Source organism: Triticum aestivum, chromosome 2B, assembly GCF_018294505.1.
Source record: "Triticum aestivum cultivar Chinese Spring chromosome 2B, IWGSC CS RefSeq v2.1, whole genome shotgun sequence".
NCBI lineage: Eukaryota > Viridiplantae > Streptophyta > Magnoliopsida > Poales > Poaceae > Triticum > Triticum aestivum.
The window spans coordinates 261,046,071-261,118,159 of record NC_057798.1 but is presented as its reverse complement, the minus strand read 5'-3'; positions in this window follow the sequence as shown (position 1 = coordinate 261,118,159).

Here is a 72,089-nt window from a genome sequence, read left to right as displayed (position 1 = left end):
CATTTAGTATTCAATGTTGAATAATAATTTTAGTGATTTGTTGCAGTAGGAATTGATAAGGTTTTGCATTGGTTTATACTAACCTATCTCACGAGTTCGTGTTGAGTTTGTTGTGGATGAAGCCCTTAATAAAAAAGAGAAACCATGATATGAGAGGAATTAAGGAGACACAAAAGTTCAAGCTTGGGGATGCCCAAGGCACCCCAAGATAATATTTCAAGAAGTCTCAAGCATCTAAGCTTGGGGATGCCCCGGTAGACATCCCACCTTTGTTCTTCAACAACTATCGGTTAGTATCGGTTGAGCCTAAGTTTTTGCTTCTTCACATGAGTTGTGCTATCCTTGCATTGTCATTTTATTTTGTTTTGCTTGCTGTTTGAATACAATACCAAGATCTGAAATTCCTTAATGTTAGAGAGTCTTCACATAGTTGCACAATTATTCGACTACTCATTGATCTTCACTTATATCTTTCGGAGTAGTTTGTCATTTGCTCTAGTGCATCATTTATATCTTTTAGAGCACGGCGGTGGTTATATTTTGTAGAAATTGCTAGTCTCTCATTCTTCACTTATATTATTTTGAGAGTCTTTTAGAACAGAATGGTATTTGCTATGGTTATAAATTTGCTCCTAGAATGGTAGGCATCCAAGTTGGGTATAATAAAAACTATCATAGGAAGTGAATTGGATGCTATGATCAACTTGATACTTGATAATTGTTTTGAGATATGGAGGTAGTGATATTAAAGTCATGATAGTTGGGTGATTATGAATTTAAATAATGATTGTGTTGAAGTTAGCAAGTCCCGTAGCTCGCACGTATGGTTAAAGTTGTGTAACAAATTTGAAACATGAAGTGTACCTGGCTTGTGCATCCTTATGAGTGGCGGTCGGGGACGAGCGATGGTCTTTTCCTACCAATCTATCCCCCTAGGAGCATGCACGTTGTACTTGATTTTTTATGACTTCTAAATTTTTGCAATAAGTATATGAGTTCTTTTGACTAATGTTGAGTCCATGGATTATACGCACTTTTACCTTTCCACCTTTGCTAGCCTCTTCGGTACCGTGCATTGCCCTTTCTCACCTTGAGAGTTGGTGCAAACTTCGCCGGTGCATCCAAACCCCGTGATACGATACGCTCTATCACACATAAACCTCCCTATATCTTCCTCAAAACAGCCACCATACCTACCTATTATGGCATTTCCATAGCCATTCCGAGATATATTGCCATGCAACTTTCCACCGTTCCGTTCATCATCATAATGACATACTTTATTTTTGTCATATTTCCATTGCGTGATCATGTAGTTGACATCGTATTTGTGGCAAAGCCACCAAGCATTATTTTTCATACATGTCACTCTTGATTCATTGCACCATCCCGGTAGACCACCGGAGGCATTCATATAGAGTCATATCTTGTTCTAGTTTCGAGTTGTAATCCTTATGTTGTAATCAATAGAAGTGTGATGATCATCATTATTAGAGCATTGCCCAAAGAAAGAAAAAGAAAGAAAAAGAAAAGAAAAGAAAAGAAAGAAAAAAGAAAATAAATAAAAAGGGCAATGTTACTATCTCTTCTTTCCACACTTGTGCTTCAAAGTAGCACCTTGTTCTTCATGTAGTGAGTCTCATATATTGTGCTTCAAAGTAGCACCACCTTTTTCATATAGTGAGTCTCATAAGTTGTCTTTTTCATGCTAGTGGGAATTTTCATTATAGAACTTGGCTTGTATATTCCTACAATGGGCTTCCTCAAATGCCCTAGGTCTTCGTGAGCAAGCAAGTTGGATGCACACCCACTAGTTTTCTTTTGTTGAGCATTCATTTATATCTCTTGTGCATCTGTTGCATGGCAATCCCTACTCCTCATGTTGACATCAATTGATGGGCATCTCCATAGCCCGTTGATTATCCTCGCCAATGTGAGACTTTCTCCTTTTTGTCTTCTCCACACAATCCCTATCATCATATTCTATTCCACCAATAGTGCTATATCCATGGCTCACGCTCATGTATTGCGTGAAGGTTGAAAAAGTTTGAGATTATTTAAGTATGAAACAATTGCTTGGCTTGTCATCGGGGGTATAGAAGTTGGGAACATCTTTGTGTGACGAAAATGAAGCATAGCCTAACTATATGATTTTGTAGGGATGAGCTTTCTTTTGCCATGTTATTTTGAGAAGACATGATTACTTTGATTAGTATGCTTGAAGTGTTACTATTTCTTTCATCAATATGAACTTTTATTTTGAATCATTTGGATCTGAACATTCATGCCACAATAAAGAAAATTACATTATAAATTATGCTAGGTAGCATTCCACATCAAAAATTCTGTTTTTATCATTTACCTACTCAAGGACGAGCAGGAATTAAGCTTGGGGATGCTTGATACGTCTCCAACGTATCTATAATTTTTGATTGTTCCATGCTATTATATTACCTCTTTTGGATGTTTATGGGCTTTATTTTACATATTTATATCATTTTTGGGACTAACCTACTAACCGGAGGCCCAGCCCATATTGCTGTTTTATTGCATGTTTCAGTATTTCGAAGAAAAGGAATATCAAACGGAGTCCAAACGGAATGAAACCATCGGCATCGTGATTTTTTGGAAGAATATCATCCCGGAGGCTTGGAGATCAAGTCAGATGACCCTCGAGGAGCCCAGGAGATAGGGGGGCGCCCCCTATAGGGCACAACCCCCTGTCTCGTGGACCCCTCGAGCACCCCCCGACCGACTTCTTTCGCCTATATAACCCTACGTACCCTAAAACCATCGAATATCAAGATAGATCAGGAGTTCCGCCGCCGCAAGCCTCTGTAGCCACCAAAAACCTCTTGAGAGCCTGTTCCGGCACCCTGCCAGAGGGGGAACCCATCACTGGTGGCCATCTTCATCATCCCGACGCTCTCCATGACAAGGAGGGAGTAGTTCACCCTCGGGGCTGAGGGTATGTACCAGTAGCTATGTGTTTGATCTCTCTCTCTCTCTCTCTCTCTCTCTCGTGTTCTCTCTCGTGTTCCCTCTATGGCACGATTTTGATGTATCCCGAGCTTTGCTATTGTAGTTGGATCTTATGATGTTTCTCCCCCTCTACTCTCTTGTGATGAATTGAGTTTCCCCTTTGAAGTTATCTTATCGGATTGAGTCTTTTATGAGAACACTTGATGTATGTCTTGCCGTGCTTATCTGTGGTGACAATGGGATATCACGTGCCTCTTGATGTATGTTTTGGTAACCAACTTGCGGGTTCCGCCCATGAACCTATGCATAGGGGTTGGCACACATTCTTGACTCTCCGGTAGAAACTTTGGGGCACTCTTTGAAGTACTTTGTGTTGGTTGGATGAATCTGAGATTGTGTGATGCATATCGTATAATCATGCCCACGGATACTTGAGGTGACAATGGAGTATCTAGGTGACATTAGGGTTTTGGTTGATTTGTGTCTTAAGGTGTTATTCTAGTACGAACTCTTTTATAGATTGATCCGAAAGAATAGCTTTGAGGTGGTTTCGTACCCTGCCATAATCTCTATGTTTGTTCTCCGCTATTAGTGTCTTTGGAGTGACTCTTTGTTACATGTTGAGGGATTGTTTTATGATCTATCTATGTTATTATTGTTGAGAGAACTTGCACTAGTGAAAGTATGAACCCTAGGCCTTGTTTCCTATCATTGTAATACCGTTTACGCTCACTTTTATCATTAGTTACCTTGCTGTTTTTATATTTTTAGATTACAAAAACTATATCTACTATCCATAACAATCTCAGATTCATCCAACCAACACAAAGTACTTCAAAGAGTGCCCCAAAGTTTCTACCGGAGAGTCAAGAACGTGTGCCAATCCCTATGCATAGGCTTATGGGCGGAACCCGCAAGTTGGTTACCAAAACATACATCAAGAGGCACGTGATATCCCATTGTCACCACAGATAAGCACGGCAAGACATACATCAAGTGTTCTGATAAACGACTCAATCCAATAAGATAACTTCAAAGGAGAAACTCAATTCATCACAAGAGATTAGAGGGGGAGAAACATCATAAGATCCAAGTACAATAGCAAAGCTCGGGATACATCAAAATTGTGCCATAGAGGGAACACGAGAGAGAGAGAGAGATCAAACACATAGCTACTGGTACATACCCTCAGCCCCGAGGGTGAACTACTCCCTCCTCGTCATGGAGAGCACCGAGATGATGAAGATGGCCACCAGTGATGGGTTCCCCCTCCGGCAGGGTGCCGGAACAGGCTCCCGAGAGGTTTTTGGTGGCTACAGAGGCTTGCGGCGGTGGAACTCCCGATCTATCTTGATATTCGATGGTTTTAGGGTATGTAGGGTTATATAGGCAAAAGAAGTCGGTCAGGGGGTGCTCGAGGGGTCCACGAGACAGGGGGCTGCACCCTGTAGGGGGGGCGCGCCCCCTATCTCCTGGGCTCCTCGAGGGTCTTCTGACTTGATCTCCAAGCCTCTAGGATGATATTCTTCCAAAAAATCACGATGCCGAAGGTTTCATTCCGTTTGGACTCTGTTTGATATTCCTTTTCTTCGAAATACGGAAACAGGCAATAAAACAACAATATGGGTTGGGCCTCCGGTTAGTAGGTTAGTCCCAAAAATGATATAAATATGTAAAATAAAGCCCATAAACATGCAAAAGGGTTAATATAATAGCATGGAACAATAAAAAATTATAGATACGTTGGAGACGTATCAACCACGTGATGATTAGGTGTGATAAGCTCTACGTTCACATACAACGTGTGCAAGCCAGTTTTGCACACGCAGAATACTCGGGTTAAACTTGACGAGCCTAGCATATGTATATATGGCCTCGGAACACTGAGACTGAAAGGTCGAGCGTGAATCATATAGTAGATATGATCAACATAGTGATGTTCACCATTGAAAACTACTCCATCTCACGTGATGATCGGACATGGTTTAGTTGATATGGATCACGTGATCACTTAGATGATTAGAGGGATGTCTATCTAAGTGGGAGTTCTTAAGTAATATTATTAGTTGAACTTTAATTTATCATGAACTTAGTACCTGATAGTATTTTGCATGTCTATGTTGTTGTAGATAAATGGCCCGTGCTACTGTTCCGTTGAACTTTAATGCGTTCCTAGAGAATGCTAAGTTGAAAGATGATGGTAGCAACTACATGGACTGGGTCCGTAACTTAAGGATCACTGATACGCGTCGGTCCTAAACAAACGGTTTTTAACCCCTTTCCGCGACGACATTTGGAACCGTCGCCAAGTGAGTGTGTGCGATAGGGTGTCCTTCCCACATGACCCAGAAATCATCAGGGATAGGCCCTCGTGGGAACCAGGCTGGGCCGTGTGCGATCGGGCAAGGCATCAAAACCCAACCATTTCCATAGGTATGTACATCCCACACGGTAATCCAAGAAAATCATTTCCGTAGGTATGTACATCCCACACGGTGAATCCCAGAAAAACATTTCCGTTCGTATGTATATGACATACAGTCAATCCAAGGAATACGTTTCCGTTCTTATGTACATCCCACATAGTTAATCCAAGGAAAATGTTTCCGTTCGGATGTACATCCCACACAGTTTTATGTATACGCTCATGCACAACATAATGGTTCAAAAACGAATCCATAAATAAAATTGCCAGTACAATATGTTCAGTAATTACAGGATTAGGCAACAATTAACTATGATGAACCACAATATTTAAAGGCGGTAAAGGTGAAGAGACAAGTGTAAATCATTGTGACTGCCGACGGTGTTGAAGAAGCGGAATGCCCATAATGTGCCTTCCTGCATGCCATAGGCACGAACCACTTTTGTCCAACCCCTAGTGACGATCGCCCGCCCATCCTTCACCACCTTCAGGAAGACTTCTAGAGCATTATCATGGTATCATGAATTATATAATATAACCTTAGTTGCCTCCACTCCGGTCATGTAGTTTGCAAGGTAATTATTAGTAAATAGCTTCAGAAACCACTGAAAAGAGAAAAATATCAGATATTGAGGTCTAAAAGAGTAACTTGTTATGGGCAGGGGGAAAAGGCAACACTTTACTTACCATCCTAAAGTTCACTGTTGTCTTTGACAAAGTGTAAATAAAGAGCTTAATTCCAATCACCCGTTTCTTTCGCCTAACAATCTTTCTTAGTTTCCTCACTTGATGGTTGTTCATGAATATCTCATTGCCCCATACACAAAGGGGATCAAAGCGTGGATCAGTACCGCTCATATATGTATCTACAAGCAACCAGTAAATATTAGAAGCTAAACTGAGATTGCACAAATGATGTAAAATACAAGTACCTATGTTCCTAAGTACAAGTATTTGTTTTGAGATTTCAATATGAACTACATACGGATGTATATAGAATTATAGATATAGTTTGCATTAGAATCTAGATTCACTCATTTTGCTCCTTATGTAGTCTATATTGGAACCTCTAAAATACTTATATTTAGGAATAGAGGGTGTATAAGACATGGGATGCAGCTAACCTCGACGGCAAACAACAACATCGCCCATTGTAGGCCTGTGTAAGTACATGGAAAGCCAATGTTAACTACAACAGGGTTAACATCCACCAAAAATAGCAAATGGTAATAAAACGGCAGCATCCATAGTGATATCTTCATTTTGAAAGGGTAGCATGGTAGCAATGGGATGGATTAAAAAATGGATATAACTGTTAATTGCAACAGGCTTAACAACATCCTAATTCATGTTTTGTAAGTTTGTAGCCATTGAAATACAACTCTTTAAAAGTGGATACAACTGTTAATTGCAACAGGCTTAATGGCCATTGAAACCAGTACTGATAAAAATGCAATTGGCAGAGTTAAACATCACAAGGCATGTGCTGCCAGAGCAGATAATGGCCCAGTTGTCTATAAAAAGGTGGGGAAAATAGCTCAAACATGTTAGCCATGTTTATTACAACATGCTTAATACATCGACAGTACAAAACATAGCCATTAATCGCAACTGGTATTGGTAAGACTGAACTGGTGGGTACATACTTGGTAAGTCCTGAGAGGTAGTTGCTGTGGCACTTCATCTTGGCCAGAGCCCGTCCAAAGTCAGCGGCGGCGGAGGTGAGTTGTTCCTACGGGTCGAAGCGTGGATCAGTGCCACTGACATGTGTACCTATAGGCAACCAGTAAATGGTAGATGTTAAACTGCAATTGCACAAATGATGTGAAATACTGTAAGACATGGGATGCAGCTAACCTCGACGGCAAACAACAACATCGGCCGTTATGACCCCGCGTAAGTAAATGGACAAGCATGTTAAGTACAACAGGGTTAGCATCCACCAAAAATAGCAAATGGGGCAACATCTCTAGTATATCTTCATTGTGGAGAGTAGCATGGTAGCAAATGGACAGATTAAAAAATGGATACAACTGTTAAATGCAACAGGCTTAACAGCATCCTAAGTCACGTTTTGTAAGTTTGTAGCCATTGAAATACAACTGTTTAAAAATGGATTCTACTGTTAATTGCAACATGCTTAATAGACATTGAAACCGGTACTGATAAAATGCAATTGGCATAGTTAAACATCACAAGGCAGGTGCTGCCAGAGTAGAGAATGGCCTAGATGTCTATAGAAAGGTAGGGAAAGTAGCAAAAACATGTTAGGCATGTTTACTAGAACATGCTTAACACATCGACCATACAGAACATAGCCATTAATTGCAACTGGTATTGGTAAGATTGAACTGGTGAGTACATACTTTGTAAGTCCTGAGAGGTAGTTGCTGGGGCACTTCATCTTGGCCAGAGCTCGCCCAAAGTCAGCGATGGCGGAGGCGAGCTATTCCTCCGGGTCGAAGCATGGATCAGTGCCACTGACATGTGTACCTACATGCAACCAATAAATGTTAGAACTTAAACTGCAATTGCACAAATTATGTGAAATACTGTAAGACATCGGATGCAGCTCCCCTTGATGGCAAGCAAAAGCATCGACCGTTATGACCCTGCCTAAGTACATGGACAGGCATGTTAAGTACAACAGGGTTAACATCCACTAAAAATAGCAAATGGGCAGCATCTCTAGTGATATCCTGAGTCATGTATTGTAAGTTTGTTGCTGGTATTGGTGAAATTGAGCTGGACACGGTAATATTTGAACATCACACAGTGTGCAGTACTGAAATAAACAAGGCACGAACATGCTTAGTACATCAACCGTACAAATCATAGCCGTTGCAAGTGGTATTGGTAAGATTTAGCTGGTCAGATCTTACGTGTTAAGTCCTGGGGGTAGTCGCTGGGGGACTTCATCTGGGCCAGAGCCTGCACCATGTCGGCGGCGGCGACGAAGGCGAGGTGTTCCTCCGGGTCAACACGCACAACGGCCATCGCGCCATGGACCGCCATCAGCTCCTGGCTGGGGGGGGGATTTGGAGGCATGAGGATGTTTCGCAGGCGCCATTTAAGCAATCAGGCCGGGGACGTGATAGAGATCAGTGGGTTACATAACTAGATCCGAGCAGAACATAGATGTGGTTGAAGCTGTGGTTGCGACGATGGTGGTTTGAGATGCCGGTAGGGGGAGGCACGAGGGAGGGGGGATACTGAGGGGAAGGGGATGTGGTTGGAGGAATAAATTCTAAAATCGCGCGCCTAATGAAAATTTCGGTGCGAAACTTGAAACTTGGGCGAGGGAACACACAACACAAACGAAGCGCGTAAAATACTCGTGTGCGAGAAAAAAGAAAGTTGGCAGATCCCGTCTCCAAAAAAATGTACACATGTACTTGATTTTTTTCGGTCAATGGTGCGCCTGGTTTATTAGGAAATATCGCACATGTAACTGACTTATGGGTCATTAACACAAAAAAACGTAGACGGGTATGGCATAGAAACCGTGTGTTTTGTGATCTTCTAATGATTAACGCAAAAAACACACACGGGCACACATGCTAATCATCGCTCAAAGCCCTCAAAGGATGCTCTTACCGACATTGTACGTTAATACTACAAACTTAAAGTACTACTGGTAATTTTCTCTAATACTACAAACTTAAACTACTTCTCACATGCTGCCATCAGGGCATGCTGGCCAGATGCCGGCGTTCTCCTTCCTAGCCTTGTAGGTGGCAGCCCACCATGCTTCGATCTCCACCAAGCTCTCCTCACCACGGCGTGTAGCCTCTTTTTTCTTGCGGCAGCGGGACTCACTTTTCTTGACAACTTTCTGCCTTTTCTGCTCCTTCTGTGCGGCTTTGGCCGCCTCTAGATCCACCACCCATTCGGCCATGGCAGCCTCAAAGTCCGCCCATGTAACTGTCTGGCCGCCTCTAGATCCACCACCCATTCGGCCATGGCAGCCTCAAAGTCCGCCCATGTAACTGTCTGGCCGCGGCCAGTGATGAACTCGGCGCGGCGAGATGCCATCGCTTTCTTACCATGTGTGCGGTCGCGGGTGGCGAGGAACGCGGCGCGACGGGATGCCATGTCAGGACCCTGACTCGATGTCACATCGATCTAGTCGGTAACACCTCATATCACTTTGCGGCCTCACGCACGGTATCCCACGGGTGTCGCCTTACCTTTGCCCGGGACCGTTTGCGCCTTTTGGCTCACGTATATGATAGTGTCGCTAGCATCCATATGATAAGGAGCCCGGGCTGACATGACTAGTCGTAAACCCAAAGTGGCACAGACTTACAGGGACATGCATCCATGACCCAGCTTCAAACGTGTCGGTCATCAGCAAGTGGGTCCGGGCTGTAGCACTGGGCTAGCAGGACTCCGGTAAACCGGGCTGTAGCGGGCTAACAGGACTCCGGTACTCAAAGCGTGACATTTCCCCGAAGGGACAGACACAGGAACGAAGAAGGACACATGCCGGCCAGCCTAAGTGTTCCAGAGCAGTAGCAAGCTACCATGGCTCAGCGGTAACACTAGGAGACATTTCCCGGTAAGAGAGGCTACTAAAGATAAACAACTAGGTAGTCAGATCCCACACATACCAAGCATTTTAATCATACACACAATATGCTCGATATGTGCAAATACAACGAAGCATCACAACATGACTCTACGACACAAGTACTTTATTTAAGGCTCAGAGAGCCATACATAACATACACAAGATACGGGTCACACGACCCAGCATTCAAGTCATACAGTCATACAAACCAGCAGCGGAAGTACATTGTCTGAGTATAGACAACTAGTAAAATAAAAGAGGCTTGGAAAGCCTAGCTATACTACGTGGTCCTTCACAAGCTCAGGGTCACCACCTGGGCCTTTAGCCTACTCGTTGATGTCAACGTCTACATAGAACCCATCAGAGGGGGTTGCAGCGTCTTCTGTAAAATGTAAATTATAGCAACATGAGTACAAAGGTACTCAGCAAGACTTACATCAGATCCTACATACATGCATATTATCAAGAAGGGTTGGTGGAGTTATTGCAGCAAGCCAGCTTTGACTCTTGGCTAGACTATCCTACGATACTCCAACTTGAAATGGTTTTGCGCACACGAGTCCACTACTCACCAATTCAATACTCTACCGAGGATCCGCCTCCGTCTTCCTACGGAAGAGCCATCCTCGGCACTCACACTTATCTTGAGGCGTTTAGTAGTTTCCATTTACTTGTCTATGAACTGTATAGGCAACCAAGTAGTCCTTTACCGCGGACGCGGCTATTCGAATAGATCATGATAACCCTGCAGGGGTGTACTTCTTCATACATGTTTCCACCACTTAGCGTCTGCACACGACATGTGCTCGGCAGACTTCAAGCGAAAGCCGACGTGGGTGTAGACCACGACCTACCTAAACACTTAAGCCTCTAGTCCAGGTTTATCGCCTATTCAGGTTCCATCCGCAGGGAGTCCGGCCGAGGTTTCCCATACGGCCCCGAACGATGTGAACAGGGTTCCCGAGATACCTAACGGGTATTCGGTACACCGTGCCACGTACCTACCGCATCACAGCCCACCCCTACGGTCAGTGCTGTCCACGGCCTCCAGTAGGCTACAAACACCAGAAACTACTTGCAACTCCTGGACAGAGAGCTAGAGTGAATAAGAAGTCGAGCGGGGTCATATTTCAGGGCCCAATGCATGGTAGTAGCTGTATCTTAAATCACACATACAGATCTCAGTGCTTAAGGCCGGCTTCAATGAAACAACCCACCATGTACTCCTACATGGCCTCTCATCGATACCTTTACCAAATCGTGTTCACCACACCACTCTCATTACCGACATAATCATTTCACTCTAGCCATCACCCAGATGAACCAGACCTGACACGACTCTAAGCATAGCAGGCATAGCAAGGTAGGAACAACACATACATATGGCTCAATCAACTCCTACACATGCTAGTGGGTTTCATCTAGTTACTGTGGCAATGACAGGTCATGCAGAGGAAATGGGTTCAACTACCGTAGCACACAGCAGTTTGAAACGCGTTGTCTTAATGCAGTAAAAGAGAGCAGGAGCGAGAACATGGGATTGTATCGATATGATCAAATGGTTGGTTGCTTGCCTGATGGTTCGATGCACTGATACGGTTCTTCGTTAGGGTAATCACGGTACTCCTCGGAGGCAGAACCTGTCGCAAAGGACACCGATACACAACCATCACCAAACAATGTGCAACAATATGATGCATGCATGAAACATAGCAATATGAGTGTGTTGGGCTAATGCAACTAAAACCAGAAGGGTTTGAACAAATTTGAATCAAGATTCAAATTTCAAACTCAAACATGGTCTCTTTAAGTGCTTATCCTTGTTCTGCTTAAAACATCAATTTAACTTGTTTGATCATGCATGAAAATAGTACAGATGGATAGATTGGATTTTTCTGATCATTTTTCATATATAATTTGTCCAATTTGGAGTTACAGAATAAAAGTTATGAATTTTTGAAGTTTAAATAATATTCTGGAATTTCCTGATTTAAATTAAATCCAGAAATTATAATTATTGCGCCAGCATGACGTCAGCATGACGTCAGTGGTCAACTGTGGCTGGCTGAGGTCAAACCTGACGTGTGGGGCCCACACGTCAGTGACAGGGGGGGTTAAACAGGATTAAATTAATCCTAATTAGGGATTAGTGGCGCTGGGGCCCACTGTCAGTGTCAGGGGGGGTTGACTAACAGTAGTTAGCGCTAATCTAACCACCTGGCCGACAGGGCCCACGCGTTAGTGACCCTGGGGGGTCAAACCCCAGGTCGGACAAGTCAAACCCCACCGGCGACATGACGCCGGCGAGGTCCGAGACGGCGGCGAAAGTGCTTTTTGCCATTCCGGCAACCAAATGGACGGCGGAAGGCATCTACGTGTTGCTGAGGTTGAGCCGCGACTATTGGTGGTGGTGGTTGGGCTCGGGGTGGCCGGAGTTGACGGCGGCGAGCTCGGCTGCGGCGGCCGGAGTTCGGGTGCGGTCGGGATCGATGTTGCAGAGGGTTTGGGGAGGCGTTAGTGTGTGCTGCGTGATCCTAGTGAGGTGTAGAGCACGATAGTGTGCTCGGTTGGGTGCTACGGTGACCGTGGCCACGACGGCGACATCGCCGGCGGCGTGGAGCTCTCGGCCAAGGTGGGGCTAGGGCCTAGAGGTCGGGAGAGACCAGGGGAGAAGGGGGAAACGATCCGGGGGCTCACCGCGGAGCTGCAGGGATGGTTAGGGGGCTCGGGGACGCGCTGGAGACGATGAATTCGACGGCGACGATGGTCGGAGCCCGAAGAGGGGAACGGCGACGTGGCGGCGATGCAGGGCTTCCGGAGAGCTGTGGAGCGGTGGGGAGGAAGAGGGGGTCGTGGCGGAGCTTCTGAGCTAGTCGGGGGAGCGAGGGGTGGCCGGAGACGGCTGCTGTGGCGAACGGCGGCGACGGTGGTGTTCGGCCGTGAGAGAGAGAGAGGGAGCAGCACGGGAGAGAGAGGGATAAGGCCAGGGGATCGGGGCGGCACCAAGAAGAAACGCCGCGGCGTCGCGCTGGCGGGGGAGGCAGGCAGACGAGCTGGTGGCGTGGCGCTCCGGCCGTGCGCGCGCGCCGGCCACACGCCTGGCCGACTGGCGCCAGGAGGACGACGGTGGTGGTGGGCTGGGCTGGCTTGCTGGGCCGGCCAGCTGGCTGGGCCGCACAGGGAGGAGCCCAGGTAAGCTCCTCCTGTTATTTCTTTTTTGTTTTCTAATTTCTGACATTTGTTTTGATTTAAATAATATATTAAATCATTTATTTAACTTATGCCAATTTTTGCAGGGGCTAGATATATTATTCCAGAGCTCCTTTATAATTGGCATAATATTTGGACATATATTAATATATATAATTAATATATTTCCAATGCAAATATTTATGCATCAATTCCAAAAGCCCAAAATAAATACCTATGAGCTCCTAAAAATATTGGTTTGATTTTTATCTCTGTCCAATATTTTCAGAGAGCCACATGAGCATTTTCTTGGACCCTTTTGGAGAAATTTTTATTTGGATCATTTTCAAAATGATTCTGAGCGTTTCACAGATCCCCAATTCAAATTAAATGGAAAATTAAACATGATGCACACACTCTAATGCATGACCAGCTAGGGTGTGACAACTCAATGCCACATCGATCTAGCATGTAACACCTCATATCACTTTGCGGCCTCACGCACGGCATCCCCACGGGTGTCGTCTTACCTTTTCCCGGGACCGTTTGCGCCTTTTGGCTCACGTATATGATAGTGTCGCTAGCATCCATATGAAAAGGAGCCCGGGCTGACATGACTAGTCGTAAACCCAAAGTGGCACAGACTTACAGGGACAGGCATCCATGACCCAGCTTCGAACGTGTCGGTCATCAGCAAGTGGGTCCGGGCTGTAGCACTGGGCTAGCAGGACTCCGGTAAACCGGGCTGTAGCGGGCTAACAGGACTCCGGTACTCAAAGCGTGACATTTCCCCGAAGGGACAGACACAGGAACGAAGAAGGACACATGCCGGCCAGCCTAAGTGTTCCAGAGCAGTAGCAAGCTACCATGGCTCAGCGGTAACACTAGGAGACATTTCCCGGTAAGAGAGGCTACTAAAGATAAACAACTAGATAGTCAGATCCCACACATACCAAGCATTTCAATCATACACACAATATGCTCGATATGTGTAAATACAACGAAGCATCACAACATGACTCTATGACACAAGTACTTTATCTAAGGCTCAGGGAGCCATACATAATACACACACAAAGTTACGGGTCTCACGACCCAACATACAAGTTATACAATCATACAAGCCAACAGCGGAAGTAACTTGTCTGAGTACAGACAACTAGTAAAATAAAAGAGGCTTGGAAAGCCTGGCTATACTATGTGGTCCTTCACAAGCTCAGGGTCACCACCTGGGTCTTTAGCCTACTCGTTGATGTCAACGTCTACATAGAACCCATCAGAAGGGGTTGCAGCGTCTTCTGTAAAAATTTAGATTATAGCAACATGAGTACAAAGGTACTCAGCAAGACTTACATCAGATCCTACATACATGCATAGTATCAAAAGGGGTTGGTGGAGTTATTGCAGCAAGCCAGCTTTGACTCTTGGCTAGACTATCCTACGATACTCCATCTTGAAATAGTTTTGCGCACACGAGTCCACTATTCACCACTTCAATACACTACCGAGGATCCACCTCCATCTTCCTACGGAAGAGCCATCCTCGGCACTCACACTTATCTTGAGGCTTTTATCAGTTTCCATTTACTTGTCTATGAACTGTATAGGCAACCAAGTAGTCCTTTACCGCGGACGCGGCTATTCGAATAGATCATGTTAACCCTGCAGGGGTGTACTTCTTCATACATGTTTCCACCACTTAGCGTCTGCACACGACATGTGCTCGGCAGACTTCAAGCGAAAGCCGACGTGGGTGTAGACCACGACCTACCTAAACACTTAAGCCTCTAGTCCAGGTTTATCGCCTATTCAGGTTCCATCCGCAGGGAGTCCGGCCGAGGTTTCCCATACGGCCCCGAACGATGTGAACAGGGTTCCCGAGATACCTAACGGGTATTCGGTACACCGTGCCACGTACCTACCGCATCACAGCCCACCCCTACGGTCAGCGCTGTCCACGGCCTCCAGTAGGCTACAAACACCAGAAACTACTTGCAACTCCTGGACAGAGAGCTAGGGTGAATAAGAAGTCGAGCGGGGTCATATTTCAGGGCCCAATGCATGGTAGTAGCTGTATCTTAAATCACATATACAGATCTCAGTGCTTAAGGTCGGCTTCAATGAAACAACCCACCATGTACTCCTACATGGCCTCTCATCGATACCTTTACCAAATCGTGTTCATCACACCACTCTCATTACCGACATAATCATTTCACTCTAGCCCATCACCCAGATGAACCAGACCTGACTCGACTCTAAGCATAGCAGGCATAGCAAGGTAGGAACAACACATACATAGGGCTCAATCAACTCCTACACATGCTAGTGGGTTTCATCTAGTTACTGTGGCAATGACAGGTCATGCAGAGGAAATGGGTTCAACTACCGTAGCACACAGCAGTTTGAATCGCGTTGTCTTAATGCAGTAAAAGAGAGCAGGAGCGAGAACATGGGATTGTATCGATATGATCAAATGGTTGGTTGCTTGCCTGATGGTTCGATGCACTGATACGGTTCTTCGTTAGGGTAATCACGGTACTCCTCGGAGGCAGAACCTGTCGCAAAGGACACCGATACACAACCATCACCAAACAATGTGCAACAATATGATGCATGCATGAAACATGGCAATATGAGTGTGTTGGGCTAATGCAACTAAAACCAGAAGGGTTTGAACAAATTTGAATCAAAGATTCAAATTTCAAACTCAAACATGGCCTTTTAAAGTGCTTTTCCTTGTTCTGCTTAAAACATCAATTTAACTTGTTTGATCATGCATGAAAATAGTACAGATGGATAGATTGGATTTTTCTGATCATTTTTCATATATAATTTGTCTAATTTGGAGTTACAGAATAAAAGTTATGAATTTTTGAAGTTTAAATAATATTCTAGAATTTCCTGATTTAAATTTAAATCCAGAAATATAAATATTGCGCCAGCATGGCGTCAGCATGACGTCAGTGGTCAACTGCGGCTGGCTGGGGTCAAACCCGACGTGTGGGGTCCACACGTCAGTGACAGTGGGGTTAAACAGGGTTAGTTTAATCCTAATTAGGAATTAGTGGCGCTGGGGCCCACTGGTCAGTGTCAGGGGGGGTAGTTAGTTTAACTAATTCGGTTAGTGCTAATCCTAATTAGCTAACAGGGCTGGGCCCACCTGTCATGGACACAGGGGGGTCCTGCCGTGGTCAAGGTGGGTCAAACCCACCGGCGACATGACGCCGGCGAGGCCCGAGACGGCGGCGCGATGCGGAAACGCGCTACAGGGCACGGGCGAGGCCGTGCTTGGGCTCGTTGGAGAGCCCTTGCTCCCGCGCGTCGAACGGTGGTGGTGGCCGTGCCTGAGGTGGCCGGTACCGATGACGGCGAGCTCGCGAGCGGCGGCCGGAGTTCGGCCAACGGCGGTTAGGCGATGCAGGGCGCTAGGGGAGGCGTTGGTGCGTGCTACGTGCTCCTGGTGAGGTGTGGAGCACGATGGTGTGCTCGGCTTCGAGCTACAACGGCTCCAGCCACGGCGGCGACGAGGCACGGCGGCGGCGAGCTTCGGAGCTCAAGGGGGCGGCAGCTACAGGATGCTAGAGACGACGGGGCAAGGGGGAATCGAGTCAGTGGCTCACCGCGGAGCTGCAGGGATGGTTAGCGGGCTCGGGGACGTCCGGTGGCTCTCGATTCGACGGCGACGATCTCTGGTGGCCGAGGAGGGGAACGGCGACGTGGGCGGCGATGCAGGGCTTCCCGAGGGGCTTGGCTTGGTGGGGAGGAAGAGGGGGTCGAGGCGGAGCTCCTGAGCTCAGCGGAGGGGCGAGGGGTGGCCGGTGACGGCTGCTATGGCGAACGGCGGCGATGGTGGTGTTTGGCCGTGAGAGAGAGAGCGAGGGAGAGGAGGGAAGAACCGCGGGAGAGTGAGAGAGAGCAGGGGGGAGGGCGTGGCGTCGTCCGGGGCATCGAGACGAGGAGGGGAGGGGCAGGCAGGCAGGCGAGCAGGTGGCGTGGCGCGATGGTGCGCGCGCGCGCCGGCCACACTCCCCTCCCTCTGTCGAGGACGAAGACGACAGAGGAGGGAGGCGGGCTGGGCCGCCTGCTGGCTGGGCCGGCCAGCTGGCTGGGCTGCACAGGGAGGAGCCCAGGTAAGCTCCTCCTTTTATTTATTTTTCTTTTTCTAATTTCTGACATTTGTTTTGATTTAAATAAAATATTAAATCATTTATTTACCTTATGCCAATTTTTGCAGGGGCTAGATATATTATTCCAGAGCTCCTTTATAATTGGCATAATATTTGGACATATATTAATATATATAACTAATATATTTCCAATGCAAATATTTATGCATTAATTCTAAATGCCCAAAATAAATACCTATGAGCTCTTAAAAATATTGGTTTGATTTTTATCTCTGTCCAATATTTTCAGAGAGCAACATGAGCATTTTCTTGGACCCTTTTGGAGAAATTTTTTATTTGGGTCATTTTCAGAAATGATTCTGAGGGTTTCACAGATCCCCATTTCAAGTTTCTGATGAAAGAGTAAACATGATGCAACACTCTAATGCATGACTAGCTAGGGTGTGACAACTCACCCCCACTCAAAAGAATCTCGTCCCGAGATTTGGGTTCCTCCGGGAAGAAGGCGGGATACTCAAGTCGAAGACGATCCTCCCTTTCCCAAGTTGCTTCATCCTCAGAATGGTGCGACCATTGAACTTTGAGAAACTTGATATTATGACGTCGGGTGGTACGTTCGGTTTGATCGAGAATACGAATGGGGTACTCTCGATATGTAAGGTTATCTTGGAGATCAAGCGTTTCGTGGTCCACTCCACGGATAGGATCCGAGAAGCAACGCCTGAGTTGAGAAACGTGGAAGACATCGTGGACTCTGGAGAGGTGCGGAGGTAGTTCCAACTGGTAGGCAACTTCTCCTCGTTTGGCGAGAATGCGAAAAGGTCCAATGTAACGAGGAGCCAATTTGCCTTTGATACCGAAACGATGGGTTCCCTTCAGAGGGGTGACCCGAAGATAAGCCTTTTCGTCAACCTCGAAAGTCATAGCCTTATGTTTTCGGTCATATTGACTCTTTTGACGAGATTGGGCTGTTTTCAACTTTTCACGAACGATGCGAACTTGTTCTTCTACTTCCTGAATCATATCCGGGCCAAAGAATTGTCTTTCCCCGGTCTCTGACCAGTTAAGGGGTGTTCGACACCGTCGTCCATAGAGAACTTCAAAAGGGGCTTTACCCAAGCTAGATTGATAGCTGTTGTTGTAAGCGAATTCGGCAAATGGAAGGCACTTCTCCCAGTCCATTCCGAATGAGATAACAGAGGCTCGAAGCATGTCTTCTAGAATTTGGTTGACGCGTTCCACTTGACCACTTAACTGAGGGTGGAAAGCGGTGCTAAAGGAGAGACGAGTCCCCATAGCATTTTGGAAACTTTCCCAAAATCAAGAGGTGAAAAGACTTCCTCGATCCGAGTTAATTTCCAAAGGAACACCATGAAGGGACACTATTCGGGAGATGTATAAGTTTGCCAGCTGACTAGCGGTTATACTCTCACGAACAGGTAGGAAATGGGCTACTTTGGAAAGACGATCGACAACGACGAAGATAGCATTATTCCCTCTCTTGGTCCTGGGAAAACCGGTAATGAAATCCATACCAATTTTATCCCATTTCCATTCAGGAATAGCTAAGGGTTGAAGGGTGCCAGCAGGCCGTTGATGCTCTGCTTTTACACGACGACAGACGTCGCAATTAGCAATATACTGAGCAATTTCTCTCTTCATCCTAGTCCACCAGAACCTCTGGCGTAGGTCCTGATACATCTTAGTACTACCGGGATGAATGGTGAGAGGAGATTCATGAGCCTCCTTAAGGATCAGCTGCCGTAGATGCTGGTTCTTGGGAACCACTAGACGGTTCTCAAAGTACACAACACCATGATCATTTGTGGAGAAACAACTAGCACCTCCGCTAGCAATGTTCTCTTTGATTTTAGATATTCCCTTATCTCGCTTTTGGGCAGCGATGATTTGATCCGTAAGAGTAGGTTTTGCTACCAAGGTGGAAAGAAACCCTTGAGGTACAATGTGAAGGTTAAGCTTCCGAAATTCCTCATGGAGAAGCGGTTGACTTTGTTGTAACATCAGGTTGTTACAATAAGATTTACGACTTAGCGCATCAGCCATGACGTTGGCTTTCCCTGGGGTGTAGGTTATTCCTAGGTCGAAGTCTGTGATCAACTCAACCCAACGTCTCTGCCTGAGATTCAGATCCGGTTGGGTGAAAATGTACTTCAGACTTTGGTGATCAGTGAATATTTCGCAATGATTACCGAGGAGGTAATGTCGCCAGGTCTTAAGTGCATAGACTACGGCTGCAAGCTCTAGATCATGAGTAGGATAATTCTCCTCATGTGGGTGCAATTGCCGTGAAGCGTAAGCAATTACGTGTCGATCTTGCATGAGAATGCAACCTAGTCCTTGTCGCGAGGCGTCGCAGTAGATAACAAAGTCCTTGGAGAAGTCTGGCAGTACCAGTACGGGAGCAGAAGTCAGGCGTCTTTTCAGTTCCTGAAAGCTGTGCTCACATTGTGGAGTCCATTCGAACTTCTTATCTTTCTTGAGGAGTTCGGTTAGAGGTTTGGCAACTTTGGAGAAGTTCTCGACAAAGCGACGACAATAACTCGCTAAGCCCAGGAAACTCCGAACTTGCTTGACCGATTCAGGTGGAGTCCAATTAAGGACGGCTTGAACTCGCTCAGGGTTAACAACAATACCTTTACCAGATATTACATGACCCAGATAGGTCACTTCTGACAACCAGAATTCACATTTAGAAAATTTGGCATAAAGGAGATGCTCTCGAAGTTTCTTCAACACTAGCCTTAGATGTTCGGCATGTTCTTCCTCGTTCTTGGAGTAGATGAGTATATCATCGAGATAAACTACGACGAATTTATCCAAATACTCCATGAAGATTGAGTTCATTAACCGAGAAAAGGTGGCTGGAGCGTTGGTTAAACCGAAGGACATGACGGTGTACTCGTATTGGCCATAACGAGTAACAAAGGCCGTTTTAGGAATGTCCCCATTTCTGATTTTGATTTGATGGTAGCCCAACCTCAAATCCATCTTGGAGAAGACTGAGGATCCAGCGAGCTGATCATAAAGGTCGTTGATCCTGGGGAGTGGATATTTGTTCTTGATTGTGACCAAGTTGACAGGTCGGTAATCTACAACCATCCGGTCCGTACCATCCTTCTTCTTGACGAATAGGACGGGGCAAGCCCATGGAGATGAACTAGGTCGGATGAAACCCTTTTTCATGGATTCATCGAGTTGTTTCTTAAGCTCGACTAGTTCTAGTGGTGCCATCTTATAAGGTCTTCTAGCAATCGGAACGGTTCCTGGGATGAGGTCTATTACGAACTCAACATCCCTGTCAGGTGGAACACCTGGCAATTCCTCTGGAAAGACATCCGGGAAGTCACGGACTACCGGAATGTCCTCAAGGTCTGGCAAAGGGCTGGCGTTAAGAGAATATAATTGTCGCTTGGCTATTCGGGTCAAGACATTGACTATCTTCCCCGAAGGATGGGTGAGTTGAACAGTCCTAGAGAAGCAATCAATTTTGGCTTGATGAGCTGACATCCAGTCCATACCCAAAATGATATTAATATCTGAAGATTTAAGGGCTATCAAAGACGCGAGGAAAACAAGTCTGTCGACTTGGATTTCATTCCCATGGCTTACTCTAGAGGTTTGCCATTTGGATCCCGGAGTTGAATTACCATAGAGGTTGGCATATCACCGAATGCGACGTTATGCAAACGAGCATAGTTTTCAGATATAAAAGAATGAGAGGCTCCTGTATCGAAAAGAACAGATGCCGGGTGGCAATTAACAAGAAGCGTACCGAGAACGACGTTGGGATCCTCTTGAGCTTCTTCGGCCGAGATATAGTTGACATGGCCACGTGAAGCGGTGACCGGCTTGGCGTGGAACACTTTTCCTGTCGGCTTGCCACGGCCAACAGCTTTAGCAGACTGGTTGGGGTTGGTCTGGGGACACTCACGCATATAGTGGCCAGATTCCCCACACTTGAAACAAGTCACGGAACTGGTACGTGGAGGAGCATTGTTGGTTGGACCCCCATAGGGCTTGGCCGGTGCAGACTGTTGAACAGGGCGAGGCGCCTGGAAAGATGGCCTCGGTGTGAACCTGGGTGGCAGGGCGGTGTTGGGCACCCACACGCGGCGCTTCTGAGGACCAGCACCGGATGAGGAACCCATGTCACTGCCATGCTTGCGTGTTGCGTCGTAGTCAGTCTGACCAGTTTCAGCACTGATGGCTTTGTTGACAAGTTTCTGAAAAGATGTGCACTCATGCAGACGGAGGTCACGACGAAGCTCAGGACTAAGGCCCTTACGGAACCTTGCTTGCTTCTTGGCGTCAGTAGACACTTCCTCAGTTGCATATCGTGCAAGGTTACCAAACTCCCTGCTGTAAGCATCCACAGAAAGTCGGCCTTGGGTGAAACTGCAAAATTCCTCACGTTTACGGTCCATGAGACCCTCCGGAATGTGATGTTCATGGAAAGCCTCACTGAATTCAGCCCAAGTAGTGACATGGCCCGCTGGGCGCATAGCTCCATAATTTTCCCACCATAGACTGGCGGGGCCTTCAAGATGATATGCAGCAAAGGTGACCTTGTCAGCCTCCGCTACCAGCGCGAAACGCAGTTTGTGAGAGATACTGCGAAGCCAGTCATCAGCGTCGAGAGGCTCGACGGAGTGGTGGAACGTGGGTGGATGTAATTTGATAAAATCACTGAGTGACACCACGTTAGTCCTCTGATGGTGTGCCGTGTTCTGTTCAATACGCTTCAACAAACGGTTAGTCTCCCGCTTGTTTCTCTCAGCTTCCATCATAACCTCGGCTAGGGAAGGAGGATGAGGCAGATTTGCATCCCTGACTTCACTGCCTTCGGCCTGCTCTTGAGGAGCAGGGTTAGCGCGCGTGTTGACCATCCTAGGTAAACAAGACAATGATTTAGTCAGGATGATAAAATTCCAACATAGGATATAAAATGTAAGGAATAACTCGAAATGCAAGATGATCATCCGTATGACATGGTAGATACAGAAACTGCTTCTTTTATTCCATCGTCATACACACCATACAGGGTTTAGTACAAGACCAAACAAAGTACTATTATGGTGAAAAGAGGATTACATCTCATCGGAGGCATTCCAAGCTCCTATACATTATTTTTCTACATCTCCGGAAAGATTACAACTAGGTCATATCCCACGAGTCACGCAGGACGATAGACGACACAGCTAGTGCGAACTAGTGATACAACCACTAACTCAGACCGATCCGTAGTAGTCCTCGTAGAAGTCACCTCCATAGCCTGGAAGCTCAACATGATCATCCGGAAACAGACGATCTCGCGGAGCTTGTGGACCATAGGGGCTAGGATGAGGCCTTGGACCAACAGACGGTGGCCTGCGGGGACCGCGAGGTGGGGTGATGCCTCCTACATCACGCCAACCCATCACGTTTGGCAGAGCGGATCTCACAGGATAGAGATCGCGCATATCTGAATATCCAGCTTGCACCGCCGGTGCGAACCGAGTCAACGTGGCCCAGTGGTCAGCACGGGTATTAAAGAGCTCTAACCTCAAGGCCCGATTTTCACGGTCCTTATCCTCGAGCATCTCAGCAGTGGTGCGAGTCCGTGAATCCTCCTGGGTGGGGTCAGCATAGATAGCCTGGAGTACCCTTGTGCTCCCGGAAGTGATCCTGGCATATACCGGAAGTCAGAGTCCCGAAATAGACCAGATCTGACTCGCATGATGGTCATCATAGAGTAGGCGGCGTCCTGCACAGCCATCTCAATAGTAACCCCGAGTCCATAGGAGCAGTGAAGGGGCTCGGTGGATCCAGGATAAGATGGAAATATCCTGACAGTGCAGAGATACTGGCTTTGATTGAAGTCCCGAAATTGCTCTTCGACCGTGTACTCAGGATACCAGCGGTATCCAGCCTCAGTCATTACCCTGACCAACTTGGCAGTATGGCCGGGTACATCTAGGCATCGAGTCAGGCGAACCACTTGATTGAGGTCGCGAGTGGCCATCTGAAAGCACAATCATAATGCAAAGGCATTAGAATTTCTAGCAAAATTTCGGCAGCATAACAACTGTAAATGCTCAAGAAGGATTTTGAGACATTTGACAAAGGATTTCATACACACTCAACATCATCATATCAAAGTTCTGAGACCATCCTAGCAACATAATGTGGTAAAAGAACTGAACTAGGCTTGTATCCATCATACCTATAAGGTACTACTGATTAGTAACACGTGATCCTGATAGAGAGAATAGATCCTAATTCCTTAACCCCCGGTGGAAGAATGGACTGACTCAGATCAGAATGTCACAAGATAGAGGAGTAAAAAAGAGCCTTACGTTCCAACCCACAAACAATTCCCCTACATATAACTAAAGAATTTCTAGACTCAACATCGACCAGTTTGGCTTGGAGAACCTACAGGCAGTCCGGCTCTGATGCCAACGCTGTCAGGACCCTGACTCGATGTCACATCGATCTAGCTGGTAACACCTCATATCACTTTGCGGCCTCACGCACGGTATCCCACGGGTGTCGCCTTACCTTTGCCCGGGACCGTTTGCGCCTTTTGGCTCACGTATATGATAGTGTCGCTAGCATCCATATGATAAGGAGCCCGGGCTGACATGACTAGTCGTAAACCCAAAGTGGCACAGACTTACAGGGACAGGCATCCATGACCCAGCTTCGAACGTGTCGGTCATCAGCAAGTGGGTCCGGGCTGTAGCACTGGGCTAGCAGGACTCCGGTAAACCGGGCTGTAGCGGGCTAACAGGACTCCGGTACTCAAAGCGTGACATTTCCCCGAAGGGACAGACACAGGAACGAAGAAGGACACATGCCGGCCAGCCTAAGTGTTCCAGAGCAGTAGCAAGCTACCATGGCTCAGCGGTAACACTAGGAGACATTTCCCGGTAAGAGAGGCTACTAAAGATAAACAACTAGGTAGTCAGATCCCACACATACCAAGCATTTCAATCATACACACAATATGCTCGATATGTGCAAATACAACGAAGCATCACAACATGACTCTACGACACAAGTACTTTATTTAAGGCTCAGAGAGCCATACATAACATACACAAGATACGGGTCACACGACCCAGCATTCAAGTCATACAGTCATACAAACCAGCAGCGGAAGTACATTGTCTGAGTACAGACAACTAGTAAAATAAAAGAGGCTTGGAAAGCCTAGCTATACTACGTGGTCCTTCACAAGCTCAGGGTCACCACCTGGGCCTTTAGCCTACTCGTTGATGTCAACGTCTACATAGAACCCATCAGAGGGGGTTGCAGCGTCTTCTGTAAAATGTAAATTATAGCAACATGAGTACAAAGGTACTCAGCAAGACTTACATCAGATCCTACATACATGCATATTATCAAGAAGGGTTGGTGGAGTTATTGCAGCAAGCCAGCTTTGACTCTTGGCTAGACTATCCTACGATACTCCAACTTGAAATGGTTTTGCGCACACGAGTCCACTACTCACCAATTCAATACTCTACCGAGGATCCGCCTCCATCTTCCTACGGAAGAGCCATCCTCGGCACTCACACTTATCTTGAGGCTTTTAGTAGTTTCCATTTACTTGTCTATGAACTGTATAGGCAACCAAGTAGTCCTTTACCGCGGACGCGGCTATTCGAATAGATCATGATAACCCTGCAGGGGTGTACTTCTTCATACATGTTTCCACCACTTAGCGTCTGCACACGACATGTGCTCGGCAGACTTCAAGCGAAAGCCGACGTGGGTGTAGACCACGACCTACCTAAACACTTAAGCCTCTAGTCCAGGTTTATCGCCTATTCAGGTTCCATCCGCAGGGAGTCCGGCCGAGGTTTCCCATACGGCCCCGAACGATGTGAACAGGGTTCCCGAGATACCTAACGGGTATTCGGTACACCGTGCCACGTACCTACCGCATCACAGCCCACCTAAAGGCATGAGAATGTACTAAATAGCACGAGCATGGTTTTCCAGACCGTTCTTGTGCACCTTTTCATGCACCGATTGTTTGAATTTGAATTGCATAATTAATGCCTAGAAAATGCACATAATCCCCTAAATATGGTAAATGAGTTTGGAAAAATGTCAAATTTGAACATGTTGCATTTGAGGCGGTATGTTGATCATTGGGAAAAAACTGAATGACAAACTAGGACAAAAATTTGGATTCCCCTTCAATCATGGTGATTTCCCTCTCGAAAGCATTGAACTTCCTCGGTGATGGTTCGATTTATGAAGGGCGTGCATGACGACATAAATCAAACCTTCTCAGCTTTTAACTAGGGCACGGTAAGGCCATACCATGGCACCATGCCAGCCGTCATGTTTTTCAAGCACATATTTCATTGTTCTATAGTTGATAACCTAGTAAATGACGCATTTGTGGTTGACTATTGCCACACATTCCATTGAAATCTCTACCCATTCCTTGTAAAAGGCTTGAGAAATTACTAAATACCACGAGTATGGTTTTTCTAGACCGTTACTGTGCAGCCTTTCATGCATCGATTGTTTGAATTTGAATTACGTGCATTAATGCCTACAGAATGCACATAGTCCCCTAAATATTGTAAATGAACCCGAAAAAGTGTCAAATTTGAACACAGTGATTAGCAGGGTTTATGTTCATCGTAGAAAAAACTCATGGATGAAGGACAAAGGAAATTTGGATTCCCATTCAATCTCGGTGATTTACTATCGTACATGGTTCATCTCCATCGCCTCTGTGAACCGTGTGTGTTCACTCACACATGCAAAAGCAAAAGAAAACCCTCACCCACTTCGTCCCCACTCACTCGCTGCGGACTCCTCCGCAACTCTTCACCCTAAGCTCGACGACTGTTGGTGGCGGGCGTACATCACGCTCCAAACGGCACCGGATTTCACCTCCACCGCTTTCTGCCGCCTATCTACACCGACATTCTAGACTCTGGTCGACTGGGGTTTTCTTCGGGATTGGGCCTGGGATTTTTCTCATGGAGAAGGTAATCAACTTAATTAGCAAAATATTCACTCATCTCTTATCGCAGTCCGTCCATCGCTATTAATCAACTGGCGGAAATCACCATGGAATCATTTTTGTTCTAGCTGATTCATGGGTGTTCATTCATGTGTCCACAGTGCGAGCACAAATCGGGCAACTATAGTCGTGGCCAATCGGAAATGAAGTTCTATCTCACCGTTCCGGATGACTTCAGGGAGCGCTCGGTATGTTCAATCTCAACCTACCATGGTCGACATGGCCTAAATTTGTGAACATATACCGTCTGTTGCTACATTATCTATATATTTGCATCAAATCTTTGTTACATTATCTGTTTTTATTCTATATTTTTGTACGTTGCTTTCATCTCTCTCTATATATATGGATCTGTTCTATCAGTTACTCCCATATTTGCATCTTGCTTTGTTATTTCAATATATCTAATTTACGATCTTAATTTTCATTTCAAGCAGTACATCCCTTGCTTTGCAAGAACAAGAGTAGAAGGAAATCTTGGGCTTTACTTTGCTGATGACTCCCAGGATGTCATATTGACAACGCAACATGGATTTACAATGACGGTTAGCGTAAAACTTGATAAAGATGGTCATCCTATTTTAATGCGAACCTTCGGAGAAAAATATCTAAGTGTTATGAACTGAAAGCTGGCAATAAATTTCTAGTGCGTGCACCACAGCCTGGTCTAATTAACATGGATGTTTACTTCCCCAACGTCATCGGCCGATCAAAGTCTAATCGAGGTTAGTGTCCTTTCAACTTTCTCCTTGCTGTCATATTACTATTTAAGCAACCAATTGATCACTATTTAAGCAACCAATTGTGAAATCATATTTTGACTCTGTTCCTAGGTAGTAAAAAAATTCTATTTACCAATTTATGCACACTATATATTCTTCTGCCATGTTCTAAATAAATAATACATTTCCACCTTTTAAGCAGGATATGTTGGATGCATAGTGAATGATCTGTATGTTACTAAGCGTACCAAATTTCACTGGAAGTACTTGAAGCATGTCATAAATTTTGTTGATAATCTAGCAGAGATAGCACAGCGTATGAACGCTGGATTTTGGATGGGATTAATTAGACCTATGGTGCACACACTGAACAAGGCCAATTGTGTGCACAAAACGCTGGTAAAAAGTCTTATTTTAATGTTGATGCTCATAAACTATATATATCTTCAGCGATATGTTACAATTGTTTTTTATTCTACATGTCAGCAGAAATTGCCCCCTATAGCAGTTCCTGGATCGATTTCCTGGCGTGGTCGAATTACAGTTGTGCCTGCTAATAACGCCAAAGTGATTGCAAGGTACTGCATTTTCCATAGAAATGGAACCATTCAAATTAACAAGTTCTCGCTTCTCATGGCAATGCATCCATATTGGAAAATTGGAGACACTGTTCTACTCATGATCTACCAAGGCACAGGAGGGCTCTTCCTTTTCATTGACGAGATGCCGAGTCGCCGTGATCAAGCTGCTTCCAGTGGATAGTTGTGGTTGTTGGCCCTCAGCCTCTTAAAATGTGCTAGCTGTTACTATATATGTTAAGTATGTAGATATGGACCATATGGTTGTTGGCCCTCAGCCTCTTAAAATGTGATAGTTGTTACTATGTTAAGTACGTAGATATGGACCATATGGTTGTCAAAACTGTGTTACGAAGATCCTCCTTTTGTCGAATAGTGTAACCACTATATATATGTTACTCAAATGTTGTTACCCAAGTTCATAAATTTTCATGGAAAGTATTAGTATCATACACAGTTCATTGAGTTTAAGCGTGTGCCCGATGACCAGAAGGCATTTGCATATTAACTGTCCATATTGCAAATTCACACACATGTTAACATAAGGAAACGTAGTGTAACATACTAATCATCGCACACGAGTACTCGCAGACGCATCGTGTGCGATACTCTGCCACCGCAAGCAACTAGTTTGCATTTTGCAAAGTTTTTTGTACACACAGAATCGCACACGAAGTAACTGCATTGATCGTCTATGTTGTAATTTCTCATTGCAAATAGTTCATCCGAGTCGGTTGTTTGCCACGTATCACACACATCTTGTTTACACGACTCGTTTGTGTTCTTTTGGCTCATCGCAAACAGTTCATCTATGTGAACTGTATGCCACATATCACACACATCTTGTTAAGTTGAACCGTTTCTATTGTGTTCCCTAATCGAGAACAGTTCATCCGAGTTAACCGTATGCCGTATATCGCACACACATTGATATGGCTGCCCGTTTCTGTTGTTCTACCTCGTCGCAAACAGTTCGAATGGATTAACCGTGTGTCCTGCATCGCACACACGTTATTATAGCTGCCCGTTTCTGTTGTTCTGCCTCATCACACACAGTTTGAATGGATTAACCGTGTGTCCTGCATCGCACACGTAACTAAAATCTGAATCGTGTTTGATGGCTCCGCCATTGCAAACGTTTTGCACCTTTTTTGACGGGTTTTTACACCACCATTTGCGATTATTGCATCGCACACAATTTCAGCAAAGGGTCTCCAATCGTAGTGTCGCGTTAGCAGTATCCTGCAGTAGTGGATTATCCTCATTGCTGCACAGAAGAATTACGTCCTGGAAGCACCGCTAGGTGCCAAACCTGCTGCAGGAGCAACTCTAGATGTTATGAACATCTGGCAGAGCAAAGCTGATGACTACTCGATAGTTCAGTGTGTCATGCTTTACGGCTTAGAACCGGGACTTCAACGACGTTTTGAACATCATGGAGCATATGAGATGTTCCAGGAGTTGAAGTTAATATTTCAAGAAAATGCCCAGATTGAGAGTATGAAGTCTCCAATAAATTCTACAACTGTAAAATGGAGGAGAATAGTTCTGTCAGTGAGCATATACTCAGAATGTCTGGGTACCACAATCACTTGACTCACCTGGGAGTTAATCTTCCGGTTGATAGTGCCATTGACAGAGTTCTTCAATCACTGCCACCAAGCTACAAAAGCTTCATGATGAACTATAATATGCAAGGGATGGATAAGACAATTCCCGAGCTCTTCGCGATGCTAAAGGCTACGGAGGTAGAAATCAAGAAGGAGCATCAAGTGTTGATGGTCAACAAGACCACTAGTTTCAAAAAGAAGGGCAAAGGGAAGAAGGTGAACTTCAAAAAGAACGGCAAGCAAGTTGCTTCTCAAGTGAAGAAGCCCAAGTCTGGACCTAAGCCTGAGACTGAGTGCTTCTACTGCAAAGGGACTGGTCACTAGAAGCGGAACTACCCCATGTATTTGGCGGATAAGAAGGATGGCAAGGTGAAAGGTATATTTGATATACATGTTATTGATGTGTACCTTACTAGTGCTCATAGTAGTGCCTGGGTATTTGATACTGGTTCTGTTGCTCATATTTGCAACTCAAAACAGGGGCTACGGATCAAGCGAAGATTGGCTAAGGACGAGGTGACGATGCGCATGGGAAATGGTTCCAAAGTCGATGTGATTGCCGTCGGCACGCTACCTCTACATCTACCTTCGGGATTAGTTTTAGACCTGAATAATTGCTATTTGGTGCCAGCGTTAAGCATGAACATTATATCTGGATCTTGTTTGATGCGAGACGGTTATTCATTTAAATCAGAGAATAATGGTTGTTCTATTTATATGAGTAATATCTTTTATGTTCATGCACCCTTGATGACTGGTCTATTTTTATTGAAGCCAAAAGATACAAGTTTAATAATGATAGTGCAACTTATTTGTGGCACTGCCGTTTAGGTCATATTGGTGTAAAGCACATGAAGAACTCCATGTCGATGGGCTTTTGGAATCACTTGATTATGAATCACTTGATGCTTGCGAACCATGCCTCATGGGCAAGATGACTAAGACTCCGTTCTCCGGAATAATGGAGCGAGCAACAGACTTATTGAAAATAATATATACTGATGTATGTGGTCTGATGAGTGTTGATGCTCACGGTGGGTATTGTTATTTTCTGACCTTCACAGATGATTTGTGCAGATGTGGGTATATCTACTTAATGAAACATAAGTCTGAAACATTTGAAAAGTTCAAAGAATTTTAGAGTGAAGTGGAAAATCATCGTAACAAGAAAATAAAGTTTCTACGATCTGATCGTGGAGGTAAATATTTAAGTTACGAGTTTGGTCTTCATTTGAAACAATGCAGAATAGTTTCGCAACTCATGCCACCCGGAACACCACAGCGTAATGGTGTGTCCGAACATCGCAATCGTACTTTATTAGATATGATGTGATCTGTGATGTCTCTCACTGATTTACCACTATTGTTTTGGGGTTATGCTTTAGAGACAGCTGCATTCACATTAAATAGGGCACCATCTAAATCCGTTGAGACGACAACTTATGAACTGTGGTTTGGCAAGAAACCCAAGTTGTCATTTCTTAATGTTTGGGGCTGCGATGCTTATGTGAAAAAGCTTCAACTTGATAAGCTCGAACCCAAATCAGAGAACTATGTCTTCATAGGATACCCAAAGGAAACTGTTGGGTGCACCTTCTATCACAGATCCGAAGGCAAGATATTCGTTGCTAAGAATGTATCCTTTCTAGAGAAGGAGTTTCTCTCGAAGGAAGTGAGTGGGAGGAAAGTAGAACTTGATGAGATAACTGTACCTGCTCCTTTATTGGAAAGTAGTTCATCACAGAAATCAATTCCAATGATTCCTACACTGATTAGTGAGGAAGCTAATGATGATGATCATGAAACTTCTGATCAAGTTACTACCGAACCTCGTAGGTCAACCAGAGTAAGATCCACACCAGAGTGGTACGGTAATCTTGTTCTGGAAGTCATGTTACTTGACCATGACAAACCTACGAACTATGAGGAACCGATGATGAGCCCAGATTCCGCAAAATGGCTTGAGGCCATGAAATCTGAAATGGGATCCATGTATGAGAACAAATTGTGGACTTTGGTTGACTTGCCCAATGATAGGCAAGCCATAGAGAATAATGGATCTTCAAGAAGAAGACTGACGCTGACGGTAATGTTACTGTCTACAAAGCTCGACTTGTTGCAAAAGGTTTTCGACAAGTTCAAGGAGTTGACTATGATGAGACCTTCTCACCCGTAGCGATGCTTAAGTCCGTCGGAATCATGTTAGCAATTGCCACATTTTATGATTATGAAATTTGGCAAATGGATGTCAAAACTGCATTCCTTAATGGATATATTAAAGAAGAGTTGTATGCAACTAGAAGGTTTTGTTGATCCAAAAGGTGCTAACAAAGTATGCAAGCTCCAGCGATCCATTTATGGACTGGTGCAAGCATCTCGAAGTTGGAATATACACTTTGATAGTGTGATCAAAGCATATGGTTTTATACAGACTTTTGGAGAAGCCTGTATTTACAAGAAAGTGAGTGGGAGCTCTGTAGCATTTCTGATATTATATGTAGATGACATATTGTTGATCGGAAATGATACTGAATCTCTGAATAGCATAAAAGGATACTTGAATAAGAATTTTTCAATGAAAGACCTCGGTGAAGCTACTTATATGTTGGGCATGAAGATCTATAGAGATAGATCAAGACGCTTAATTGGACTTTCACAAAGCACATACCTTGATAAAGTTTTGAAGAAGTTCAAAATGGATCAAGCAAAGAAAGGGTTCTTGCCTGTTGAGGGAGTCCTGGATTAGGGGGTATCCGGACAGTCGGACTATATACTTCGGCCGGACTATTGAACCGTGAAGATACAAGACTCAAGACTTTGTCCCGTGTCCGGATGGGACTCTCCTTTGCGTGGAAGACAAGCTTGGCAATCCGGATGTTAGATCTCCTTCTTTGTAACTGACTCTACGTAAACCCTAGCCCCCTCTGGTGTCTATATAAACTGGAGGGTTTAGTCCATAGAGGGACAATCATAATCATCATAGGCTAGCTTCTAGGGTTTAGCCTCTACGATCTGGTGGTAGATCAACTCTTGTAACACTCATATAATCAAGATCAATCAAGCAGGAAGTAGGGTTTTACCTCCATCGAGAGGGCCCGAACCTGGGTAAAACATCATGTCCCCTGCCTCCTGTTACCATTAGCCTTAGACGCACAGATCGGGACCCCCTACCCGAGATCCGCCGGTTTTGACACCAACATTGGTGCTTTCATTGAGAGTTCCTCTGTGTCGTCGCTGCAAGGCTTGATGGCTCCTTCAATCATCAACAACGCGATCCAGGGTGAGACTTTTCTCCCCAGACAGATCTTCGTGTTTGGCTGCTTTGCATTGCGGGCCAATTCACTTGGCCATCCGGAGCAGATCGATAGCTACGCCCCTGGCCATTAGGCCAGGTTCGGAAACTTGAACTACACGGCCGATATCCGCGGAGACTTGATCTTCGAAGGATTCGGGCCTACGCCAGGAGCGCTGAACAGTCACGACGAGCACGGCTTAGACCTGTTGTCGGACAACACTCGGGGTATCGCACCTGCAGGAGCTCCAGACCTAAATCCGGAGCCGATCGCGTCGTCCGAGGACGGGTGGATGGACCCCGCCCCGGAGGCCGCACACTCATCGGCGGTAGAGCCGAACACAGACTCCACCCCCAAGGAAACCTGTGTCACCGGACCCCCGGACTTGTGTCCGGCTATAGGTTCTAGACCGCGTGCCCCCGAGCCCGCCGAATCTGGTTGGGCTCCGGTAATGGAGTTCACTGCTGTGGATATCTTCTAGCACTCGCCCTTTTGCGACATGCTGAACTCATTAAAGTCTCTCTCTTTGTCAGGAGACTCTTGGCCGAACTATGTCCGGCTCGAGTGGGAAGCAGGCGACGAGGAAATTCGTTGCCCACCCACCACCCACTTGATTGCCACTGTCGATGATTTGACCGACGTGCTTGACTTCGACTCTGAAGACATCGGCGGTGTGGACGACGATGTAGGAGAAGAACAGGAACCACCGCCCACGGGGCGCTGGACAGCCACCTCCTCGTATGATATATATATATATATATATATATATATATATATATATATATATATATATATATATATATATATATATATATATATATATATGGTGGACACTCCGAAAGAAACCAATAGCGATGAGGCAATGGAGGATAACCCCTCAAGGAAGAAAGCAAAGCATGGGCGTCATCAGCGCCGCTCCAAGCCCCGCCACAGCAATACCGGCACAGGAGACGAAAACAATTCGGATGGTGCCAAAGATGAATACAACCCCGATCAACCTGCCTTCGAGCAGGCCGAACAGGAAGATGGGCAGGTCAGCGCACACGAACGGGCGACGGACAGGTACCCGGAGGAGGACAACTACATGCCCCCCTCCGAAGACGAGGTGAGCCTCGACGACGATGAATTCGGCTTGCCTGAGGATCCCGTAGAGTAGGAGCGCTTCAAGCGCCGGCTTATGGCCACTGCGAGGAGCCTGAAAAAGAAGCAGCAACAGCTCCAAGATGATCAAGATCTGCTCATAGACAGATGGACTGAAGTCCTGGCAGCCGAGGAATATGGACTCGAGCGCCACACCAAATGTTACCCAAAGCACAAGTTGCTACCTCAACTCGAGGAGGAGCCTACACTACAAGCACAGGACGAGGCTGACCGGCCACCTCGTGGCCGGGATAAAACAGCGTATCAGCCCGAATACCAGCCCGCACCCCCGCGCCAATACACTACGGCCCGGGGCAATAGGCAGGACCTGCGAGACATACTGGAAAATAAGGCAGGACAACCAAGATCGATCTACGGATCGCGGGGGCGCGCTCCAACACGTGACGATGATCGTCATGCCGGATACACTATCAGCAAGTCCGGCCGGGCTGATCATAGCCGACCAGACTTATTCGAACTGCGTAGCAACATAGCCCGACATAGAGGCGCCACACACCCCCTCTGCTTCACAGATGAAGTAATGGATCACAAATTCCCAGAAGGGTTTAAACCTGTAAACATCGAATCATATGATGGCACAACGGACCCCGCAGTATGGATCGAAGATTTCCTTCTCCACATTCACATGGCCCGCGGTGACGATCTACATGTCATCAAGTATCTTCCCCTTAAACTCAAAGGACCGACCCGACACTGGCTGAATAGCCTGCCGGCAAATTCCATCGGCAGTTGGGAAAACCTGGAAGACGCGTTCCTTGACAACTTCCAAGGCACCTACGTGCAACCACCGGATGCTGACGACTTGAGTCACATTACCCAACAGCCCGGAGAGTCAGCCAGGAAATTCTGGACCCGGTTCCTAACTAAAAAGAACCAAATTGTCGAATGTCCGGACGCCGAAGCATTGGCGGCCTTTAAGCATAATATCCGCGATGAGTGGCTTGCCCGACACCTCGGCCAAGAAAAACCGAAGTCCATGGCGGCCCTCACGACACTCATGACCCGCTTCTGCACGGGCGAGGACAGTTGGTTGGCTCGCAGTAGCACCACGCCTAGATCCTCCGGCACTTCAGACATCCGCGATAGCAACGGCAAGCCACGACGCAACAGACACAAGTGTCAGAACAATGGCGACAACACCGAAGACACGACAGTCAACACCGGATTCAGTGGCTCAAAATCCGGTCAGCGGGAAAAGCCGTTAAAAAGAAACAATCAGGGATCGTCTAGTCTGGACCGCATACTTGATCGCTCGTGCCAAATTCATGGCACCCCTAATAAGCCAACAAACCACACTAATAGAGATTGCTGGGTGTTCAAACAGGCCGGCAAAATTAATGCCGAAAACAAGGACAAGGGGCTGCACAGCAACGATGACGAGGAGCCCCGGCGTCCGAACACGGGGGGACAGAAGAAACTTCCTCCCCAGGTGAAAACGGTCAATATGATATATTCCACCCACATTCGCAAACAGGAACGAAAGCGAGCACTAAGGGACGTCTATACGATGGAGCTAGTCGCCCCAAAGTTCAACCCATGGTCAGCCTATCCGATCACTTTTGATCGTAGGGATCACCCTACCAGCATCCGTCATGGCGGTTCAGCCGCATTTGTCCTAGACCCAATCATTGACGGATTCCACCTCACGCGAGTCCTTATGGACGGTGGCAGTAGCCTGAACTTGCTTTATCAGGATACAGTGCGCAAAATGGGCATCGATCCTTCAAGGATCAAGCCCACCAAAACCACCTTCAAAGGTGTAATTCCAGGAGTAGAGGCCCGTTGTATGGGCTCCATAACACTGGAAGTGGTCTTCGGATCCCGGGATAACTTCCGAAGCGAGGAGTTAATCTTTGATATCGTCCCTTTACATAGTGGCTATCATGCACTGCTTGGACGAACCACATTCGCTCGATTCAATGCGGTACCACACTACGCATACCTCAAGCTCAAAATGCCAAGACCTCGCGGGGTTATAACAGTCAATGGAAACACATACCACTCTCTCCGTACAGAGGAACACACTGCAGCCCTCGCGACAGAAGTACAAAGTAGCCATCTCCGGCAAACCACCAATCCGGCGACAACAACCCCGAACACCGTCAAGTGAGTCCGGAGTACCCTGCAACAGGATTGCCAGGCACGCCAAGAGCGCGACTAGCAGTTCGGCCTCCGCCCTAGCCCCATTCAGGCAACATTTGTGCCGCGCGTACATAATTACGCACTCAAAATACCATGGGCATAGGCGGAGGCGCAACAGTGATGCGGTCCACAGTGCGGTTCAACCGCCACACACTTTAAATAACCTTCTTTCTCTTTCAAGACCCTACTTTCGGGCAGCCCCCTCAGAAGACTAGATCATCGGGCTTATCACAGGAGAGAAAACCAAGGAGGCAAAAGGCTTTGCGCACACAGGGAATACCCAGGTGGTATCTATCAATAATCATTATACCTATTTTACATACCCGCATGCGGCCCGCCCTTGGATAGGACATGTCAAATAGTCCTATTTGCTTCTGCTTAATGCATTAATTGTACACATACGCTTGGACGTATTATTTATCAATGGGAAATAATATATAGCGTTAGCTTATTATTCCTATCTTCAGATTTTCCCTAAAAATGTTTATTTAATATTGAATACGTACACTTTGGTACGTTCAGTTTGCCAAGGGCTTCTTACAGTGCCCCATAATACGGCAAGATAAGTCCGAACACTTCCAACAGTGCGGCACCCCGAACTTATAGCATTATATGCATCAGCTCCGAATCATGTCTTGGGTCAATAGTTGGGTTTGCCCGGCTCCCTTGTTTTGGTACCTTACGTTCCGTTATACCGGCTAAGTTAGCGCAGGGAGAACTACTGCGATTGTGTCCCGGTTCTTCCGGACAAGCACCTCAGTAGAGAAAGCCGAAAACTGACTGTCATGATGCGGCGAGAGCTGGTCGCTGTTCGAGAGGTCTTAAATCCTTAAAGATTTTTTCTGCTTCAGGCAAGGTATCGGCCTTGTCCGATTTAGGCGTGTATAACGCCCCAATTCGGCTTTCCGAATCCTAGGGGCTTCGCCGAAATTTAAAATTGTAGACTTCTATGGCTAAGTGAGAGTTATAAAGCCGCATAGTCCGATTGCCTTGTTCGCTGCGCCAGACACCTCCTTCAAGGACCAAAATTTGGATAAAGAGTGTCTGGGGTTTCCACGAACACCCCTGTACTAGTTACGTGGGGGCGGAAGCCGATGACTGGCCTACTTTCAGAATTTTATAAACAGTCGCATAGAAGGTAATATTTTAAATCAACAAAGCGCCATATAGCGCAAACAAACTCGTTTTAATATTACAAAGACGACATGAGTACATTCACTCAAAGATTGTGTCCTTGGTACATTCATCGGCCATGAGGCGAGCGACTTTCATAACGCCATCATAATATTTCTCAGGGTAGCGATGCGCCTTGCCCTCCGACGGTCCATCCTTCACCAGCTTCTCTGCATCCAGCTTGGCCCAATGCATCTTCGCACGAGCAAAGGCCCGGCGGGCACCCTCAATGCAAACGGATCGCTTGATAACTTCAAGTCGCAGGTAGGCATTTACCATCCGCTTTATAAGGCCGAAGTAGCTGGCGGGCAGGGGCTCACCAGGCCACATCCGAACTATGAAATCCTTCATGGCCACTTCGGCCGCCCTGTGGAGTTCAACCAATTGCTTCAGTTGGTCACTCAGAGGCATCGGGTGTTCGGCTCCAGCATACTGGGACCAGAACAGCTTCTCCGTTGAGCTCCCCTCTTCGGCACGGTAGAACTCCGTGGCATCCGATATGTTGCGTGGCAGATCCGCGAATGCCCCTGGAGAGCTCTGAATTCGGGTAAGTAAAAGAAATGTCTCCTCCACATGCTTGCTTTGCATAATGAATGCCTTACCTGCCGCTATCTTCTTGGCCGCCTAGATTTCCTGCTGGGCCTTTTGGGCTTCGGCCTTGGTGTCTTTCGTGCTCAAAAGGGCCTTCTCAAGATCAAACTCTTTCGTCTTGAAGTCACGCTCCAAGGACTCGAATTTCTTGCCGAGCTCCCGGAGCTCTTGCTATACCTCGCCCACCCTAGCATCTTGCTTTTCACGCTCAATGCGCTCCGAGACCGCCTTGTCTTTGGCCTTGGATAGCGCTTTCTTCAGGGCCGCCACTTTGGTCGTGGCCCCTATTACAAAATCATGACGCTTTTTGTTACCGTCACCAATTTTTTCTCCCCTATATTATATGTGAATGGGGTATCACTCACCTTTGTTCTCTTCGAGCTGCCTCTTTGTGAGGCTGAGCTCCTCTTTGGCCTGCTCCAGGTCCCGTTTGAGTCCGGTGACCTCTGTTATGCGGGCAGCAGCGGCAAGCAGCACTGCCTGCTTATTCACATAGACACATACTGTTAGACTCCTGCGGTTTAGAGTTGACCCTCCGTTTGGCTTTTCTTTCCGAACACCAAACAGAGTATCAGGGGCTACTATCTATTGGGTGATAATTTCTCACACTTTTGATTACTTACCTCAAAGCCTGTCAGGAGGCTGGTGCAGGCTTCGGTCAGTCAGCTTTTGGTGGACCGAACCTTCTGAATCACCGCACTCATAAGAGTACGGTGCTCTTCTTCCATGGAAGCGCCGCGAAGCACTTCCAACAGACTATCCAACGCCTCTGGTGCAACGGAAGTCATCGGCACGGCCGACTCGCCCTCCTTAGCGAAGGGCTGCCTACCCGAATCCGGAACCTTTGGAGGTTCCGGTACAGTGTTCGGCTGGGAGCCCAACTTGCCGCGGCTCTCGTCACCATAATCTGTGGGGATCTTACTCCCCATGTGCCCGACGTCTGGAATTTCGCCTTGGGGAGGTTGCCGTCAGGAGCGAATTCATCGCCGAATCGCTTAGAGACCCATCCGAAGAGGATACTCGGGATGGGCCCTGGCCGGACTGCATATACGTGTTTGGCGTTATAACAAACTATGAAGCTAAGTCGTACTAAGGTACTACAGAGTGCGGATACTTATGATCTCACCAAGGGCTTGCCCCTGGGCAGCCACTCCTCCTCGCTGTAAGCGGCCGTGGTGGAGTGATCCGGAAGGGATGCCTTTCCCTTCTTTGGCGTCCTAGCCTCCCCCTGTGGGGCGGCTGTCGGTGTCAAAACCGGCGGATCTCGGGTAGGGGGTCCCAATCTGTGCGTCTAGGCTGATGGTAACAGGAAGCAAGGGACACAATGTTTACCCAGGTTCGGGCCCTCTCGATGGAGGTAAAACCCTACTTCCTGCTTGATTAATATTGAAGATATGAGTATTACAAGAGTAGATCTACCACGAGATCGTAGAGGCTAAACCCTAAAAGCTAGCCTATGATGGTATGATTGTAATTGTGATCGGCCTTCTAAGGACCAACCTCTCCGGTTTATATAGACAACGAAGAGGGCTAGGGTTTACATGGAGTCGGTTACAAGGAAGGAAACATAATATCCAGATCGCCAAGCTTGCCTTCCACGCCAAGGAGAATCCCATCCGGACACGGGACGAAGTCTTGAGTCTTGTATCTCCACGCTTCAATAGTCCGGACGATGTACACGGTTCGGCTGTCCGGATACCCCCTAATCCAGGACTCCCTCAGTAGCCCCTTAACCAGGCTTCAATGATGATGAGTGATACGTCTCCAACGTATATATAATTTTTGATTGCTCCATGCTATATTATCTACTGTTTTGGGCAATATTGGGCTTTATTATCCACTTTTATATTATTTTTGGGACTAACCTATTAACCGGAGGCCCAGCCCAGATTTGCTGTTTTATGCCTATTTCAGTGTTTCGAGGAAAAGGAATATCAGACGGAGTCAAAACAGAACGAAATCAACTAGAGAAGTTATTTTTGGAAGGAAAGCCACCAGATAGACTTGGACTCTACGTCAGAAGATACAAGAGCTGGTCACGAGGGTGGGGGGCGCGCCCACACCCCTAGGGCGCGCCCCCTGCCTCATGGGGCCCCCGAAGCTCCACCGACGTACCCCTTGCACCCATATATACCTATGTACCCTAAAACTTCCAGAACAGAAGATAGATCGGGAGTTCCGCCGCCGCAAGCCTCTGTAGCCACCAAAAACCTCTCGGGAGCCCGTTTTGGCACCCTACCGGAGGGGGAACCATCACCGGTGGCCATCTTCATCATCCCGGTGCTATCCATGGTGAGGAGGGAGTAGTTCACCCTCGAGTGTGAGGGTATGTACCAGTAGCTATGTGTTTGATCTCTCTCTCTCATGTTCTCGACTTCACACGATCTTGATGTATCCCGAGCTTTGCTATTGTAGTTGGATCTTATGATGTTTCTCCCCCTCTACTCTCTTGTGATGAATTGAGTTTCCCCTTTGAAGTTATCTTATCGGATTGAGTCTTTTATGAGAACACTTGATGTATGTCTTGCCGTGATTATCTGTGGTGACAATGGGATATTGCTGTCTACTACACAACCTTCTTCTTGTAGACGTTGTTGGGCCTGCAAGTGCACAGGTTTTGTAGGACAGTAGCAAATTTCCCTCAAGTGGATGACCTAAGGTTTATCAATCCGTGGGAGGCGTAGGATGAAGATGGTTTCTCTCAAGCAACCCTGCAACCAAATAACAAAGAGTCTCTTGTGTCCCCAACACACCCAATACAATGGTAAATTGTATAGGTGCACTAGTTCGGCGAAGAGATGGTGATACAAGTGCAAAATAGATAGTAGATATAGGTTTTTGTAATTTGAAATAATAAAAACAGCAAGGTAACAAGTGGTAAAAGTGAGCATAAACGGTATTGCAATGATAGGAAACAAGGCCTAGGGTTCATACTTTCACTAGTGCAAGTTCTCTCAACAATAATAACATAGATAGATCATATAACAAGCCCTCAACATGCAACAAAGAGTCACTCCAAAGCCACTAATAGCGGAGAACAAACATAGAGATTATGGTAGGGTACGAAACCACCTCAAAGTTATTCTTTCGGATCAATCTATAAAATAGTTCGTACTAGAATAACACCTTAAGATACAAATCAACCAAAACCCTAATGTCACCTAGATACTCCATTGTCACCTCAAGTATCCGTGGGCATGATTATACGATATGCATCACACAATCTCAGATTCATCCAACCAACACAAAGTACTTCAAAGAGTGCCCCAAAGTTTCTACTGGAGAGTCAAGAACGTGTGCCAACCCCTATGCATAGGTTCCCAATGTCACGAAACCCGCAAGTTGATCACCAAAACATACATCAAGTGGCACATGATATCCCATTGTCACCACAGATAATCACGGCAAGACATACATCAAGTGTTCTCATAAAAGACTCAATCCGATAAGATAACTTCAAAGGGGAAACTCAATTCATCACATGAGAGTAGAGGGGGAGAAACATCATAAGATCCAACTACAATAGCAAAGCTCGGGATACTTCAAGATCGTATCACCTCAAGAACACGAGAGAGAGATCAAACACATAGCTACTGGTACATACCCTCAGCCCCGAGGGTGAACTACTCCCTCCTCGTCATGGATAGCACCGGGATGCTGAAGATGGCCACCGGTGATGGGACCCCCCTCCGTCAGGGTGCCGGAACAGGCTCCCGAGAGGTTTTTGGTGGCTACAGAGGCTTGCGGCGGTGGAACTCCCGATCTATCTTTTGTTCTGGAAGTTTTAGGGTACGTAGGTATATATGGGTGAAAGGAGTACGTCGGTGGAGCTACGGGGGCCCCACGAGGCAGGGGGCGCGCCCGGGGGGGTGGGCGCGCCCCCCACCCTCGTGAGCACCTCCCGTATCTTCTGACGTGGGGTCCAAGTCCATCAGGTGGGTTTCCTTCCAAAAATAACTTCTCCAGTTGATTTCGTTCCGTTTTGACTCCGTCTGATATTCCTTTTCCTCGAAACACTGAAATAGGCATAAAACAACAAATCTGGGCTGGGCCTCCGGTTAATAGGTTAGTCCCAAAATTAATATAAAAGTGGATAATAAAGCCCAATATTGCATAAAACAGTAGATAGAGTAGTATGGAGCAATCAAAAATTATAGATACGTTGGAGACGTATCAAGCATCCTCAAGCTTAATTCCTGCTCGTCCTCGAGTAGGTAAATGATAAAAAAGAATTTTTGATGCGGAGTGATACTTTGGCATAATTTCAATGTAAATCTTCTTAATTGTGGCATGAATATTCAGATCCGAAAGATTCAAGACAAAATGTCATATTGACACAAAAATAATAATACTTCAAGCATACTAATAAAAGTAATCATGTCTTCTCAAAATAGCATGGCAAAAGAAAGTTCATCCCTACAAAATCATATAGTTAGGCTATGCTTCATTTTCGTCACACAAAGATGTTTCCAACTTCTATACCCCCGATGACAAGCCAAGCAATTGTTTCATACTTAAATAATCTCAAACTTTTTCAACCTTCACGCAATACATGAGCGTGAGCCATGGATATAGCACTATGGGTGGAATAGAATATGATGATGGGGATTGTGTGGAGAAGACAAAACGGGAGAAAGTCTCACATTGACGAGGATAATCAACGGGCTATGGAGATGCCCATTAATTGATGTCAACATGAGGAGTAGGGATTGCCATGCAATGGATGCACTAGAGCTATGAATACTCAACAAAAGAAAACTAGCGGGTGTGCATCCAACTCGCTTGCTCATGAAGACCTAGGGCATTTGTGGAAGCCCGTCGTAGGAATATAAAAGCCAAGTTCTATAATGAAAAATTCCCACTAGTATAAAAAGGACTACTTATGAGACTCACTACATGAAGAACAAGGTGCTACTTTGAAGCACAATATATGAGACTCACTATATGAAGAACATGTTGGGGAACGTAGTAATTTCAAAAAATTTCCTACGCACACGCAAGATCATGGTGATGGCATAGCAACGAGAGGGGAGAGTATTGTCCATGTACCCTCGTAGACCGTAAGCGAAAGCGTTATGACAACGCGGTTGATGTAGTCGTACGTCTTCATGATCCGACCGATCCAAGTACCGAACGTATGGCACCTCCGAGTTCAGCACATGTTCAGCTCGATGACGATCCCCGGGCTCCGATCCAGCAAAGCGTCGGGAATGAGTTTCGTCAGCACGACGGCGTGGTGACGATGATGATGTTCTACCGGCGCAGGGCTTCGCCTAAACTCCGCGACGATGTGACCGAGGTGGAATATGGTGGAGGGGGGCACCGAACACGGCTAAGGAACGATCCGTAGATCAACTTGTGTGTTCTAGGGTGCCCCCCTGCCCCCGTATATAAAGGAGCAAGGGGGGGTGCAGCCGGCCCTAGGAGGAGGCGCGCCGGAGGAGTCCTACTCCCACCGGGAGTAGGACTCCCCCCCTTTTCCTAGTTGGATTAGGACTTGGGGGGAGGGAAAGAGGAAAGGGGGGCACCGTCCCCCCTTCCTTGTCCTATTCGGACTAAGGGGGGAGGGGGCGCGAGGCCTGCCCTGGCCGGCCCTCCTCTTCTCCCTCATGGCCCACTAAGGCCCATTAACCCCCGGGAGGGTTCCGGTAACCCCCCGATGTTCCGGTAAAATCCCGATTTCACCCGGAACTATTCCGATGTCCAAATATAGGCTTCCAATATATCAATCTTTATGTCTCGACCATTTCGAGACTCCTCGTCATGTCCGTGATCACATCCGGGACTCCGAACAAACTTTGATACATCAAAACTTATAAACTCATAATAAAACTGTCATCGTAACGTTAAGCGTGCGGACCCTACGGGTTCGAGAACTATGTAGACATGACCTAGAACTATTCTCGGTCAATAACCAATAGCGGAACCTGGATGCCCATATTGGTTCCTACATATTCTACGAAGATCTTTATCGGTCAAACCACATAACAACATACGTTGTTCCCTTTGTCATCGGTATGTTACTTGCCCGAGGTTCGATCGTCGGTATCCATTACCTAGTTCAATCTTGTTACCGGCAAGTCTCTTTACTCGTTATGTAATGCATCATTCTGTAACTAACTCATTAGCTACATTGCTTGCAAGGCTTATAGTGATGTGCATTACCGAGAGGGCCTAGAGATACCTCTCCGACAATCGGAGTGACAAAACCTAATTTCGAAATACGCCAACCCAACATGTACCTTTGGAGACACCTGTAGTACTCCTTTATAATCACCCAGTTACGTTGTGACGTTTGGTAGCACCCAAAGTGTTCCTCCGGTAAACGGGAGTTGCATAATCTCATAGTTATAGGAACATGTATAAGTCATGAAGAAAGCAATAGCAATATACTAAACGATCAAGTGCTAGGCTAACGGAATGGGTCATGTCAACCACATCATTCTCCTAATGATGTGATCCCATTTAATCAAATGACAACACATGTCTATGGTTAGGAAACATAACCATCTTTGATTAATGAGCTAGTCAAGTAGAGGCATACTAGTGACGTTGTGTTTGTCTATGTATTCACACATGTATTACGTTTCCGGTTAATACAATTCTAGCATGAATAATAAACATTTATCATGATATGAGGAAATAAATAATAACTTTATTATTGCCTCTAGGGCATATTTCCTTCAGTCTCCCACTTGCACTAGAGTCAATAATCTAGACTACATAGTAATGATTCTAACACCCATGGAGTCTTGGTGCTGATCATGTTTTGCTCGTGAGAGAGGCTTAGTCAACGGGTCTGCAACATTCAGATCCGTATGTATCTTGCAAATTTCTATGTCTCCCACTTGGACTTGGTCTCGGATGGAATTGAAGCGTCTCTTGATGTGCTTGGTCCTCTTGTGAAATCGGGATTCCTTTGCCAAGGCAATTACACCAGTATTGTCACAGAAGATCTTCATTGGTCCCGATGCACTAGGTATGACACCTAGATCGGAAATGAACTCCTTCATCCAGACTCCTTCATTTGCTGCTTCCGAAGCAGCCATGTACTCAGCTTCACATGTAGATCCCGCCACGACGCTTTGTTTAGAACTGCACCAACTTACAGCTCCACCGTTTAATAAAAACACGTATCCGGTTTGCGATTTAGAATCGTCCGGATCTGTGTCAAAGCTTGCATCGACGTAACCATATACGACAAGCTCTTTGTCACCTCCATATACGAGAAACATATCCTTAGTCCTTTTCAGGTATTTCAGGATGTTCTTGACCGCTGTCCAGTGATCCACTCCTGGATTACTTTGGTACCTTCCTGCCAAGCTTATCGCTAAGCATATGTTAGGTCTGGTACACACCATTGCATACATGATAGAGCCTATGGTTGAAGCATAGGGAACATCTTTCATTTTCTCTCTATCTTATGCTGTGGTCGGGCATTGAGTCTGACTCAACTTCACACCTTGTAGTACGGGCAAGAACCCTTTCTTTGCCTGATCCATTTTGAACTTTTTCAAAATTTTATCAAGGTATGTGCTTTGTGAAAGTCCTATTAAGCGTCTTGATCTATCTCTATAAATCTTGATGCCCAATATGTAAGCAGCTTCACCGAGGTCTTTCATTGAAAAACTTTTATTCAAGTATCCCTTTATGCTATCCAGAAATTCTATATCATTTCCAATTAATAATTTGTCATCTACATATAATATCAGAAATGCTACAGAGCTCCCACTCACTTTCTTGTAAATACAGGCTTCTCCAAAAGTCTGTATAAAACCATATGCTTTGATCACACTGTCAAAGCGTTTATTCCAACTCTGAGATGCTTGCACCAGTCCATAAATGGATCGCTGGAGCTTGCACACTTTGTTAGCACCTTTTGGATCAACAAAACCTTCTGGCTGCATCATATACAACTCTTCTTCCAGAAATCCATTCAAGAATGCAGTTTTGACATCCATTTGCCAAATTTCATAATCATAAAATGCAGCAATAGCTAACATGATTCGGACAGACTTAAGCATCGCTACGGGTGAGAAAGTCTCATCGTAGTCAACCCCTTGAACTTGTCGAAAACCTTTCGCAACAAGTCGAGCTTTACAGACAGTTACATTACCATCAGCGTCAGTCTTCTTCTTAAAGATCCATTTATTCTCAATGGCTTGCCGATCATCGGGCAAGTCAACCAAAGTCCATACTTTGTTCTCATACATGGATCCCATCTCAGATTTCATGGCCTCTAGCCATTTTGCGGAATCTGGGCTCATCATCGCTTCCTCATAGTTTGTAGGTTCATCATGGTCAAGTAACATGACTTCCAGAATAGGATTACCATACCACTCTGGTGCAGATCTTACTCTGGTAGACCTACGAGGTTCAGTAGAAACTTGATCTGAAGTTTCATGATCAATATCATTAGCTTCCTCACTAATTGGTGTAGGTGTCACATGAACCGATTTCTGTGATGAACTACTTTCCAATAAGGGAGCTGGTACAGTTACCTCATCAAGTTCTACTTTCCTCCCACTCACTTCTTTCGACAGAAACTCCTTCTCTAGAAAGGATCCATTCTTAGCAACGAATGTCTTGCCTTCGGATCTGTGATAGAAGGTGTACCCAACTGTCTCCTTTGGGTATTGTCGGTGTCAAAACCGGCGGATCTCGGGTTGGGGGTCCCGAACTGTGCGTCTGGGCGGATGGTAATAGGAGACAAGGGAGACGATGTTTTACCTAGGTTCAGGCCCTCTTGATGGAGGTAAAACCCTACGTCCTGCTTGATTAATATTGATGATGTGTGTTACAAGAGTAGATCTACCACGAGATCAAGGAGGCTAAACCCTAGAAGCTAGCCTATGGTATGATTGTTGTTCGTCCTATGGACTAAAGCCATCCGGTTTATATAGACACCGGAGAGGGCTAGGGTTACACAGAGTCGGTTACAATGGCAGGAGATCTACATATCCGTATCGCCAAGCTTGCCTTCCACGCCAAGGAAAGTCCCATCATAGTCTTGGAGTCCGGCCGATCATGATAGTTCGGCTATCCGGACACCCCCTAGTCCGGAACTCCCTCAGTAGCCCCTGAACCAAGCTTCAATGACGACGAGTCCGGCGTGCATGTTGTCTTCGGCATTGCAAGGCGGGTTCTTCCTCCGAATAATTTATAGAAGATTGTGAACACCAGGATAGTGTCCGGCTCTGCAAAAATAAATTCCACGTACCACCGTAGAGAGAATAATATTACACAAGTTCAATCTGCTGACGTATTTTGTGGCGTGACGTCACACCATTACCAAGCCTTTACTCGAATTGTTTTTATTGTATCACCTCAGCGCATTTAGCGAGGCGGTTTCCTTGGCACGTCTTGTCGAACCAGAGATCGTGTTTCCCTTATTTTGGGATTCCCATCAATACGGACGTGGGTAACCCAACCGCGCCATTGATTGTGACGCTTGGGAGATAAGCGAGTTTTACCAGGCCGGTGGGGACACATGTTTTTGTCCGCCCATATAAGGGGGTAAAGATCCAACCCTTTTAGCTGCGCCTTCTTCCTCCTTGGCTTATCCATCTCCGCGAACTCGAGCTCCAGCGCCCAAGTCCGCACTTCTCACCTCAACCTTCTCCAACTATGTCCGGAGCGGGAGGCAAGTGGATGGCCTCCTCCGTCACGGAGGGGCAGATCCAGAAGCTGCGCGACACCAGATATTTGTCCAACGACATCGCGCACCGGCTCCCCGACGAGGGAGAGCTCATCCCCACCCCCAGGCCCCATGAGAGGGTAGTATTTCTTCCCCATTTCCTCCGCGGACTGGGCTTCCCACTTCATCCCTTTGTCCGAGGGCTCATGTTCTACTATGGCCTAGATTTCCATGATCTGGCCCCAAATTTCATCCTCAACTTCTCGGCGTTTATCGTCGTGTGCGAGGCCTTCCTTTGCATCCAGCCCCACTTCGGCTTGTGGCTCAAGACCTTCAGTGTCAAGCCGAAGGTTGTGAAGGGCAGCCAAGCGGAGTGCGGAGGCGCCATGGTGGGCAGGATGTCCCACGTTACGTGGCTGGAGGGCACTTTCATGGAAACCATCAAGGGGTGGCAATCGGGGTGGTTCTACATCATCGAGCCGCGTGACCCTGATTGGGCAGCGGCCCCCGAATTCAGATCCGGCATCCCTACACGGCTCACCTCCTGGAAAGAGAGTGGCCGGATCTGGGGCGATTCAGAGGAGCTGACCGGACTCCAAGCCTGCATCCAAAAGCTGGTGGACAAGAAGCTCAAGCTTGTCAACGTAGTCCAGGTCATGCTCATCCGCCGGATTCTCCCGTGCCAACGACGGGGCTTCAACATGTGGGAGTTCGATCCGGCGCAGCACCAGACCCTGAGCGGGCTCTTTGACACTACGTACGAAGATGCCTGGAAGGTGCTGTTCAAAGGCGCTGAGGCTCCCGCATCCGCTACCAGAGATCGCGGATTCCGCTCGCAGCGTCCAGCTGACGAGGTAAGTGATTTTGTCACTTGTTCTCCATAGTTTGATTCCATGCGGGATCTAAACTCCCTTTACCTTTGACAGGACTGGCTGGCGAAGGCCGGACGGACTACCTGTCCGGCCCCATTACCAGAGGACCCAGCGGACGCCCGCCTAACAGGGCTGCTGGCTCCGGCACCCCACGTGGTGCCCGAGAAGAAGGCCAAGAAGAAGGCCGCGGGGACTCGAAAGAGTTCCCGTTTTCAGGTGCTATCAGATGATGAATCCGAGGCCGACTCCTCCCACCAAGGCGAGGAGGAGAAGAAGAAAGCCTCTCCCCCAGCGGGGGGAGGGAAGAAAAGGAAGGCCTCCCCAACAAGGGAGGCCGAAGGGTCCAAGAAGGGAAAAACTCTTCCCCCGGACTGCTCCGCCAATGCCAGTGACGACGACGAGGACTGGCCTCCAAGGGCCAAGCCCCTGGCGAGATCGTAAGTATCCGGACTCCCGAATAACTTCAAGGTTTTTCTTTTTCACCACATAATGTCTTTCTAATGCCGCATACAACCCTGCAGTCCGCCCAAGGACGATCTTCCCGCTTCATCGAGCGGGTCCTTAGGTGCGTCGGATATGGATTCTCTTCCGACTGCCTCCACCCCCCGTGCCGCGGACGATGCCGAGGTGGGATCCCAGGAAGGGACCCACCAGGAGGAGGAGGCTCCGGAGGTGTCATAGGACAACCTCCCGGACTTTGCACCGGACTCGGCCCCGGAACCCACAGTGGCTCCGGAGTCCGGCGGGCGACCCCTTCGCAAGAAGGGCAAGACCGTGATGCCGGCTGCCTCCATCCAACCGGAGGCGCCGGATAATTTGCTGGAGGCGCTCAATGGCGCCTCCATCGAAGAGGAACACCACACTGTTATGAGTGCGGTGATTCAAAAGGTTCAGCTCGCCAAGAGTGGGCTGACCGAAGCCTGCAGCAGCCTTCTAACAGGCTTTGAGGTAAGAATTTCAATATGTATAAAATGGTACCGCATAGATAGTAGCCCCTGATGCTCGGTTCGGTGTTCGGAAAGAAAAGCCGGACTGAGGATCTAAAAAGATATACGCAGGAGTCATAATAAATATGTCAATATGGGATTGCAGGCTGCGCTGCTGACCTCTGCCGCGCTGACTACGGAGGTCAATACATTGAAGGAAAGCCTCGAGCGGTCCGAGAACGAGCTCGGCCGTGCCAAGAAGCAGCTCGAGGACAAGGAAGGTGAGTAACACCTTACTAAAATTGTACCTTACAGAAAAGGGTTTTGGTTGCAAAAAGAATGACAAGGATAACGTGGGTATTGCAGGGGCCACTAACGAGGTGGTGACCCTGAAAGAGGTGGTGGCCACGGCCGAACGCAATGCGGCCGCGGAGCGCACCGAGCGAGAGAAGTAGGAGGAGCGGGTGGCGGAGGTACAGCAAGAGCTCCAGGATCTCGTGAAAAAACATGAGAGCCTGGAGCGTGACTCGAAGACTCAAGAGTCTGAGCGCAACGGCTCTTGAGAGTGCCAAAGCCGCTAAGGCCGAAGCCTACAAGGCCCTCCAGGAGATTGAGGCGGTGAAGAAAATAGCAGCGGGTAAGGCATTTTTCATGCAAAGTAAGCATGTGAGTGTTAATTACCTGTTGCTTACCCGAATTCAGAGCTCTCCAGGAGCGTTCGTAGATCTTCCTCGCAGCGTGTCCGATGCTGCCGCGTTCTACTGGGCCGAGGAGGGGAGCTCAATGGAGAAGGTCTTCTGGTCTCAGTATGCCGAGGCCGGACCTCCGGTGCCCCTTAGCGACCAGCTGAAGCAGCTGGTCGAGCTCCACAAGGCAGCCAAACAGGCCATGAAGGGCCTCATAGTTCGGCTGTGGCCTAAGAGGCCATGCCTGGGAACTACTTTGGCCTGGTGCGGCGGCTGGTGGATGCGTGCTCGTGGGTTGAAGTCATCAAGCACTCCGCCTGTATTGAAGGTGCCCGTCGGGCCCTTGCCCGCGCAAAGGTGCACCGGGGCAAGATGGATGCCCAGAAGCTCGTGACGGACCCGCCACCAGAGGGCAAGGAGCATCGCACACCCGAGATGTATTATAAGAGTGTGCTGAAGGGCACCCGCACTATTGCGGGTGAGTGCTCCAAAGATGTAATTTTTGAGTAGACTCGCATTTTGTTATCCTGTGCGCTGAAAACTTAGTTCATATGCGCTAAGCAACGCTTGTTAATTTAAAATATTACCTTATGTGTGGCTGTTTATCAAATCTGAGAGATGGCAAGTCGTCGGCTTTAGCCCCCATGCCACGAGTGCTGGGGTGTTCGGGATAAACTTGAGCACTCTTTTTCCCATTTTTGGGTCCATCTAGGGAGGCGCTCAACACAACGAACAAGGCAACCGGACTTATAATGCTTGAACACTCTCACTTAGCCATAGAATTCTATAATTTTAAATTTCGGCGAAGCCCCTAGTCTTCGGAAGGCCGAATTTGGGGCGCTATCCACGCCTGGGCCGGACAAGATCCGGCTCCTCGCTCTAAGCGGCATAAGTCTTTAAGGACTCGCAAAAAACCTCTCGAACAGCGACCGGCTCTCGCCTCATCATGACGGTCAGTTTTAGCTTTCTCCACTGAGGCGTTAACCCAGCTCAACTGGGGCGCAATCGCAGTGGTTCTCCCAGTGCTACCTTAGCCGATACAACAGAACGTAAGGTACCAAAACATGGGAGCCGGGCAAACCCAACTATTGACCCAAGACATGATTCGGAGCCGATGCATATAGTGCTATAAGTTCGGGGTGCCGCACTTGTGAAAGTGTTCGGACTTATCACACCATGATGCGGGAAACATAAGCCCCTAGTGTATTTTAGCCGTACCAAAGTGTACGGATGCAACATGCCGTAAATGAACATATGTATAAAAAGGAAATGCAATTATAAGCAAAAAGGTGCTGCATTGTTTATTTAAGAAAGACTGCTGTAAGTGCAGAATGATACAAATGGTGCGATAAGCAAGGGATGGGACTGTTAAACATGTCCCCCTCCAGGGGTAGGCTGCCGAATGGTGCATAAAACAGATTTAATGCTCGTAATGGAGACCACCTGGATATTCGTTGTAGCCTTTATCCTTCCCTGGCTGTTGCATCGTGAGTTCGGCAGGTCTACTGCCGGACAGGGCCTCTGACGAACGGAGTCCTGTGGGTAAAAAAGGAAAAAGAAAAGAAAAAAGAACGACACACTTGAGAGCCCCTGGTGTGGTTGAGCTGCAGTCTGGGCCTATCGTGGTCGTGCCCCTTTCCCCATGCCCATGGTATCTTCAGAGTGTAATGGTGTACGCGAAGGACCTGTTTTGACGTTTTACAGGGGCTGGGGTTGGGGCCGCACTGCTACGCGTGCTCGGAACGTGCCAGGTGGTCTTGTTGTAGGTTACTCCGGGCGCGCTTAGCTGTGTCCGGCCGCTTAACGGCCGGACTCGAAAATTGCCTTAAGAGGCTGCATTGTACATCTGCCGCGAGAGCCGCTGTATGTTCCTCCGTTCCGAGAGAACGTTCAGTGTTTCCGTTGTCCGTGATGACTCCTCGAGGGCCTGGCATCTTGAGCTTGAGGTATGCGTAGTGCGGCACCGCGTTGAACTTTGCAAACGCGGTACGTCCGAGTAGGGCATGATAGCCGCTGCGGAACGGAACTATGTCGAAGATTAACTCCTCACTTCGGAAGTTATCCGGGGATCCGAAGACCACTTCCAGTGTGACTGAGCCTGTATAATTGGCTTCTACTCCTGGTATGATGCCTTTAAAGGTCGTCTTGGTAGGTTTAATCCTTGAGGGATCTATGCCCATTTTGCGCACTGTATCCTGATAAAGCAGGTTCAGGCTGCTGCCGCCGTCCATCAGGACTCTGGTGAGGTGAAATCCATCGACGATTGGGTCTAGGACCAATGCGGCGAATCCAGCATGGTGTATGCTGGTGGGGTGGTCCCTTAGGTCAAAAGTGATCGGGCAGGAGGACCATGGATTGAACTTCGGGGCAACTGGCTCCATCATGTATACATCCCTGAGTGCACGCTTCCGCTCCCTTTTGGGTATGTGCGTTGCGTATATCATGTTCACCGCCCGCACCTGTGGGGGGAAACCCTTCTGTCCTCTATTGTTCGGCGGTCGGGTCTCTTCCTCGTCATCGCTATGCAGCCCCTTGTCATTCTTTTCGGCAATTAACTTGCCCGCCTGCTTGAATACCGAACAGTCCCTGTTGGTGTGGTTGGCTGGTTTTTCGGGGGTGCCATGTATCTGGCACGAGCGATCGAGTATTCGGTCCAAATTGGACGGACCCGGAGTAGTTCTTTTGAATGGCTTTTTCCGCTGACCGGGTTTAGAGCCTCTGAATCCGGCATTGACTGCCGTATTGTGACGCCCTCGATTCAATCGTACACTAATCATACACGCAAATGTGTACGATCAAGATCAAGGACTCACCGGAAGATATCACAACACAACTCTAGACACAAATTAAAATAATACAAGCTTTATATTACAAGCCAGGGGCCTCGAGGGCTCGAATACATAAGCTCGAAAACACAAGAGTCGGCGGAAGCAACAATATCTGAGTACAGACATAAGTTAGACAAGTTTGCCTTAAGAAGGCTAGCACAAAAGCAACATCGATCGAAAAGGCAAGGCCTCCTGCCTGGGAGCCTCCTAACTACTCCTGGTCATCGGCGGTCTCCACCACATGGTAGTAGACGCCCTCGGTGTAGTAGCAGTCGTCAAAGGTGTCATCTGGCTCCTGGACTCCATCATCTGGTTGCGTCATCCGAGAAGAATGGAAAAGGGGAAAAAGAGGGAGCAAAGCAACCGTGAGTACTCATCCAAAGTACTCACAAGCAAGGATCTACACTACAGATGCAACATTTTCAAAGGAAGGCTGTATATGTGGACTGGGCTGCAGAAATGCCAGAATAGAGAGAAGGCCTAGTCCTATCGAAGACTAGCATCTTCTCGAACCCACCATCTTGCAGCAACATGAGGGAGTAGAGTAGCATAAAGTAAAGTAGCAGTGGTGTTATCAACCTCGGCCGGAGATCCTTTCTTGACTCCCTGCGAGAAAGAAATCCCAGAGCCATACTATCTAGTTATCATCACAATCAAATCCTCATCACCATCCAGTTCTCATCACAAGTATCCAGTTCTAGTTGTATCGATCGGGATACAACTCCAAGTGTCCGTTACCGTAGGACAGGCTATCGATAGATGTTTTCTTCTCTGCAGGGGTGCACCAACTTACCCACCACGCTTGATTAACTCCGGCCGGACACACTTTCCTAGGTCATGCCCGGCCTCGGCCAAACAATACACCGCAACCCGACCTAGGCTTAATAGAGAGGCCAGCACGCCAGACTAAACCTATGCCCCCAGGGGTCATGGGCCATCTCCCCGGGAACTCCTGCACGTTGCGAACGCGGCCGGTGAGCAGACCTAGCTACCTCCTTAAAAAGGTAGGTGCTTACCAGTCCAACCCGGCGCGCGCCGCTCAGTCGCTGACGTCTATTAAGCTTCGGCTGATGCATACGACGCAGAACGCCCATACTATGCCCACGTGATGGTTAGTGCTATCAGGCCAGAGGCCCCTCGGATCAAATATCCAAATCGTAGTGGATTAGGAACGCGCGGTAACAAGCAGAGACTCACGAAAGATGTGACCCTGTTGCCCCATCTCGAGGACTTGCGGCAAGGGCTAAGAATGCCCGGCCACGCCTCGTAATTATCTCACGGGCACCTTCCAGGTCAACCCGACTCCTCATCACTCGCAATTATGCTCGCGCGGGCACCCCTCAGGGTCGACCCGTCTTTAGTAACATGGTTCAGTGTAAAGTCATAGTAACCATAGTAACTATGTGTTTAAACATCAAGGGGAAAACCCGAGGAATCACCCCCGGTGAATTCCACTCAATGTAATCATCAAGGTGAACGTAAGAGGAATCACCCCCGAGGTTCACACTTGAGGGGTTGCACGACAGAGTCATATCGGAAGTGGTTAAGGTGGAATCACCCTCGATGACCACGACCGAATAGCTACACTACAGGGTTAACATCAGAAGTGCTATAGAGGTCTCACCCTCGGCACTCGATAGTAACCCAGCAGTGTCGAACAACTAAGGGGAAAGTGATGTGCGGTGCCGGGGCCTGGTCTTCAATCCCGTTGATCGGGTCTTCAATGATGAAGCAGGGGCAACAAGGACAAGGTGGGGGTCACTGATGGATCACTAACCAACCTATACTAAGCAGTTTAGGATAAGCAGGTAAGGTACAACAGTAGATACAAAAGCAGGCTATGCATCAGAATAGGAGCAAACAATAATAGTAGTAAAATCTAATGCAAGCATGAGAGAATGGAATGGGCGATATCGGGATGATCAAAGGGGGGGCTTGCCTGGTTGCTCTGGCAAGGAGGGGGTCGTTGTCGACGACGTAGTCGATCACCGGGGCATCAGCGGCCTCGGGGTCTACCGGAGAGAAAAGGGGGAAGAAACAGTAAATACATAGCAAACAGAGGTAACACTAAGCATGAGATGATGATACGTAGTGCTAAGCGTGCTCTAACGCGGTACTACACGTTGCAGACGAAGGGGGGAAACATTTCGAGGTTGAATTCCCGACGTTAGGTGGATTCCGGACAAAGGAAAAGAGGGGGAAAGTTCCATGTTCAGCATGCTAGGGGCATGTGACAGATGAACGGACCACGTATTTGGATTCGTTGGATTTTTTTGAGCAACTTTCATATAGAAAACATTTTCATCCGAGCTACGGTTTATTTTCTATGAATTTTTAAAGTTTTATTAATATTCGGAAATTATTTAAATTAACAGAAAAGGAATATGACGTCAGCATGACGCCATGCTGACATCAGCAAGTGAACAGACCGGTTGACTGGTCAAAGCTGACCAATGGGGCCACTGGGACCCACATGTCAGCCTCTGCTGGCTTAATAGTGGATTAACTAAACTAACAGGGTTAATTAGGGGCGTGGGCCCTGGGCGTCAGCGAGTGTTTTAGGTTAACTAATCATTTTTATTTATAAAACGTTATTAGACTAATATAACAGATGGGGGCCCACATGTCAATGCCTCGGGGCTGCCCCGTTAGCACGGTTGACTGGTCAAACCAGTCAACGGGGTTAGCGGGTCCATTGGGGGCCACCAGTCAGTGGCACGGGGCGGTGCCACGTGGGTGCCAGCTCGGCACCGGCCGGAGACGCGCCGGAGCTAACTCCGGCGACCATTCCGACGGCTGAGCGAATGGGAGGGCGGCGGGATTCGTCCACAGGGGGTCGTTTCGCGCGCGCGAGGGTGCGTTCGAACGGGCGAACGACGCCGCGTCGAACGGTGGCAGAGGCACGGCCGGACTTGGCCGGAAACGGCGCCGGCGACGAGGTTTGCGGCGGCGGTCCTTGGGTGTGAACATAACGCGGCTCCTGGGGTGTTTTGAGAGAGCTAGGTGGCTGGGCGGTTTCCTGCGCGCGCCAGAAGCATGACGGCCAAGACGGAAGGGCTCGGGCGGCTGCGCTTCGAGCTGCACGCCGGCAATGTCGGACGGCAGCGCGTGGCGTCGGTGTCGGGTAGCTACGGGGCAGCAGCTCGCAAACAGAGGGGGAAGAGGAGAGGGAGAGATTCTTACGTAGGGGCTCACGAAGGCCGGTGCTCAGTTTAGTAGCAGAAGCAGTCGGGGGAGGTCGACGGAGTTCCGCGGTGGCCGGAGAAGAGGACGAAGGGGATCCGGTGCTGCAGCGCCTCCGAGCCCCAACTGAGGCCACCGCTCGAAGGATCGACCCCGGCGGAGCTCGTGGACGTGCAGCCTAAGCTCGGGGTCGACGGTGGCCGCAGTGACGATGGGGGACGGCGGCGATGGCGCTCGGGTGAGGCGGGCGAGCGAGACAGAGAGGGGGAGGAGCGCGTGGATCTGGGAGGCGAGAGAGGGGAGACGTGGGGAATGAGTGGAGCAGGGGAGGAAGAGAGAGCCGGGGACCTTATCCCCTTGCCGATGGCGGTGAACGGGTCCGACGGGGCTCGCCCCTGTTGCGACCCCGGTCGGAGGAACATGGAGTAGAGGTGACCCTAGGGCGGTGGTTGGTGGGCTGGGCCGGTCGGGTGGTCGAGGCCCAGGTTGGGGTTGGGGCCTTGCTCCTTTTTCTTTTCTTTAATTACCAGAGAAGGAAAAAGATTATATGGGGACCTTAATGGTTCAGGAAAAATGTGAAACTGGATCATAAAAGTCTAGTGCATTTTTAGGCACTGCCACAATTATTTTTGGGAGAGGTTTAGATCCATTTGGAATTTTCATAAATGAGTTTGCATTTTAAATTGCTGGAATGGACTGTTATAAATGTTAGTGTCCATTTTAGCATAGGAGTGATGTTGTTTTTAATTACATCAATTTGCATTGGAATATTTGCTAAATGATGAACATTTTTCCAGCAACTTTTGTGCAACTTCAAGTTTCACTTATGATTTGAATTTGAATTCAGATGGGAGTTGAAAAGAGATATTGAACAGATGTGATTAAGCATTCTTTAGCCAAAAGATTAGGCTTAATCACAGAGGGTTACTGTAGCATGACACTAGGGGTGTTACAAATCTCCTCCACTACAAGAAATCTCGTCCCGAGATTTTTAAGAGGTGTAGTAAGGGGGAAGCTATAAGGACGAATGTCTGAAAGGATCAACATCCGGTAGTTATCTCAAGGAAGGAGATTTTAGAAGCACCAGGACGTATCGAGAGTGCTACACGGAGATTCAACAAGTTTTAACCAGGTAGGCATCCAGTTGATGCCTAAAATAGGTGATGAAGAGGTTCAGAGCAAAGAAGAATAATGCTGCCTCTGATACCGAAATGAAACATGGTGAGGAGGTTAGCTCGTGTATTACATACGAAGCCGAGTGCCAAGAATATTTCGGAATCAAGGTTGTACAGGAGAGTCAGGTTTCGATCCTGTGGAACTGTGGGTTATAGGCCCACCATGTGGGTTAAAGGTAGAAAGGGGGATGACATCTTGCATGGTCATGATAGTAAGGCATGTCAGAGGATAGCCTGCCAATTATGTTGGCAACAGCGTTGGTACCAAGGGCGAGGGACGAAGAGAACCATTTTCCTGCTCGTAATACAAGGCGGACCAATAGGCAAAGTTCTCGTCCATCGGTGGTTACCGGAATGTCATCAACAATAGTAACAGGGTCTCACTGACAAGGTTGTACATCGGGGTGTTTTATAAGCAGGAAATTATTCCTGCTTATATCATATAGCTCACAAGAAGGTTAAACAAAACAATGGCAAGGAAATAAGTGGTTATTAGGATAATCAGACCAATGGAAAGGAAAGGTGTTTATACCCAAGTATTAGGGTATAACTTTCCCAAGGAAAGGCAGAGCATGAGAGGGCTCCAAGTATTAAAGCATTTAGGCAAAGGGGCAAGGAATTTATGAGGCTTATCCATACAACGGTATTTGGATAAATGATCAAGAACAGTTAGCATTGCGCTCCCAAATGTTCTTGTGGATTAACGGAGTACCACACACATGCTTCGGGATAGTGTTGACATGGTCATCAGGGAAATGTTAGACTTTGGATACACAAAGGATCCATCGGAAACAACTTAGAAAATAAGTCATACCATTTCAGCAAGGAAAAGATGAGGGTGTGGCCGACGGGTTCAGCAACAATCCATCGGCATGTCAAAACGGATGTATTTCCAAAATTATATGAACAAGTTTGTGTTGGGGGAGGCAAGAATGTTGTCGATGATAATTCAAATCATCGAGGGGCAAGGATGGTGTTTCTCATCATGAATTCAATTGATATCCTAGAAGAGCTCGGAATGTTGATGATGGTCACGACACATTTGTTGAGAGATTTCATGAAGATGTAATCGATCGACGATGACATCAAGTCATAGGAATGATGAAGCGAAAAGTTATTGGAACCACATGTACAACACAAACTCGAAAACAAGCATGCTGTTCAAGGGGAAAAAAATGATAAGGCGAGGAATATCAATGTAAGCTTAGCTCATTGTCGGATATTGTGCTCCGGGAAGAAGGACCAGATAGCACAGGTAAAATTTTTAGTACGATAATGATATAGCCGATCAGGCTAGGACTGACTTGAAGGATTATTAAACTCGTTAGCAACAAAAATGACTTAGAGTTATTGAATCAGAGTGCGGAATCTATTCACTTATCGGTGTTCTCGGTTGACAAACAACCCTAGAACCCATGAAGTGACAAGACAGGGTAAGGTAGTACTTCATCAAAAGTTCATAAGATGTAGTGCAATGGCATGATATCCTCAAGGTACCAGGGGTAATACTCGAAGGTGGATCATAACAGAGGTTGGGTAGGTGTATTGACCTACAGAAGACAAGTGATTTAACTTGCTCAAGAAATGGGACCAAAGAAGAACAATCATGGTCGGAACCATGGTTGCAAAGGACCAATTCCCAGATATAAGATGAACTTACACCAAGGGGATAGTTAATTTTTAAAAAGAAGCTTCCATGATAAGATCTACATCGTGTCGATGGGCATGAACACAAAGTTCAAGGTCGACTCCCACTTCTCCAATGCATAACCTTTCATTCACTTCTCGCGTTCAATGAAGTTGTAGTGTTGAAATGTTATCTGGCAAGACACCAGAAGAATATGACTCGTGAAAACTTTCGGGTCCATATGGTCTAGGGAAGGCATAGGTTCAACCCATCGGGGCATCTTAGGAACATATACCACAAGCTTTAGGAGTAATTAACACAAGCTCGAAAACAGAGCATGGTTGACAAAAGGAGAGGATACAATATATCAAAGGCTTTATATATTCGAGGAAAAGCTCACAAGGTTATTGCATATGAAGGATGTTGTCGGATAAAATCCAGCAAGGGGTCTAGCGGTCCACAACGAAGCTAATGTGAGTTCGGTACTCAACTAGATGAAGAAGGGGATGCAAAGGCATCGACTTAAAGAAACGTCTGAATGATTCAATGATTGGGTGCAAAGGAATTATGATTTCAAGACGAAGGATCAGAAGCAGAGGCTCTGATCAAAGATGAGTAAATTGAATAGACTTAGAGGTGCACCCGATCAAATCTGGATTGGGCAAGAACCAGATCCTATCTGAAAGGATGTCTTAGCCGGAAAGAAAATTTCCAAGGATTAATTGATGATTGCGAGTATTCACACATATTGCTAGACATATGGAATTAGCCATAATGCAGGCAAGCAAGACTTTCCAAAGCAATAGATTGCATAGGGTTCTCGAAAGAAGGATTAGCATTATTTGAGAAACACATTAACAACTGGGGCTGGACGGATCCCCGGTAAATGTGAGGAATTATCCGCAGTGTGAAAGAAGCTGCAAGGTATTAGGCTTAGAGGAATCTCGAAATGTCAGATAGTATTTCGATATGTCGGATGGAACTCGAGAGTAACTGAAATGAATAAATGAACGATGAGTGTAAGTAGTTATCCATCGGAGTTTAAAGGTGGTCAGGAACTACAAAGCAGTGGGCATAGGGTCTCAGGACTCATCGAGGAGTATCTTTAGAGTCTTCTGATGTAACCGCCGATCATCTGTGGTGAAGGGGCTCTCCGGGATGAAGTGGGTACGAGAGCCTAATGTTAGAGTTAGTAAAATGTTTAACCCGAATAGACGAGAGATCAGAATCCCAGAGTAAGGAAGAGGAATAAAAGATCCTAATACCACCCAATGGCGACGTGGGCCCGTAAGACACACAGCCAATGTTAGTAAAAGTTTTTCAATGACTAGACTCAACTTCGGCCAAGGAGTTGGAAAGGGGGCTACCTACAGGCAGTCGGCTCTGATACCCAACTTGCAACGCCCTCGATTCAATCGTACACTAATCATACACGCAAATGTGTACGATCAAGATCAAGGACTCACCGGAAGATATCACAACACAACTCTAGACGCAAATTAAAATAATACAAGCTTTATATTACAAGCTAGGGGCCTCGAGGGCTCGAATGCATAAGCTCGAAAACACAAGAGTCAGCGGAAGCAACAATATCTGAGTACAGACATAAGTTAGACAAGTTTGCCTTAAGAAGGCTAGCACAAAAGCAACATCAATCGAAAAGGCAAGGCCTCCTGCCTGGGAGCCTCCTAACTACTCCTGGTCATCGGCAGTCTCCGCCACGTGGTAGTAGACGCCCTCGGTGTAGTAGCAGTCATCAAAGGTGTCATCTGGCTCCTGGACTCCGTCATCTGGTTGCGTCATCCGAGAAGAATGGAAAAGGGGAAAAAGAGGGAGCAAAGCAACCGTGAGTACTCATCCAAAGTACTCGCAAGCAAGGATCTACACTACAGATGCAACATTTTCAAAGGAAGGCTGTATATGTGGACTGGGCTGCAGAAATGCCAGAATAGAGAGAAGGCCTAGTCCTATCGAAGACTAGCATCTTCTCGAACCCACCATCTTGCAGCAACAGGAGGGAGTAGAGTAGCATAAAGTAAAGTAGCAGTGGTGTTATCAACCTCGGCCGGAGATCCTTTCTTGACTCCCTGCGAGAAAGAAATCCCAGAGCCATACTATCCAGTTATCATCACAATCAAATCCTCATCACCATCCAGTTCTCATCACAAGTATCCAGTTCTAGTTGTATCGATCGGGATACAACTCCAAGTGTCCGTTACCGTAGGACAGGCTATCGATAGATGTTTTCTTCCCTACAGGGGTGCACCAACTTACCCACCACGCTTGATTAACTCCGGCCGGACACACTTTCCTAGGTCATGCCCGGCCTCGGCCAAACAATACGCCGCAACCCGACCTAGGCTTAATAGAGAGGCCAGCACGCCAGACTAAACCTATGCCCCCAGGGGTCATGGGCCATCTCCCCGGGAACTCCTGCACGTTGCGAACGCGGCCGGTGAGCAGACCTAGCTACCTCCTTAAAAAGGTAGGTGCTTACCAGTCCAACCCGGCGCGCGCCGCTCAGTCGCTGACGTCTATTAAGCTTCGGCTGATGCATACGACGCAGAACGCCCATACTATGCCCACGTGATGGTTAGTGCTATCAGGCCAGAGGCCCCTCGGATCAAATATCCAAATCGTACTGGATGAGGAACGCGCGGTAACAAGCAGAGACTCACGAAAGATGTGACCCCGTTGCCCCGTCTCGAGGACTTGCGGCAAGGGCTAAGAATGCCCGGCCACGCCTCGTAATTATCTCACGGGCACCTTCCAGGTCAACTCGACTCCTCATCACTCGCAATTATGCTCGCGCGGGCACCCCTCAGGGTCGATCCGTCTTTAGTAACATGGTTCAGTGTAAAGTCATAGTAACCATAGTAACTGTGTGTTTAAACATCAAGGGGAAAACCCGAGGAATCACCCCCGGTGAATTCCACTCAATGTAATCATCAAGGTGAACGTAAGAGGAATCACCCCCGAGGTTCACACTTGAGGGGTTGCACGACAGAGTCATATCGGAAGTGGTTAAGGTGGAATCACCCTCGATGACCACGACCGAATAGCTACACTACAGGGTTAACATCAGAAGTGCTATAGAGGTCTCACCCTCGGCACTCGATAGTAACCCAGCAGTGTCGAACAACTAAGGGGAAAGTGATGTGCGGTGCCGGGGCCTGGTCTTCAATCCCGTTGATCGGGTCTTCAATGATGAAGCAGGGGCAACAAGGACAAGGTGGGGGTCACTGATGGATCACTAACCAACCTATACTAAGCAGTTTAGGATAAGCAGGTAAGGTACAACAGTAGATACAAAAGCAGGCTATGCATCAGAATAGGAGCAAACAATAACAGTAGTAAAATCTAATGCAAGCATGAGAGAATGGAATGGGCGATATCGGGATGATCAAAGGGGGGGCTTGTCTGGTTGCTCTGGCAAGGAGGGGGTCGTTGTCGACGACGTAGTCGATCACCGGGGCATCAGCGGCCTCGGGGTCTACCGGAGAGAAAAGGGGGAAGAAACAGTAAATACATAGCAAACAGAGGTAACACTAAGCATGAGATGATGATACGTAGCGCTAAGCGTGCTCTAACGCGGTACTACACGTTGCAGACGAAGGGGGGAAACATTTCGAGGTTGAATTCCCGACGTTAGGTGGATTCCGGACAAAGGAAAAGAGGGGGAAATTTCCATGTTCAGCATGCTAGGGGCATGTGACAGATGAACGGACCATGTATTCGGATTCGTTGGATTTTTTTGAGCAACTTTCATATAGAAAACATTTTCATCCGAGCTACGGTTTATTTTCTATGAATTTTTAAAGTTTTATTAATATTCAGAAATTATTTAAATTAACAGAAAAGGAATATGACGTCAGCATGATGCCATGCCGACATCAGCAAGTCAACAGACCGGTTGACTGGTCAAAGCTGACCAATGGGGCCACTGGGACCCACATGTCAGCCTCTGCTGGCTTAATAGTGGATTAACTAAACTAACATGGTTAATTAGGGGCGTGGGCCCTGGGCGTCAGCGAGTGTTTTAGGTTAACTAATCATTTTTATTTATAAAACGTTATTAGACTAATATAACAGATGGGGGCCCACATGTCAGTGCCTCGGGGCTGCCCCGTTAGCACGGTTGACTGGTCAAACCAGTCAACGGGGTCAGCGGGTCCACTAGGGTCCACCAGTCAGTGGCACGGGGCGGTGCCACGTGGGTGCCAGCTCGGCACCGGCCGGAGACGTGCCGGAACTAACTCCGGCGACCATTCCGACGGCTGAGCGAACGGGAGGGCGGTGGGATTCGTCCACAGGGGGTCGTTTCGCGCGCGCGAGGGTGCGTTCGAACGGGCGAACGACGCCGCGTCGAACGGTGGCAGAGGCACGACCGGACTTGGCCGGAAACGGCGCCGGCGACGAGGTTTGCGGCGGCGGTCCTTGGGTGTGAACAGAACGCGGCTCCTAGGGTGTTTTGAGAGAGCTAGGTGGCTGGGCGGTTTCCTGCGCGCGCCAGAAGCATGACGGCCAAGACGGAAGGGCTCGGGCGGCTGCGCTTCGAGCTGCACGCCGGCAATGGCGGACGGCAGCGCGTGGCGTCGGTGTCGGGTAGCTACGGGGCAGCAGCTCGCAAACAGAGGGGGAAGAGGAGAGGGAGAGACGCTCACGTAGGGGCTCACGAAGGCCGGTGCTCAGTTTAGTAGCAGAAGTAGTCGGGGGAGGTCGACGGAGTTCCGCGGTGGCCGGAGAAGAGGACGAAGGGGATCCGGTGCTGCAGCACCTCCGAGCCCCAGCTGAGGCCACCGCTCGAAGGAGTCGACCCCGGCGGAGCTCGTGGACGTGCAGCCTAAGCTCGGGGTCGACGGTGGCCGCAGTGACAACGGGGGACGGCGGCGATGGCACTCGGGTGAGGCGGGCGAGCGAGACAGAGAGGGGGAGGAGCGCGTGGATCTGGGAGGCGAGAGAGGGGAGACGTGGGGAATGAGTGGAGCAGGGGAGGAAGAAAGAGCCGGGGACCTTATCCCCTTGCCGACGCCGGTGAACGGGTCCGACGGGGCTCGCCCCTGTTGCGACCCCGGTCGGAGGAACAGGGAGTAGAGGTGACCCCGGGGCGGTGGTTGGTGGGCTGGGCCGGTCGGGTGGTCGAGGCCCAGGTCGGGGTTGGGGCCTTGCTCCTTTTTCTTTTCTTTAATTACCAGAGAAGGAAAAAGATTATCTGGGGACCTTAATGGTTCAGGAAAAATGTGAAACTGGATCATAAAAGTCCAGTGCATTTTTAGGCACTGCCACAATTATTTTTGGGAGAGGTTTAGATCCATTTGGAATTTTCATAAATGAATTTGCATTTTAAATTGCTGGAATGGACTGTTATAAATGTTAGTGTCCATTTTAGCATAGGAGTGATGTTGTTTTTAATTACATCAAATTGCATTGGAATATTTGCTAAATGATGAACATTTTTCCAGCAACTTTTGTGCAACTTCAAGTTTCACTTATGATTTGAATTTGAATTCAGATGGGAGTTGAAAAGAGATATTGAACAGATGTGATTAAGCATTCTTTAGCCAAAAGATTAGGCTTAATCACAGAGGGTTACTGTAGCATGACACTAGGGGTGTTACACGTATCCTCACTATTGTCGCCGTTGATGCAGCGTTTGTTTTTGTTACGACGCGACCTGCCATTTCGGTCCTTGAAATCCAGACTGCCAGAATTTTTGCTGAGGTTGTTGCTGCGTGCTAGCCAGCTGTCCTCACCCGCGCAGAAGCGGGTCATGAGTGATGTGAGGGCTGCCATGGATTTCGGCTTTTCCTGTCCCAGGTGCCGGGCAAGCCACTCGTCGCGGATGTTATGCTTGAAGGCCGCGAGGGCCTCCGCATCCGGACAGTCGACAATTTGGTTTTTCTTGGTTAAGAACCGTGTCCAGAATTGTCTGGCCGATTCGTCTGGCTGCTAAATTATGTGGCTTAGGTCATCAGCGTCTGGCGGTCGCACATACGTGCCTTGGAAGTTATCGAGGAATGCGGCTTCCAGGTCTTCCCAACTCCCAATTGACTCTGCTGGCAAGCTGTTAAGCCAATGCCGGGCTGGTCCTTTAAGCTTGAGGGGGAGATATTTGATGGCGTGAAGATCGTCACCGCGGGCCATGTGGATGTGAAGAAGATAGTCTTCGATCCAAACCGCAGGGTCTGTTGTGCCATCGTAAGATTCGATATTCACGGGTTTAAACCCTTCGAGGATTTGATGATCCATTACTTCATCTGTGAAGCATAGTGGGTGTGCGGCACCTCTGTACTGGGCGATATCACGACGGAGCTCAAAAGAGCTTTTTCTGTTTTGCTCGGCCCGGCCGGACTTACTGTGTCCGGCGCGACGGTTGTCGTCACGTACCGTGGGGCGCCCACGTGATCCATAGATCGATCTTGATTGCCTTGCCTTATCCTCCAATATATCTCGCAAGTCCGGAGCGTTCCCCTGTGGCCTTGTGCTTTTCGAGCGATGCCGGGGTATGGGTCTAGTGAAGGGCCTAGAGGCCTCTCTATCGTGACCACGGGGTGGCCGGTTAGCCGTATTGTCTCCTGGTGATGCGGGTTCATACGCTTCCTCCTCTAATCGGGGGAGCAACTTGCGTTTAGGGTAGCTTTTGGAGGGGCGTTCGAGCTCATGCTCTTCGGTCGCGAGGACTTCAGTCCATCTGTCGGCTAGCAGATCTTGATCAGCTCTAAGCTGTTGCTGCTTTTTCTTGAGGTTGTTCGCCGTGGCCATAAGCCTGCGTTTAAAACGCTCTTGTTCGACGGGATTCTCAGGCACGACGAATTCATCGTCGTCGAGGCTTGCCTCGTCTCCGGAGGGAGGCATATAATCCTCTACCTCTTCTTCTGCCGCTCTCTCATGAGGGCTGGCGTCTCCATCCTCCTACGCTGGATCTTGCTGGAGTGGGTTGTCTTCGGCACTGTCCGGTGTATTATTATCTCCGGTGCCGGAATCTTCATTCTTGCTGTGGCGGGATTTAGAGCGGCGCCGCTGACGCTGGCGCTTGGGCTGTTTCTTGGAGGGGTCATCCTCCGCTGTTCCTTCGCCATTCCCATCCTTTGGGATATCCACCATGTATATGTCATATGATGAGGTGGCTTTCTAGTGCCCGGTGGGCGCTGGTTCTTGGTCGTCTCCGGCATCGTCGTCCATACCGTCGATGTCTTTGGAGTCGTAGTCTAGCATGTCGGTTAGATCGTCGACAGCGGCTACCAAGTGGGTGGTGGGTGGGCTTTAAATTTCTTCGTCGTCCGCATCCCAACCGTCCTGACCGCAGTCCGGCCAGGGCTCTCCTGATAACGAGAGATACTTTAGTGAACTCAAGATGTCGCCGAAAGGTGAGTGTTGAAAGATGTCCGCTGCAGTGAACTCCATGATCGGCGCCCAATCGGATTCGATCGGAGGGGGCGCGGGAGGTTCGGAGTCCGGCACCTCGGAGTCACGAGCTTTATGAGGGACAAGGTCAGTGTTCGGCTCTATCGCCGTAGAGGTTGCAGCCCTCGAGGCGGTGTCTAGCCATCCGTCCTCGATCTGCGCAGCCGACTCCGAATTGAAGATCGGAGCGGGTTCGAGTGCGGCCTCCAGGGTACTGTCCGGCTATAGAGCTAAATCATGCTCGCCATGACAGTGCGGCACGCTCGGCTGTGGCTCAAATCCATCGAGGATCAAGTCCCCGCGGATGTCAGCTGTGAAGTTCAAACTTCCAAATCTGACCTGACGGCCAGGGGCGTAGCTTTCGATCTGCTCCAGACGGCCAAGCGAATTGGCCCACAGTGCAAAGCCGCCGAATACGAAGATCTGTCCGGGGAGAAATGTCTCACCCTGGACTGCATCGTTCATGATGGTCGAAGAAGCCATCGAGCCTATCGGTGACGACACAGAGGAACTCTCAATGAAAGCACCAATGTCGGTGTCAAAACCGGCGGATCTCGGGTAGGGGGTCCTGAACTGTGCGTCTAGGCAGATGGTAACATGAGACAAGGGACACGATGTTTTACCCAGGTTCGGGCCCTCTTGATGGAGGTAAAACCCTACATCCTACTTGATTAATATTGATGATGTGTGTTACAAGAGTAGATCTACCACGAGATCAAGGAGGCTAAACCCTAGAAGCTAGCCTATGGTATGATTGTTGTTCGTCCTATGGACTAAAGCCATCCGGTTTATATAGACACCGGAGAGGGCTAGGGTTACACAGAGTCGGTTACAATGGTAGGATATCTACATATCCGTATCGCCAAGCTTGCCTTCCACGCCAAGGAAAGTCCCATCCGGACACGAGACGAAGTCTTCAATCTTGTATCTTCATTGTCTTGGAGTCCGGCAGATCATGATAGTTCGGCTACCCGGACACCCCCTAGACACATTTCTCTAATTTAGGTTCGAGCTTATCTGGTTGAAGTTTCTTCACATAAGCATCGCAACCCCAAACTTTAAGAAACGACAACTTTGGTTTCTTGCCAAACCACAGTTCATAAGGCGTCGTCTCAACGGATTTTGATGGTGCCCTATTTAACGTGAATGCGGCCGTCTCTAAAGCATAACCCCAGAACGATAGCGGTAAATCAGTGAGACATCATAGATCGCACCATATCTAGTAAAGTACGATTATGACGTTCGGACACACCATTTCTTTGTGGTGTTCCAGGTGGCGTGAGTTGCGAAACTATTCCGCATTGTTTCAAATGTAAACCAAACTCGTAACTCAAATATTCTCCTCCACGATCAGATCGTAGAAACTTTATTTTCTTGTTACGATGATTTTCCACTTCACTCTGAAATTCTTTGAACTTTTCAAATGTTTCAGACTTGTGTTTCATTAAGTAGATATACCCATCTCTGCTCAAATCATCTGTGAAGGTGAGAAAATAACGATATCCACCACGAGCTTCAACATTCATCGGACCACATACATCTGTATGTATGATTTCCAACAAATCTGTTGCTCTCTCCATAGTACCAGAGAACGGTGTTTTAGTCATCTTGCCCATGAGGCACGGTTCGCAAGTACCAAGTGATTCCAAAAGTCCATCAGTATGGAGTTTCTTCATGCGCTTTACACCGATATGACCTAAACGGCAGTGCCACAAATAAGTTGCACTATCATTATCAACTCTACATCTTTTGGCTTCGACATTATGAATATGTGTATCACTACTATCGAGATTCAATAAAAATAGACCACTCTTCAAGGGTGCATGACCATAAAAGATATTACTCATATAAATAGAACGACCATTATTCTCTGATTTAAATGAATAACCGTCTCGCATCAAACAAGATCCAGATATAATGTTCATGCTCAACACTGGCACCAAATAACAATTATTCAGGTCTAAAACTAATCCCAAAGGTAGATGTAGAAGTAGCGTGCCGACCGTGATCACATCGACTTTGGAACCGTTTCCCACGCGCATCGTCACCTCGTCCTTGGCCAGTGCTCGCTTATTCCGTAGTCCCTGTTTCGAGTTGCAAATATTAGCAACAAAACCAGTATCAAATACCCAGGTGCTACTGCGAGCTCTAGTAAGGTACACATCAATAACATGTATATCACATATACCTTTGTTCACCTTGCCATCCTTCTTATCCGCCAAATACTTGGGGAAATTCCGCTTCCAGTGTCCAGTCTGCTTGCAGTAGAAGCACTCAGTTTCAGGCTTAGGTCCAGACTTGGGTTTCTTCTCTTGAGCAGCAACTTGCTTGCTGTTCTTCTTGAAGTTCCCCTTCTTCTTCCCTTTGCCCTTTTTCTTGAAACTAGTGGTCCTGTTGACCATCAACACTTGATGCTCCTTCTTGATTTCTACCTTCCCAGCTTTTAGCATTGCGAAGAGCTCGGGAATTGTCTTGTTCATCCCTTGCATATTATAGTTCATCACGAAGCTCTTGTAGCTTGCTGGTAGTGATTGGAGAATTCTGTCAATGACGCTATCATCCGGAAGATTAACTCCCAGTTGAATCAAGTGATTATTATACCCAGACATTTTCAGTATATGCTCACTGACAGAACTATTCTCCTCCATCTTGCAGCTGTAGAACTTATTGGAGACTTCATATCTCTCAATCCGGGCATTTGCTTGAAATATTAACTTCAACTCCTGGAACATCTCATATGCTCCATGACGTTCAAAACATCGTTGAAGACCCGGTTCTAACCGTAAAGCATGGCACATTGAACTATCGAGTAGTCATCAGCTTTGCTCTGCCAGACGTTCTTAACGTCGTCAGTTGCATCAGCAGCAGGCCTGGCACCCAGCGGTGCTTCCAGGACGTAATTCTTTTGTGCAGCAATGAGGATAATCCTCAGGTTACGGACCCAGTCCATGTAATTGCTACCATCATCTTTCAACTTTGTTTTCTCAAGGAACGCATTAAAATTCAACGAAACAACAGCACGAGCCATCTATCTACAACAAACATACACAAGCAAAATACTATCAGGTACTAAGTTTCATGATAAATTTAAGTTCAATTAATCATATTACTTTAGAACTCCCACTTAGACAGACATCTCTCGAGTCATCTAAGTGATCACGTGATCCAAATCAACTAAACCATAACCGATCATCACGTGAGATGTTGTAGTTTTTAATGGTGAACATCACTATGTTGATCATATCTACTATATGATTCATGCTCGACCTTTCGGTCTCCGTGTTCCGAGGCCATATCTGCATATGCTAGGCTCGTTAAGTTTAACCTGAGTATTCTGCGTGTGCAAAACTGGCTTGCACCCGTTGTAGATGGACGTAGAGCTTATCACACCCGATCATCAAGTGGTGTCTAGGCACGACGAACTTTGGCAACGGTGCATACTCAGGGAGAACACTTCTTGATAATTTTTAGTGAGAGATCATCTTAAAATGCTACCATCAATCAAAGCAAGATAAGATGCATAAAGGATAAACATCACATGCAATCAATATAAGTGATATGATATGGCCATCATCATCTTGTGCTTGTGATCTCCATCTCCGAAGCACCGTCATGATCACCATCGTCACCGGCGCGACACCTTGATCTCCATCGTAGCATCGTTGTCGTTTACGCCATCTATTGCTTCTACGACTATCGCTACCGCTTAGTGATAAAGTAAAGAAATTACAGGGCATTTGCATTTCATACAATAAATCGACAACCATATGGCTCCTGCCAGTTGCCGATAACTTTGGTTACAAAACATGATCATCTCATACAATAAAATATAGCATCACGTCTTGACCATATCACATCACAACATGCCCTGCAAAAACAAGTTAGACGTCCTCTACTTTGTTGTTGCAAGTTTTACGTGGCTGCTACAGGCTTAGCAAGAACCGTTCTTACCTACGCATCAAAACCACAATGATAGTTCGTCAAGTTAGTGCTGTTTTAACCTTCGCAAGGACCGGGCGTAGCCACACTCGATTCAGCTAAAGTGAGAGAGACAGACACCTGCCAGCCACCTTTAAGCACGAGTGCTCGTAACAGAGAAACCAGTCTCGCGTAAGCGTACGCGTAATGTCGGTCCGGGCCGCTTCATCTCACAATACCGCCAAACCAAAGTATGACATGCTGGTAAGCAGTATGACTTGTATCGCCCACAACTCACTTGTGTTCTACTCGTGCATATGACATCTACGCATAAAACCTGGCTCGGATGCCACTGTTGGGGAACATAGTAATTTCAAAAAATTTCCTATGCACACGCAAGATCATGGTGATGGCATAGCAACGAGAGGGGAGAGTATTGTCCACGCCTCGTAGACCGTAAGAGGAAGCGTTATGACAACGCGGTTGATGTAGTCGTACGTCTTCACGATCTGACCGATCCAAGTACCGAACGTATGGCACCTCCGAGTTTAGCACACGTTCAGCTCGATGACGATCCCCGGGCTCCGATCCAGCAAAGCGTTGGGAATGAGTTCCGTCAGCACGACGGCATGGTGACGATGATGATGTTCTACCGGCGCAGGGCTTCGCCTAAACTCTGCGACGATATGACCGAGGTGGAATATGGTGGAGGGGGGCACCGCACACGGCTAAGGAATGATCCGTAGATCAACTTGTGTGTTCTAGGGTGCCCCCTGCCCCCGTATATAAAGGAGCAAGGGGGGGTGCAGCCGGCCATAGGAGGAGGCGCGCCGGAGGAGTCCTACTCCCACCGGGAGTAGGACTCCCCCCTTTTCCTAGTTGGATTAGGACTTGGGGGGAGGGAAAGAGGAAAGGGGGGCACCGCCCCCCTTCCTTGTCCTATTCGGACTAAGGGGGGAGGGGGCGCGCGGCCTGCCCTGGCCAGCTCTCCTCTTCTCCCTCATGGCCCACTAAGGCCCATTAACCCCCGGGAGGGTTCCGGTAACCCACCGGTGTTCCGGTAAAATCCCGATTTCACCCAGAACTATTCCGATGTCCAAATATAGGCTTCCAATATATCAATCTTTATGTCTCGACCATTTCGAGACTCCTTGTCATGTCCGTGATCACATCCGGGACTCCGAACAAACTTCGGTACATCAAAACTTATAAACTCATAATAAAACTGTCATCGTAACGTTAAGCGTGCGGACCCTACGGGTTCGAGAACTATGTAGACATGACCTAGAACTATTCTCGGTCAATAACCAATAGCAGAACCTGGATGCCCATATTGGTTCCTACATATTCTACGAAGATCTTTATCGATCAAACCGCATAACAACATACGTTGTTCCCTTTGTCATCGGTATGTTACTTGCCCGAGGTTCGATCATCGGTATCCAATACCTAGTTCAATCTCGTTACCGGCAAGTCTCTTTACTCGTTATGTAATGCATCATTCCGTAACTAACTCATTAGCTACATTGCTTGCAAGGCTTATAGTGATGTGCATTACCGAGAGGGCCCAGAGATACCTCTCCGACAATCGGAGTGACAAAACCTAATCTTGAAATACGCCAACCCAACATGTACCTTTGGAGACACCTGTAGTACTCCTTTATAATCACCCAGTTACGTTATGATGTTTGGTAGCACCCAAAGTGTTCCTCCGGTAAACGGGAGTTGCATAATCTCATAGTTACAGGAACATGTATAAGTCATGAAGAAAGCAATAGCAATATACTAAACGATCAAGTGCTAGGCTAACGGAATGGGTCATGTCAATCACATCATTATCCTAATGATGTGATCCCATTTAATCAAATGACAACACATGTCTATGGTTAGGAAACATAACCATCTTTGATTAATGAGCTAGTCAAGTAGAGGCATACTAGTGACGTTGTGTTTGTCTATGTATTCACACATGTATTATGTTTCCGGTTAATACAATTCTAGCATGAATAATAAACATTTATCATGATATGAGGAAATAAATAATAACTTTATTATTGCCTCTAGGGCATATTTCCTTCAGTCTCCCACTTGTACTAGAGTCAATAATCTAGATTACATAGTAATGATTCTAACACCCATGGAGTCTTGGTGCTGATCATGTTTTGCTCGTGAGAGAGGCTTAGTCAACGGGTCTGCAACATTCAGATCC